The sequence below is a fragment of the Lolium perenne genome, chromosome 1 (genome assembly GCF_019359855.2).
Source record: "Lolium perenne isolate Kyuss_39 chromosome 1, Kyuss_2.0, whole genome shotgun sequence".
In the NCBI taxonomy this organism is placed as follows: Eukaryota; Viridiplantae; Streptophyta; class Magnoliopsida; order Poales; family Poaceae; genus Lolium; species Lolium perenne.
Window position 1 is genome coordinate 120,875,276 of NC_067244.2, and position 72,089 is coordinate 120,947,364.

A 72,089-nucleotide genomic window follows, 5' to 3' on the forward strand; every position below is an offset into this window, starting at 1 on the left:
GAATCTTCAAGAGCCTCAAATACTTTCTTGGGTTCCACTAATGAGATATAATCATGATGATTGCTAAAGTTAGCCAATTGCCTTCTTGTGGAAACTCTTCCTCTTGCATCACTTAGGACCTTATCATGAGTGTGTCCAAGAATTTCCAAGTTCCTATCTCTTCTTGCTAGACGATGGGCCTCGATCTCCTCCTTGGTTCTTCTTGGCCTTGGAGGTATCACTTGATCAACTTCATCATTTGGGTCCCCGTCTTGACCTTCAACTTGAGCTTCCTCAATTTCTTGAGAGTGCTCAACATCATGTGCTTGATCTTGGACATCATTTGGTGAAGAGAAAATATCAAATGGATACTCATCGGAGCCATCATGAATCCTTGGTTGATCTTGTCCTTGATCTTGCGCACAAGAGGGAGGGTATTGCTCTTGTTCTTGGGTTGGTGCATCATTAGCTTCAATAGATGGGGTTTGTTGATGTTGAGAAGATGAGGGCTCCACCATGGTAGAGCATAGTCCTTCCCGAGACGCCACACCGTGTCCCTCAATGGGGCGGAAAAATCCCACACCCATTCTTACTATGGCATCTTGAGGTATTTCATCACCTACACATACATCAACTTGCCCCACTTCGGAGCCATCATTTTCTTCGAACTTCACAGTTCACACTACAAGATTTGATGATAATCCCGGAGGATACATCAAAGACTCTATAAGTGTGAGATTCGGCACTGTAACCAACAAATATACCCTCCAAAGCTTTAGGAGCAAATTTAGATAAACGAACTCCTTTGATTTTGTAGAAACACTTACACCCGAACACCTTGAAGTATGAGATATTAGGCTTGTTCCCAGTGAGTATTTCATATGGAGTCTTTTTCAAGACCTTGCGGAGATAGATCCGGTTAGAAGAGTGTCAAGCGGTGGAGATGGCTTTGGCCCAAAAGTTATAGCGGGATTTATACTCCGCCATCATAGATCTTGCCATATCCATAAGAGTCCGGTTCTTCCTCTCCGCAACACCATTTTGTTGAGGGGTGTATGCAGCGGAATATTGATGTCGAATCCCCTCATCACTAAGAAAATCATTGAGTGTATAGTTCTTGAACTCGGAGCCGTTGTAACTTCTTATTGCCATAATAACGAGGTTGTGTTGGCGTTGCACCTCGGTGGCAAAGTCAATGAAGATTTGTTGAGTCTCATCTTTCTTTTTGAGAAAGTAGACCCAATCAATGTTTCTTCGCACCAAGACTTGCATGAGTAATGGGACCAAAAAGATCCACATGAAGGAGCTCCAAGATCCTCTTGGAAGAGATGATAGTCTTGCTTGGATGTGGAGATTCATGCATTTTGCCTTCAACACAAGCCCTACAAACACGATCTTTGGCAAAAGACACATTTTCCATTAGTTCCACAATATGGCTCTCCTTGTGAAGACTTTGCAAAGTTCTCATGTTGACATGGGCCAAGCGGCGATGCCACAACCAACCCACATCCGCCTTTCCGAATAGGCACATCGCACTTGTCGTGGTGGCCCCCGAAAAGTCCACCACATACAAGTTATGTTCGCGATACCCAACGAAAGCGACTTTTAGAGTCTTGCTCCACAAGAGGACCACAATATCATTATCAATAAAGACGGCGAAACCCATCTTGCCAAGGGAGGAAACGGAAAGCAAATTGCAACCAAGGGTTTTGACAAGCATGACATCCACAAGAGTAATGTTCTGTGCAACCACAACCTTGCCAAAACCCAATTCCTCGGATGTAGAATTATCGCCAAAGGAGACGGTGATATGATCTATGTTGGGCCTCAACTCCTTGACGAGGTTCTTGCCGGTCATATGACTTGTACATCCACTATCAAGTAACCATTTTGACCCTCCGGCGGCATAGTCCTACATGAGATCAATTCTTGTATTTAGGTACCCATTTTTTCAATGGGTCCTCTTTTGTTAGCAACAAGGGTCTTTGGGACCCAAATAGACCAAGCAATATAACCATCATATGGACCAACATATTTTGCATAAACATCACCATAATAATCTTTAAATAAAACATAGTTAGGATTAGCAATTCCCGCATCATCATCATTAATGATGTTGACCTTAGGGGCTTCATCATTAGTTATAACTTTCTTTTGTGCGGGCTTGGTTTTCTTCTTGTTTGCATTCTTTGCCTTGGCCTTATAGCCAAGGCCCTCCTTCCCATTGTTTGACCTTTGCTTACTCAAAAGGTCATCCAAAGAAAGTTTACTTTGGGGAGAGGAGGCCTTAGCAAGTTCATCCTTTAATCTAGCATTTTCCTCAATAATGTTTGCATGATCACAAGTAGAGGTAGATGAACTAGGCACATCATATTTAGCAAGCTTAATTTGGAGTTCCTCATGAGACTTGGAGAGGAGTGAGTGTTCACTCTTCAAGGCTTTATGAGCCTTGTCAAGATCATCTAGATCCTTCACAAGTTTCTCATGCTCAACACCAAATTTGGCTTTTTCCTTTTTAAGCACTTTTGCTTTAGCTCTAGCAAGATCTCTTTCTTTAGTAAGCTTATTAATTTCATCTTGAGGATCTTCAAGAATTTCTAGCTTCTCTTCAAGAGAGGCTATAGTTTCTTGTCCTTCCTCAAGGGCATTTTTAAGAGCATAGATTTCAAGAGAGTCCTCTCTCTCTATTTGACATTTTTCTCAAGGGTATCATCTAGTTGTGCTAGTCGAACCATGAGATTAGAGACATGATTTTTAGTGTCACCCTTCAAGTTAAGAATGAACTCGTCAAACTCAAGCATTTCTTGTTTCACTTTTAGACTAGCATGATCAACCCCTAGGTCATTTGATATGATAGACATAGAAGGGTTAGAGGATGATACCTCGGAAGATTTAGCCATGAGGCAACTTTCTTCCTCCAAGTGAATATCTTCATTGGGGGATTCATTTGGTGATGAAGAGTCGGAGGAGAGACAAGCAAGAGCAACCAATCCATTCAAAGTTTCATCATCATCTTCATCATCATCATCTCCGGAGGTATATTCTTCTTGAGTTGATAGCACAATAGATGTGTCCAAGGAGGACCTATCCATGAAGCAATGTGCATTCTTGATGTGAGGGTTCTCATTGGGAGATTCAAACAGAGATGAAGAGGGAATATTGGTGGTGGTAATGGAGGCCACTTCCTTTGAGGTTTCTTCTTCATCACTACTACTCTCAACTTCATCGGAAGAATACTCTTCCTTTGTCATTAGCACAATCCTTGAAGACCTCTTGTCCTTTGCTTGTGACGGTAAAGCACACGTCCGTTGGGAACCCCAAGAGGAAGGTATGATGAGTACAGCAGCGAGTTTTCCCTCAGTAAGAAACCAAGGTTATCGAACCAGTAGGAGATGAAGATCACGTGAAGGTTGTTGGTGAAGGAGTGTAGTGCGGCGCAACACTAGGGATTCCGGTGCCAACGTGGAACCTGCACAACACAATCAAACTAATTTGCCCCCAACTTAACAGTGAGGTTGTCAATCTCACCGGCTTGCTGAAAACAAAGGATTAAACGTATGGTGTGGAAAATGATGTTTGCTTGTAGAAAACAAAAGAGAACAATGATTGCAGTGGGCTGTATTTCAGATGTAAAAGAATGGACCGGGGTCCACAGTTCACTAGTGGTGTCTCTCCAATAAGATAAATAACATGTTGGGTAAACAAATTACAGTTGGGCAATTGACAAATAGAGAAGGCATAACAATGCACATACATATCATGATGAATACTATGAGATTTACTTAGGGCATTACGACAAAGAACATAGACTGCCATCCAGCATGCATCTATGCCTAAAAAGTCCACCTTCGGGTTAGCATCCGCACCCCTTCCAGTATTAAGTTGCAAGCAACAGACAATTGCATTAAGTATTGTGCGTAATGTAAACAATACAAATATCCTTAGACAAAGCATTGATGTTTTATCCCTAGTGGCAACAACACATCCACAACCTTAGAACTTTCTGTCACTGTCCCAGATTCAATGGAGACATGAACCCACTATCTAGCATAAATACCCCCTCTTGGAGTCACAAGTATCAACTTGGCCAGAGCCTCTACTAGCAACAGAGAGCATGCAAGATCATAAACAACACATATAAGATAGATCTATAATCAACTTGACATAGTATTCCATATTCATCGGATCCCAACAAACACAACATGTAGCGTTACAATAAGATGATCTTGATCATGATAGGCATCTCACAAGATCTAAACATGATGGCACAATAGGAGAAGACAACCATCTAGCTACTGCTATGGACCCGTAGTCCAAGGATGAACTACTCACGCACCAGTCAGGAGGCGGGCATGGTGATGTAGAGCCCTCCGGTGATGATTCCCCTCTCCGGCAGGGTGCCGGAGGAGATCTTCTGAACCCCCCGAGTTAGGGTTGACGGCGGCGGCGTCTCTGGAACTGTTCTGGTATTTTGGCTCTCGGTCCTAGGGTTTTCGGGGACGAAGGAATAAATAGGCGAAGGGGCAGCGTCGGGGGAGCCAGGGGCTCCCTCCCCACGTCACGGCGCGGCAGTGGGGCCCCCCGCGCCGCCATATGGGGAGGGCCCCCTGCTGGCCTTCCTCGACTCCTCTTCGGTCTTCTGGAACACTCCGTGGAAAATAGGGCCGTGGGCTTTTGTTTCGTCCAATTCCGAGAATATTTGTAAAACAACTTTTCTGAAATCAAAAACAGCAGAAAACAGGAACTGGCACTGTGGCATCTTGTTAATAGGTTAGTCCCAGAAAATGCATTAAAACATTATAAAGTGTGAATAAAATATGTAGGTATTGTCATAAAACTAGCATGGAACATAAGAAATTATAGATACGTTGGAGACGTATCAAGCATCCCCAAGCTTAGTTCCTACTCGCCCTCGAGTAGGTAAACGATAAAAAGAATAATTTCTGAAGTGACATGCTACCAACATAATCTTGATCAATACTATTGTAAAGCATATGAGATGAATGAAGTGACTCAATGCAATGGTCTATAGTTTGCTAAAAAGAAGATAATGACTAAACAACTGAATCATATAGCAAAAACTTTTCATGAATAGTACTTTCAAGACAAGCATCAAAAAGTCTTGCATAAGAGTTAACTCATAAAGCAATAGATTCTTAATAAAAGGTTTTGAAGCAACACAAAGGAAGATTTAAGTTTCAGCAATTGCCTTCAACTTTCACCATGCATATCTTATGGATAATTGTCAACACAAAGTAATATAATAAGTGCAATAAGAAAGCATGTAAGAATCAATACACACAGTTGACACAAGTGTTTGCTTCTAAGATAGAAAGAAGTAGGTAAACTGACTCAACATAAAGTAAAATAAAGGCTCTTCGCAGAGGGAAGCAGGGATTAAATCATGTGCTAGAGCTTTTCAAGTTTTGAAATCATATAGAGAGCATACAAATAAAGTTTTGAGAGGTGTTTGTTGTTGTCAACGAATGGTAGTGGGCACTCTAACCCTCTTGTCAAACAGACTTTCAAAGAGCGGCTCCCATGAAGGACGTTATCTCTACCAGCAAGATAGATCATTCCTCTTCTCTTTTGTTTACACATGTATTTTAGTTTTATTTATAGATGACACTCCTCCAAACCTTTTGCTTTCACAAGCCATGGCTAACCGAATCCTCGGGTGCCTTCCAACATTTCACATACCATGGAGGAGTGTCTATTGCAAAATTAAGTTGCTTACTGATAAATCAGGGCAAAACATGTGAAGAGAATTATTACTGAAAGTTAATTAATTGGGGCTGGGCACCCCGTTGCCAGCTCTTTTTGCAAAATTATTGGATAAGCGGATGTATATGCCACTAGTCCATTGGTGAAAGTCGGCCCAACAAGATTGAAAGATAAAACACCACATACTTCCTCATGAGCTATGAAACATTGACACAAATAATGAGTAATAAAGTTTTGAATTGTTTAAAGGTAGCACATGAAGTATTTACTTGGAATGGCAGAAAAATACCACATAGTAGGTAGTTATGGTGGACACAAATGGCGTAGGTTTTGGCTCAAGGTTTTGGATGCACGAGAAGCATTCCCTCTCAGTACAAGGCTTTGGCTAGCAAGGTTGTTTGAAGCAAACACAAGTATAAACCGGTACAGCAAAACTTACATAAGAACATATTGCAAGCATTATAAGACTCTACACTGTCTTCCTTGTTGCTCAAACACTTTTACCGGAAAATATCTAGACCTTAGAGAGACCAATCATGCAAACCAAATTTCAACAAGCTCTACGGTAGTTCTCCACTAATAGGTTTAAACTACATGATGCAAGAGCTTAAACATGATCTACTTGAGAGCTCAAAACAATTGCCAAGTATCAAATTATTCAAGACAATATACCAATTACCACATGAAGCATTTTCTGTTTCCAACCAAATAACAATAAGTGATGCGGCTTTCAGCTTTCGCCATGAACATGAAAAATAAAACGAAGAACACAAGTGTTCAAATGAAAAAGCGGAGCGTGTCTCTCTCCCACACAAGCATGTTAGGATCCGATTTATTCAGAAAACTAAAATAACAAAACGAAAATAAAAGCACACGGACGCTCCAAGTAAAGCACATAAGATGTGACAGAATTAAAATATAGTTTCACTAGAGGTGACCTGATAAGTTTGATGAAGAAGGGGATGCCTTGGGCATCCCCAAGCTTAGACGCTTGAATCTTCTTGAAATATGCAGGGATGAACCACGGGGGCATCCCCAAGCTTAGACTTTTCACTCTTCTTGATCATATTATATCATCCTCCTCTCTTGATCCTTGAAAACTTCCTTCACACCAAACTCAAAGCAATCTCATTAGAGGGTTAGTGCATAATAAAAAATTCACATGTTCAACAAGGACACAATCATTCCCAACACTTCTGGACATTACCCCAGGCTACTAAAATTTAATGGAGCAAAGAAATCCACTCAAACACAGCAAAAGAGGCAATGCGAAATAAAAGGCAGAATCTGTCAAAAACAGAATAGTCCGTAAAGACGAATTTTTTCGAGGCACTTAACATGCTCAGATTGAAAAGATCCAGTTGAATGAAAGTTGCGTACATATCTGAGGATTACTCGTGAATTTTTTTCAGGATTTTACGATTTTTCTGCAGAGAGAAAAGCTCAAAACCGTGACAGCTAAAAATCTGTTTCTGCGCAGAAATCCAAATCTAGTATCAACTTTCTATCAAAGACTTTACTTGGCAAAACAATGCAAGAAAATAAAGATACAAAGGTATTGCTAGAGTAGTAGCAAACACCTTGAATCAAATATAAAACAAAAATTGCAGAAATAAAATGATGGGTTGTCTCCCATAAGCGATTTTCTTTAACGCCTTTCAGCTAGGCGCAGAAAGTGAAAATCAAGTAACATCAAGAGAAGAAGCATCAACAGAGGAGTTGGGAGTTTTCTCAACGATGCATTGTATCTTATCTATGTAAGTTTCAGAAGCTCCTCTTTCATTACTTTTAGGCTCACTATCCTCCTCAAATAAATTTTCAGGAACAATCCAATCAAAATTCTTTTCTAGTGCCTCATGCATTCCTATGAGCTTATAAGGTATTGGTACTTTAGTCTCCCCCTCACAATTGGCTTCATTGGTGTACTTTAGCCAATCTTTTTCCATCCTTTCAAGGGTATTTGCAACATTGATATAAAAGCCAAGCATCTTATGTTGAATAACGACTTTCCTAGCTACACTAGCTACATCACCAAATTCTTTATGGAGGGTTTCTAAAACAAAATATTTCTTCTCTCCTTCTTCCATATCACGGAGTGTAAGAAACATATGTTGCATTATAGGATTAAGATTAACAAATCTAGCTTCCAACATGTGCACTAAAGAGGCAGTAGCAATTTCATAATTAGGAGCAAGTTCTACCAAGGATCTATCATCAAAATCTTTAACCTTACTAACATGATTGAAAAATTCTTCTATATTATCTCTTCCAATGATAGACCCACTCCCTACCGATATATCTTTCAAAGTGAACTTAGGGAGAAGCATGATGAAATAAACAAGGGTAAACCGATAAATAAAGTAAATGCGAGTAACTAATTTTTTTATGTTTTTGATATAAAGAAAGCAAACAAGACAGAAAATAAAATAAAGCAAGACAATAAACAAAGTAAAGAGATTGGGTGTGAGAGACTCCCCTTGCAGCGTGTCTTGATCTCCCCAGCAACGGCGCCAGAAAAGTAGCTGCTTGTGACGGTAAAGCACGCGTCCGTTGGGAACCCCAAAAGGAATGTATGATGAGTACATCAGTGAGTTTTCCCTCAGTAAGAAACCAAGGTTATCGAACCAGTAGGAGATGAAGATCATGTGAAGGTTGTTGGTGAAGGAGTGTAGTGCGGCGCAACACCAGGGATTCCGGTGCCAACGTGGAACCTGCACAACACAATCAAACTACTTTGCCCCAACTTAACAATGAGGTTGTCAATCTCACCGGCATGCTGAAAACAAAGGATTAAACGTATGGTGTGGAAAATGATGTTTGCTTGCAGAAAACAAAAGAGAACAATGATTGCAGTAGGTTGTATTTCAGATGTAAAAGAATGGATCTGGGTCCATAGTTCACTAGTGGTGTCTCTCCAATAAGATAAATAACATGTTGGGTAAAAAAATTACAGTTGGGCAATTGACAAATAGAGAAGGCATAACAATGCACATACATATCATGATGACTACTATGAGATTTACTTAGGGCATTACGACAAAGAACATAGACCGCCATCCAACATGCATCTATGCCTAAAAAGTCCACCTTCGGGTTAGCATCCGCACCCCTTCCAGTATTAAGTTACAAGCAACAGACAATTGCATTAAGTACTGTGCGTAATGTAAACAATACAAATATCCTTAGACAAAGCATTGATGTTTTATCCCTAGTGGCAAGAGCACATCCACAACCTTAGAACTTTCTCACATCCGTCCTGCATTCAATGGAGACATGAACCCACTATCTAGCATAAATACCCCCTCTTGGAGTCACAAGTATCAACTTGGCCAGAGCCTCTACTAGCAAAGGAGAGCATGCAAGATCATAAACAACACATATAAGATAGATCTATAATCAACTTTACATAGTATTCCATATTCATCGGATCCCAACAAACACAACATGTAGCATTACAATAAGATGATCTTGATCATGATAGGCAGCTCACAAGATCTACACATGATGGCACAATAGGATAATACAACCATCTAGCTACTGCTATGGACCCGTAGTCCAATGATGAACTACTCACGCATCAGTCCGGAGGCGGGCATGGTGATGTAGAGCCCTCCGGTGATGATTCCCCTCTTCGGCAGGGTGCCGGAGGAGATCTTCTGAACCCCCCGAGTTAGGGTTGACGGCGGCGGCGTCTCTGGAACTGTTCTGGTATTTTGGCTCTCGGTGACGTGGGCATTACCCTTCGGGTAACCGACATTGCCCTATCCTGTACAATCTAGTTGGAGGCCCATGAAGGCACTCGAAGGCAAGGCGGGCCACTTGGATGGCGCAGCAGAAGATTCCTTGGCGGACAAGACAAGGAAGGAGCCGAACAAGGAAAGTTTAGAGCTAGGACTACTGTAAACCTAGTCGTACTCGGTTAGACCTCTTGAGACCTGGCCTCCTATATAAAGGCCAGGAGAGGGGCTGCCGAGGGACACGATCAATCATAGCAATCTTAGCCACCAGAAGTCCAGAGCTAGGTCGTCGCAGCACTTAGCCTCTCGACGAGATCTCAGCCGAACCCTTCGGCACCCCATTGTAACCCAATATTTTCATAATCAAGATCAGACAGGCAGGACGTAAGGGTTTTACCTCATCGAGGGCCCCGAACCTGGGTAAATCGCTCTCCCCGCTTGTCTGTGAACCGATGTCTCGTGTCAGCCTACAGGATTCCATCAACCCTAAGCCCCAATCGAAGGGCATTGCTGAGGAGTACCCTCGACACTCGGTCCTAGGGTTTTCGTGGACGAAGGAATAAATAGGCGAATGGGCAGCGTCGCGGGAGCCAGGGGGCTCCCTCCCCACGTCACGGCGCGACAGTGGGGCCCCCTGCGCCGCAATATGGGGAGGGCCCCCTGCTGGCCTTCCTCGACTCCTCTTCGGTCTTCTGGAACACTCCGTGGAAAATAGGGCCGTGGGCTTTTGTTTCATCCAATTTCGAGAATATTTGTAAAACAACTTTTCTGAAATAAAAAACAGCAGAAAATAGGAACTGGCACTGTGGCATCTTGTTAATAGGTTAGTCCCAGAAAATGCATAAAAACATTATAAAGTGTGAATAAAACATGTAGGTATTGTCATAAAACTAGCATGGAACATAAGAAATTATAGATACGTTGGAGATGTATCATCCTTCTTACCCTTGTTGTAGAATTTCTTGTTGGGAGCCTTTGACACTTTGCTCTTGTCCTTGGGAATGAGCCTACCACCACGAGTTTCCCTATGCTCATAGGGGCATTGGGCGATGAAATGGTTCTTGTCACCACAATTGTAGCAAGTTCTTGTTTTTTGACCCAAACCCTTGAACCCACTAGAGTTGTTTCTCTTGATATTGTCTTCCTTGGCCTTGGTTGGATCAACCCAAAAGGTCTTTGCATGGAATGCCATGTGGTCATTGTAGTGGTATTCCAAATCATCCGGATAGGACATACTCCAAGATGACCTATATGGTTCTTGATGGTTCACTTCTTCAATGGAATTGACCACCAAGGCAAGGTTGGCCCCTTTTGACATCCCAATAGCTCGATTCCGAGAATCATGAGAGTTTTGCTCAAGCACCTTGAGAGCTTTCAACTCGTGCACCGCTTGTTGAGAAGTGAGAAAGGAAAAGCATTCTCTCCCAACTAGAGTCTTCACATCAATGGGTTCAAACAACATCATGCAATCAATATACTTATCCTTGATCCAAGAGTCATCAATGTGTTTGGCACCCACATTCCGGAAAGAGTCGGCAACGGTGATAAGTCTTCTATACATGACTTCATTATCTTCATCCGGTAGCCTCATGAATCCTTCGGCTTGTTTCTGAAGGGAATTATACTTGTTCCTTCTAATGCTATCACTTCCCAAGCAACTAGCGGCCAAACCATCCCAAGCTTCCTTGGCGGTGGTGAAATTCCGAACCCGAGACAATTCCTTTGTCCCCACACTAGTTTGAATCATGTGCAAGGCAATGTCATTGAGTTGATTGTCAATCGCTTCTCTTCTAGTCAACTTGTTGGGGTTGTAAGGCTTGAACCCTTCCAGGATGATTCTCCAAAGTTCATTGGAGGCACTGCGAACATGAGAGCGAAACTCAAATTGTCATGTATCGAAATCTTTATCATTAAACTTAGGTGGATTGCCCCTAGTGTTTATATGAGGATGGGGAACCGGAATGTCGGGGGAGAGGAAAGATGGAGGCACATTATGGTAGCTTCCACCATCACTTGTTGCTCTAGGAGAAGTAGTGGGGAGTTTATTAGTTTCTAAGTTATCACTCTCCAAGGGTGAGGTAGAGGAGGGTAAGCCCGAAGCATCTCCCTTTTCTAACCCACTCTTGTCCCAAATCTCTAGGACGGGGATGACGGCGGGAGCCCGCGGCAAAGCTCGGAAATCATTTTTCTCATGCTTTCCATTTGAGCTTCCATGGAGGACCTCAAGGATGTTTCCATCGACTTGAGATCATCCATGGAAACCGGCTTTGGGTTCCTTCCGTAACATTATCGTCCGACATACTCTTAGGCGGTTAAGCCCGAAATAAGAGCCGAGGCTCTGATACCAATTGAAAGGATCGTATGCCGCACCTAGAAGGGGGAGTGAATAGGTGCTAACCAATTTTTAGTTCTTTTTCAATTTAAGGCTTGACACAAAGGTAAATTCTCTAGATATGCAACTATGTGAATTTACCTATATGGCAAGGTTAACAACTAAGCGAGATATAGCTACACAATATAGAGGAGATAGAATAGGATAGAGGTAACCGAGAGTGGAGCACGCGTAGACACGGAGTTGATTCCCGTAGTTCCATTTCTTTGCAAGAAGGTACGTCTACGTTTGGAGGAGTGTGGTTGCTACGAAAGCCAAACCAACGCCACGAAGGCTTCACTCAGGTCTCCTGTGAGCAACGCCACGAAGGCCTAGCCCACTTCCACTAAGGGATTTCCTCGAGGCGGAAACCGGGTCTTTACAAGGTTCTTGAGGCACACATCCACAACCAAATTGGAGGCTCCCAAATCTATAACAACACAACAATCAACAATAATACATCAACAACAAACAACTAGAGATTCCAAATAGGAATACTAGCAAGAGTGCCCTCAAGCATATGATGGGGAAATGAGAATCGCTTCGGTGAGGATGTAGATCGGGGTCTTCTCCTTCAAATCTCCAAAGATCAAGAGGTTTGGATCGGTGGAGGAGAAGATCTTGTGAATCTTGTGTTCTTGTTGGTGGCTCTAATGGTGATGAAACTTGGCAGATTTTTGGTCCAATGATTGAGCAACTTGTCCCAATGGAGAAGAGGGCTATTTATATGAGTGGGCCTTTCAGATCTGACTGTTATGGACGTTTTTCAGTAACACCGGAAGTTCCGGCCAGACGGGCCGGAAGTTCCGGCTGGATGCCTTCGCACCAGACCAGCTGAAGCCGGAGCGAGGGCGGAACTAGGGTGGAACTTCCGGTGACTGGAAGTTCCGACCAAGTTCCGGCCTACTTCCGAAACTTCGTGAAAACCATAATGGACATACTGAGCCACAAAAACCATGTTTTCGGAACTTGACCGGAAGTAGGGCGGAAGTTCCGCTGACCGGAACTTCCGGCCTACTTCCGCCGAGCTTCATCGTGAGAAACGCAGAGATTCTTCTGCCAGGAGCATCTGGGCGGAAGTTCCGCCAACTGAGGCTGGAACTTCCGGCTGAAGTGAAAAACCAGCAAAGCCTTCAGAACTGAGATTCCTCTGCCTGGAGCATCTGGGCGGAAGTTCCGCCAGCTGAGGCCGGAACTTCCGGCTGAAGTAAAAAAAACCAGCAGAGCCTTCAGGACAACATACCATTCCACCAGCCATGTACATATAATGATACCATGTACCTGCCTACATCAACACACATGAATAGATACCCGTTGTTGACATCAAACACACAAAACCCGTGACAATAACTTCTAAGATTGTTGATGTGTTGTTGCTACTAGGGAGAAAACAACAATATTTTGTCTAAGGATGATTATATTGTTTAATTTACACACATTGCTTAATGCGATAATCTGTTGCTTACAACTTAATAGTGGAAGAGGTTGGTGTTGGATTACGATCTATGTATTATGTTATAATGTTCAATTAAATACTACAATAACCTTTATCTTATCATAGCATGCATTGTCATGCCCTCACAATTATCAATTGCACAACTATAATTTGTTCACCCAACACATGTTATTTGGAGAGTTACCACTAGTGTAGATAGCTGGGAACCCCGGTCCTTCTGTCATCATCATTGCTCTACAGTCAACTCCGCACTAGAATACTTTCCGGTGCCATCTCCTATGTGCTGCTACTGTGTTACTATTGTCATTGCTCTTATATTACTGCTGCTTTCACATCACCCCTGTTACTAGTGCTTTTCTAGGTGCAGCTGAATTGACAACTCCGCTGTTAAGGCTTATAAATATTTCTTTACCTCCCCTTGTGTTGAATCAATAAATTTGGGTTTTACTTCTCTCGAAGACTGTTGTGATCCCCTATACTTGTGGGTCATCAAGACTATTTTGTGATGCTGTTGCCGGGGAGGCATAGCTCTACTCATAAGTTCACCTGGGGAGTAAACTTTACATGTCTCTCTATTTTTATTTTATTTTATTTTGTCTTGTCTAGTTTATTTGTGCTTAGTTTATTTCAGTTTAGTTTACTTTTATCTAGTTTATTTTTATTGTGTTTTATTTTTATTATATACTAAAAATCCATAAAAATTTGAAAAACTAAAAATCTAAAAATTTAGTTTATTTTGTGACTTATCTTGCTGGACTTTCACCCGTCACGCTACGTACCCAAGGTGATATCTATCTATTATATATTAAAAGTACATTACGGGCTAACCAGAAATTAGAGAATTTGCTAGAAAATCCCACAATAAACAGAAACATCTGGCCATCAATTAAATCTATCTATTATATATTAAAAGTACATTACGGGCTAACCAGAAATTAGAGAATTAGCTAGAAAATCCCACAATAAACAGAAACATCTGGCCATCAATTAAATTTATAAGAAAATCACGACCATCGATCCTAGAAATAAGTAATTAACATTTGAGTTACAAGTAATTACTCACCTATGCCATAAATTTATTTCTCCCGTACCCCTTCAATCTCATTAGCTGGGGCTACCAAAGTAAAAAAAAAGAAAGATCATCTAGGTTTAGGGGTTGCTGGCTCCCAGACCACACGCCGCCGCTCCTAGGTGAATAACCTCTACCGATCATGCATGCGTGCAGCTTGATGTTTCCTCCCAGGGAATCAACGATGTTAGCAGCTTAGTGCAATTCGCATCGGTGCACTCATCCGGCCGGTCGATTCTGCTGATGTACATCAACGTTGTAGGCTTCAATATTTGTCTCATACATACACATGCAGACATGCAAGATGGATTGGTTCTGGCTTGCCTCATGCAGACAGGTTTCAATGTTTACCTCACACGCATATATCATGCATGTAGCTATCGTAGATACTGATCGATCTTGACTTGCTTCATGCATACGGTCAGATATAATATATATATATATATACTATACTTATTTGGGAACCAACTTCTTTTTTGTCAAAATTTTGAGCCTCCTTGAGAATTAACACAGTTGTGACACGTGTGTATCTTGATTGTTTCGCAATTCCGTGGTGCTTTCTTGGGGTCGTTTTGGTGCTCCATAATATTTATTTGAGAGACAAGAAGTTTATTTCCTGCCCGCTGCTTTGGTTTTGGGTTGTTCTGGGTACCTCTGGGTGTGGTTGTAGCTTGATTTAGTGGTCAAAGCGGTGCTTCCTTTCCAATGAATCAATCTAAACTTCACCGCTGTGCATCGGGCTTGGAACCAACAGGCGGATTTGTCCCTCCTCTTTCACCTCTCCCATCTTCTCCCTAACGACGCCTCCACCCTTGCGCCTACCGACGCCTCCACCGGCGTGATAAGCCTCCTCTTCCTTCCAAGGTCGCTGGCGGCAAGGGTCTCAGCGTTTTTTCCTCTCGAGTATGGCATCGGAGGAGGACCTCAGCGAGTATGGCATCGGAGGAGGACCTCGGCGAGTATGGCATCCCCGAACTCGACGGCGCAGATGCCAGTGCAGACTGGGAGATTTGCCTCCACCGGCATCTCCTCCACGGGCAACAATAAGCCCGTCCTTCACTGCCAGGCGCCAGCACGTCCGCGTCGACGATGACGCACCTAACAACACAAACGTCTAGGCGAGGCGGCGCCGTATCTTTTGGCAATGTGTGTCCTCTATCTGTGCGAGTTTGTGAGTCTCTACTCATGCTCTCTCTTTACATATTTCTCTCTTTTTCTCACACGGGAGCAGCTATGAGGCGCAAGCGGCATGGCCGCACAAGGAGCAGTGAGAAATGAGAACGGTGGTGCCACAGATCTCAACTGTTTGATGGAATGCCCCATAGGTACTAAGGTTCAGTTTTTTTGGTTGCTCTTTTTTCTTCTCATTTTTTCTAGCTAAATTACTCATCTTTAGTTTCAATTTTTCATATACCAGTGATATTCTTTGTACTCGATCTGACTAATTCACTATTCTCATTTTTCCTATTTGAAGCCTATGTTGAAGGGTTTTGATACTGCATATTAATAGTGTGATTTTCTTTCAGTGCTCGCGTCATTGCACAGATCTATATGATGCTTGACCTGGAAGGACAGCATTAAAACAGTGGTACACACTGATATATATATACTATACTTATTTGGGAACCAACTTCTTTTTTGTCAAAATTTTGAGCCTCCTTGAGAATTAACACAGTTGTGACACGTGTGTATCTTGATTGTTTCGCAATTCCGTGGTGCTTTCTTGGGGTCGTTTTGGTGCTCCATAATATTTATTTGAGAGACACTTTTTTGTCAAAATTTTGAGCCTCCTTGAGAATTAACACAGTTGTGACACGTGTGTATCTTGATTGTTTCGCAATTCCGTGGTGCTTTCTTGGGGTCGTTTTGGTGCTCCATAATATTTATTTGAGAGACAAGAAGTTTATTTCCTGCCCGCTGCTTTGGTTTTGGGTTGTTCTGGGTACCTCTGGGTGTGGTTGTAGCTTGATTTAGTGGTCAAAGCGGTGCTTCCTTTCCAATGAATCAATCTAAACTTCACCGCTGTGCATCGGGCTTGGAACCAACAGGCGGATTTGTCCCTCCTCTTTCACCTCTCCCATCTTCTCCCTAACGACGCCTCCACCCTTGCGCCTACCGACGCCTCCACCGGCGTGATAAGCCTCCTCTTCCTTCCAAGGTCGCTGGCGGCAAGGGTCTCAGCGTTTTTTCCTCTCGAGTATGGCATCGGAGGAGGACCTCAGCGAGTATGGCATCGGAGGAGGACCTCGGCGAGTATGGCATCCCCGAACTCGACGGCGCAGATGCCAGTGCAGACTGGGAGATTTGCCTCCACCGGCATCTCCTCCACGGGCAACAATAAGCCCGTCCTTCACTGCCAGGCGCCAGCACGTCCGCGTCGACGATGACGCACCTAACAACACAAACGTCTAGGCGAGGCGGCGCCGTATCTTTTGGCAATGTGTGTCCTCTATCTGTGCGAGTTTGTGAGTCTCTACTCATGCTCTCTCTTTACATATTTCTCTCTTTTTCTCACACGGGAGCAGCTATGAGGCGCAAGCGGCATGGCCGCACAAGGAGCAGTGAGAAATGAGAACGGTGGTGCCACAGATCTCAACTGTTTGATGGAATGCCCCATAGGTACTAAGGTTCAGTGTTTTTGGTTGCTCTTTTTTCTTCTCATTTTTTCTAGCTAAATTACTGATCTTTAGTTTCAATTTTTCATATACCTAGTGATATTCTTTGTACTCGATCTGACTAATTCACTATTCTCATTTTTCCTATTTGAAGCCTATGTTGAAGGGTTTTGATACTGCATATTAATAGTGTGATTTTCTTTCAGTGCTCGCGTCATTGCACAGATCTATATGATGCTTGACCTGGAAGGACAGCATTAAAACAGTGGTACACACTGATATATATATACTATACTTATTTGGGAACCAACTTCTTTTTTGTCAAAATTTTGAGCCTCCTTGAGAATTAACACAGTTGTGACACGTGTGTATCTTGATTGTTTCGCAATTCCGTGGTGCTTTCTTGGGGTCGTTTTGGTGCTCCATAATATTTATTTGAGAGACACTTTTTTGTCAAAATTTTGAGCCTCCTTGAGAATTAACACAGTTGTGACACGTGTGTATCTTGATTGTTTCGCAATTCCGTGGTGCTTTCTTGGGGTCGTTTTGGTGCTCCATAATATTTATTTGAGAGACAAGAAGTTTATTTCCTGCCCGCTGCTTTGGTTTTGGGTTGTTCTGGGTACCTCTGGGTGTGGTTGTAGCTTGATTTAGTGGTCAAAGCGGTGCTTCCTTTCCAATGAATCAATCTAAACTTCACCGCTGTGCATCGGGCTTGGAACCAACAGGCGGATTTGTCCCTCCTCTTTCACCTCTCCCATCTTCTCCCTAACGACGCCTCCACCCTTGCGCCTACCGACGCCTCCACCGGCGTGATAAGCCTCCTCTTCCTTCCAAGGTCGCTGGCGGCAAGGGTCTCAGCGTTTTTTCCTCTCGAGTATGGCATCGGAGGAGGACCTCAGCGAGTATGGCATCGGAGGAGGACCTCGGCGAGTATGGCATCCCCGAACTCGACGGCGCAGATGCCAGTGCAGACTGGGAGATTTGCCTCCACCGGCATCTCCTCCACGGGCAACAATAAGCCCGTCCTTCACTGCCAGGCGCCAGCACGTCCGCGTCGACGATGACGCACCTAACAACACAAACGTCTAGGCGAGGCGGCGCCGTATCTTTTGGCAATGTGTGTCCTCTATCTGTGCGAGTTTGTGAGTCTCTACTCATGCTCTCTCTTTACATATTTCTCTCTTTTTCTCACACGGGAGCAGCTATGAGGCGCAAGCGGCATGGCCGCACAAGGAGCAGTGAGAAATGAGAACGGTGGTGCCACAGATCTCAACTGTTTGATGGAATGCCCCATAGGTACTAAGGTTCAGTTTTTTTGGTTGCTCTTTTTTCTTCTCATTTTTTCTAGCTAAATTACTCATCTTTAGTTTCAATTTTTCATATACCAGTGATATTCTTTGTACTCGATCTGACTAATTCACTATTCTCATTTTTCCTATTTGAAGCCTATGTTGAAGGGTTTTGATACTGCATATTAATAGTGTGATTTTCTTTCAGTGCTCGCGTCATTGCACAGATCTATATGATGCTTGACCTGGAAGGACAGCATTAAAACAGTGGTACACACTGACGAGAGCTCTCAAAAGTCTCTATCTCAAATATTCTATATGATTCAGTGTAGCTCCTCTAGGATCAGGATTTTGGTTTTAGTGACTATCCTAATGCAAACTGCAATTTATTCCGCAAACAATTTGACTCTTATCAGATTGAAACACTTTTGGTTCAGAGGTCCTTACACAATCACTCATCCATTAACATCTATAATTTTGTTTGGAGTACAAGTACAATTTAGTTTTCATCGTTGATCTGAATCTCTCAAGCACTCCTTTTTATTATTTCTACTTAGTTAGGGTGACTTCACTGCTTCTAGGAATATACTGCTTGGCAATTCATGGGATGTGGGTTAGCATTGATGTAGACAATTTGCTATTTTAGATGATAGTACCTGTGGTGTATGAAATCAGCAGGCTAGACAAGATCATGGATTATTCTATTTTGTGAATAAAAGGAAGAGCATGTGCAATGCATAGTTAGACTGTCTTCCAAGATAAGGTGTGTGCCATGATTTATTACATCATTAATTCCTGGTCGCATTTGATGATATTTTGTCCAATTGATTAAATAGTGAATATTTTTTAGAGGTTGACAAGTATGGGTAGTACACTGGTTGATGGAAGTATCTAAAGATTCAGTCATTCAATCTTCTCTCCCCTGTATGAGGGTCAGTTCTCTCAATTTGACGTCTATTTACATCTGATAAAGATCCATTTTTACCTATCATCTCTATCTATGTCCTGCTAATGCATGTTTTTCGTGGTCAATTTACTCTACAGAGGAATTGTGCGTTCGGTCAGAGGATAAAGACCATGTTTTAAAGGAATTATGAATCTCACTTCAGCACTTTGAATTCCTATGGCATATGAACAATAAAATATATTGTTCCAATAGTCACCTTCCTGGCGATTTATTTTCCTGAATTGCAAGGGACTCATGTCGTAGTTAAGGTTTGGACTTCTGTACCTTTATGCTTTATAATTTTCTTCCTTTCCGTGTTATTAGTTAAGATTTCAAACTTACAGAACATGTGCTGAAAAGTGCTGCACACAGCCCCAATTAAGAATCTGGGATGTGCCAGCAATGCTTAACATGCCCTTTATGTTTTATATATGATTGCACTAGACATAAATTTACGCCTGAAGCAATCTTCACATCTACCACATTAACATGAATCATCTTCTGTACCAAGGACAAATAACGGCGTGCAGGTTAAATTGACAATCCAAACCGCTTTAGTCGACGATCTCTCGCAGAAAGGTTATCAATGGAATATCCCTTGTGCGCGTCACCCACGGAAGGGCCTACATATGGAAACACGGAATAATCTGTATAGGTGTATTTCATCAAGGTTGACTGCGCATTATTGTGCTCAACATACATCATCCTACCAGGTATTCAGTTAATTCACTTGCTCCTATTCAGCATCATGTATCGAGTTAGGCTAATTTAGTAAGTATCTCTCCTCATGGAAATACCAACCGCGTGAAAGAATGCTTGGATCGTCTGTGTTCCCAAACTCACTACGGTTTAGATAACATCCTCTGTTCGTGCGCTTATCATGATATATTTGTACAACCACTTGAATTTTTCCTAAAGAGACAAAATCAAACTGCCATCCATATATACCCCTCTTTTAACGCTGTGAAAAGATTAATCATACTAAGCTATGCTGGAACAAAACGAATCACCAGTGCAAACAAGTGCCTACATATCTGCTGCCATACAATGTCCGAGTCCGGTAAGTTGCTTTTAGACAAAGAAGCCGTCTGTAGATAAATTGTGATGTGTAACTGGTTTGGATGCAGTGCATTCCTATTTAGTGTGCTCCCTTTGATTAGGTTCCCTCTGTACACGATTAATTGATAGTTCGGGATTGTTGAACTCTCGAGAGTCTTAGCCCGCTTGAATCTGGTCATTTAGATATATTTCATTCAGAACATATTGCATTCATAATTTTCAAAAATCGCTCCCCAGCTGAATATGTACACAAATTACAACTTCAAGATATTTTGGTCGTTTAGGTCGATACATGAAATTCAAATTTGTTCCTATTGTATCTTGCCAGATTTTGGCCTGGTTTCTACAGATGATACCTACAACTCTAAGGTGCTTTAGCTAATATATATGGAGGCTGGTCTATTCCTTCCTCTCTGTTTTTAGTGCTTCCTCTGCTTCCTGATTTTTATCTATTCGGTTAGCACATCGAAAACAGATTTAGGCGGTCATGTATGTCTTCTTTGTGTACTATTTATGTTCTTTATTGTGTTCTGTAAACAAAATTTCCTACGGAATTATATATGAGCTATGGAAGAAACAAGTTTATTATCCGACAAACTAATTCTTATAAGTGCATATGAATTTAGCCAGCATAGCGTAATTCTCCCACTCTCCTTTAACACAAGCTGTTCTTTCAAGATATAGGGTTAAAATGACTAGGAATTCTTGGCTGTCTACTTGATTCTAGAATAAGCATGAACGTGTTCTAGCATTGTTGGGTTGTTATGTTCTGTTCCCTAAGTTATATATAGCTGAAAAAAGATATAGGACATTTCTGCATGTAAAGATGCCACGTTAAGAAATATTTGTACCATTAAGATATGATTATTTTTTTTCTTGCTCTTACTTAAATTAAGTTCTGCCCAGAAATTTTGATTCTTTTTCATCATGGGTACTAATATTTATATTTACATTTGGATGGTTCGACTGCAGGTCAGAATAATGAGGGTCCCCCTATTCCTCAAACTTCAAAGTAGGCTCAAGGTCCTTGAGACTTTAACATTGCCACCATCTATGGATCTCACGAGATAGAGTGCACCATCATCAGCTTCTGTAGTTGATGCGGTAAAATTGTGGTCTTAGCAGAGCACCTGTGTTTTTGGGCTTCTGTAGTTGTACGGATCATCAGGAAGTGTTACCGTGTAATCTATTCACACCTGCTGCGATTCAATACGTGTCCTTTTTGTATGGTGAAGGCCATATAACACATCCCTTGACGATCCACCAAGTGCATCTAGCAGAGTTGTGTCCTCCTACACTTTCTCAGTTTGGTCTGCAAATGTGTGCAAAATTCCTCGGCAGATACATGCGAAGCTGCTTCCTCTGAGTTTCCGTGATCCATGAACAATGTCGATATACGGCCGTGTATTCCTTAGACAATTATATATCAGTGTAGCCATGCCCATTCGAAATAACTAAGTAGTCTTTTCTGTCCCATATGTTGTCTCCTTCTCTGTGTATCCTATGAATGTTATACAATTTCAGAAGTATAAATAAAGGACACATTGTTCCATCATATTCTAGAACAAAGTTTATAAGTTCAACTCTGTTCTTCACGAATTCTAGCTCACAGTATTTCTAAGAGCATCTCCAAGCGCTATAATAGCGCCACCAATTTACCGCGCTGAGACGCATTTTGGCCGCTCCAACAGACCGCGCTGAGACGCATTTTGGCCGCTCCAACAGACACACTAAAATAGCGCGCTGCAAAGACACGCTAAAATAGCGCGCGTTTTGCACAATCGCACGCGCGCGGCCAACAACCCCCCGAAAATTCACCCGCGCCGCTTCCCCATTTCCGCCTCCCACTCCGGCGCTGCCGTCGCCCCTATTCCACGTCGGTTCAGCCGCCGCCTTGCTCGCTGGCGTAGATCAGCGCGCTGATACTCCACGAGCTTTTTTGGCGCGCCGGCGCTGCTCCAATCGACGGGCGACAACCGCGTCGCCGCCGCCTCTTCCTCGCCGTCGCTGCTCCAATCAAGCGGGTGTCAACCGCGTCGCCGCCGCCCTTACTCGCCAACGCTGCTCCAATCAATGACTTAATGGGAGTTCCCGTCTAAGTGACTAGCCCAATTTATTTCCTCATACCATGCCATTCATTAAGGATAAATGCATGATCAACTTCAACTTGATATCATCGAGGAGTGGTGGAAGTGGCATGTGCAACAATGAACAAATTCAGTTTATTTTACCATTTGTTGCATTTGTCGTATTGTTATTTAGACATCCATTTTATTCATTTGAACTATTCATTGTTGATGTTATTTGTGTTGTAATAATAATTGAACTATTTATTGTTGATTTTATTTATGTGTGTTTGATCTTCATGTGAATAGATGCTTCTGAGATTTGTGTTTGTGCGGTAGCGCGCGCTGTAAAACGCAGCATCCGGTAGAGCGTTGTTTTGATGCGCCTGAAAAATAGAGCATCCAGTGGAGCTCCAGGTCGCGTGCGTCAAAGCCTAGAACAACGCTGTAAATGCCTTTTAGCGCGCGCTATTATAGTGTTTCTGTTGGAGATGCTCTAATTCATAGTACTTACTGCCTACCTATCTATCGGTGGTACGGTAGGTGTATAAGAGTGTATCCGGCAAAATATACAGACAAAAGCACATGCACAAATCCGAATACATTGGAAAACTATACATTGAAACAACTTTTCTTCTATAGAGCATAACATGTACACGCTACACACCATAAGACATTTCCTTACAATACAACCGTCAACATAGAAGCAGCGAAAGCACTAGGTAATACTTCTCAGGGATTTCTCAAGCTTAGAAATTCCATCACTAAAACAACCATGAGAGCGAAATTAGTGATATGTTCATATGGACGCTCAGCAGCTCCAGGTGCACACTACTTAAAAGTTATCGACTAAGCAGAAGAAAGTTTTGCATATGTATGATCAACACCTTCCAACTTACGGCGACAACCATTTGTCAATGCTTCTACTCTCATCCTCAATAGGTGGTTCTCTACTTCTCTTTCTCTGCACAATGTCATCCACTGCAAGAATTGTAACTATCATGGTTAAAACGACTCATATTCCACTAATGAGATCCTTAGTTTCGAACTTAAATTCCCTTTCAAGTAGTCGGATCAACGACTTCGCCGCTTTCTCTTCAGCCCCTTCATTGTACGATACCCTTGGCCTCTTTAGGTACACACCTGATTAAGTTCTACAGGAACCTCTAAATCTGGCACGGAAGCACAGACATCACTAAAAAACACCATACCTACGATAGGTATCAAACTAGAGACCAATAAATGGAAGTTTCTTGACCACTTCACCAATATAACCTTGCAAGCAACTTCAAGAGTGTGCACATTTTATGTAAAAGAAAATAAGCTCCACATTCAGAGAAGATCACCACAATGAAGACAAATTTACCATGTAGAGGAAATCGAGGAGTCGGCATGACATCTAAGAGAGCGCCATCTCACTCTACATGTGATGCATACATCTCAAAAAGAGCATATATATTCATTAAATCATCCATAGTGAGGAGAACACTCTACTGAAAAGAACACGGCTGCATGCCATGTTTCAGAGAACACATGTACCATCATGCGTAGCACATCCATTCAGGCGTCACCACAAGAAAAAAAAATTAAACCACCCTAACATATTATCACCATCTCACTTTTCTTATTCATTCAACATTTGTTTCATTTAACAACTTAGTTAATCTTACATATACAGTGCATGCCGGTAAAAAAGTTAACACTTGAGTGAAAACACAATTTTTTATTCAGAATAGGCACACAGACATTTCGTAGAACGAAGAGCAAGGAAAATACTCACCCAACACATCAAAGACGTTACACACCCAGCTTGATTTATTATACAAAGCTTGGATTCTAAAAAGAACAAACACAATTATAAAAATAAAAAAAAACTAAAACCCACAAACATTTAACACAACCAAAGTTTACCATCACTCAGCCACCACATGGCGCGGCGTGCCGCCGCGCCTTTCATTGCTAGTAACTACTATATTAAACCTTAACAACTTCCTTTTCTCACATAATTTTGGGCCTCTTTAAGAATTAACAAGGTTGTTTTTTTGGGTGCACTTTTGGTGCTTTGTAAAAATTTGCCTCTTCATCTTTCTTCATACTACTTTTTTTTTCTCTTCATACTACTTGGGGGCTGGTGCTGTGGGCTGCTTTTGCTGCTTTGGTGTTTGGCGTGGCTGTAGCGTTGCAATGGCAACCAAAGCGGTGCTCAAGTTCCCAAACTGAATAACCCAAACCTCCATGGCTCCACCGCACATCCAGAGTCCAGACCAAACAGCCAACCCCCCTCCCCCCTGGCCACGCCCATCGCCCTCCCCGCCGCACGGCTCCACGGTGCCGCAGTTCCGGTTCCTCCCCGCGACCACGATGCTCTGGCCTCCAGATGGTGTGGTGGTCTGCTGCTGCTGCTCCCTTCTAGGTTGGCCGGGGCCTCCCGCATCTCAGTGCGGTGGCAAGCTGGGCTTGCCCCTTCTCCTTCGTCTACCTCGAGTACGGCACATACCGCCGGCGTTGCCGTTTTAGGAGGTCGCCGCCACTCACACGATGTATTTGGATATCGTCGCCACGCCACCTCTTGATGAGGATACGTCTTCCTCTGCCCGCGCGCTGCGTGTGCCGCGGCCGGGTCCCCGCCCCACAGAATCTTGCTGTGCGCAGCGGTGGCAAGCGGGATTATGGCGCCGACGCGCGTCGTTGCAGCATCCGGCGGCGCTTGGCGGAGGACTCCTCTCTGTCATTGAAGACGGCAGAGGAGTATTGCTACAGCAGCCAGCGCACGGCCTTGGAGTCGTACTTGTGCCTTAGGTCCACGCCCGGATTCCATCCCCGACGAGTTTTCTATGCCTCCTTCCCCTTTTAGATCTTTCTTCTGTATTTTGATTTGCACTGATTTTCTTTCGTTAATTTGCTTTCTCTTCTTCTTGGAGATGGAATGCGTTTGTGCTGCTCCGCGTGTGGCCGGCGTGGTAGGCAGCCGGGACGTCCCGGCAGAGGCCGGAGTCCGTGCTGGTGCGCCGGGTTCTCTCTCTTGTATGCAGGTGGGCGTCGCCACTATTTCTATGCGTTCCGCATCTCCGTTTTTTGGTAGGCCTTCTTTCTCATGTCTTCATTGGTAGTAGCTGCTGGACAAGGGCATGACACGGGTGAGCGTGCACGAGAATGAGTACAACATCTGGAAGATGGGCGTGATCACAGTTTACGTCTCATTTTTTGATAAATCGGTGCCATGAGGGTGATTCTGAGCTAATTTGCTGTTATAGTGGTCATATTCTCTCGCTTAGTTTGGAAGCACAAACTTAACCAAACAGTAAGTTTTAATTTTCATTATGTTTCTTCTCTCGCTTAGTACTGTAAACACCCGTAGCCTGATGCCATTGTATAGTTAGAGAGCATTGTGTTGTCCCACTATTTTCCGCTTTGGCACTGTCTGAATGTCAAAGACACTAGATATCCCACAAGGAGCACACTGATGGACAATTAGCATATTGTAATGTGGAATTGCATAATATTTAATACCTCAGATTAATTTAATTTAGATGTCTTAAACATACCACCATTGTAGGATAATGTTTAAGTGGACAGAAATGGCAATTGAACTGAAAGTCTAAGAACATGCCTGTTTTGATAGTTTCTCTGTAAACTGTCGATTGGTGTGAGTTTAGTGGCATTATTTCCGCATATGTGTTAAGGCAACTATCTATCACCTACAATGCACTGAAACAATCTTCTGATTTGTTTGTATGCAGCTGAAGAAAATGTGCAAGGTGCGTACATAGCGTGGTAATGAAGTAGAACTTTACCACGCTTTTTCTTATTTGTCTCGAACAAATGTATTACCATCAATGCTTCGCCCATTCTTCGTATGTTTGCTAAAAGATTCAATTTATTTTTACTAACCTCCAGGTGATCTTTTCTGTAGTGAATTGAACCTTATGAAAAGAAAAACCTATCTACATGACTCCCATTTCGTAGACTACTATCTTCCCAATTCAAATGAACCACTGGCATCTCATAAATGTTGATGCTATTTTTTTACTCCACAGACATTAGAGATCTTACCGATCAAAACAATATTGCTCTCATCAATATTATGCTTGCATGTTTTGAGTCAACCTTAAGAATAATCACTCACATGAGTTTTTGGTACTGCTTAGCTGGTGGTAATTACTATCTCCCCTTTCCGGTGCTCCTGTAGAAAAACGTCTTTACTGGAGGACTTTTAAGCGGTGCAAACATTGCTAGGGTACGTATCTTTATTTTCATCACATGCTGGCCTGCTGCGCCGCTTGCCGTGCGGGACGGACCGCTGTTGCTCGCCATGTCGCCTTCTTCGATTATGGTTGGTGGGTGTGCTTCTATTCATCGTCGTGCTCCTCCTCCTTTTTCTGGTGATCCGTCGCTGCCGCACCTCTGGTCAGGTCTTGGAAGATTGGGTCGAGCTTTGCGGCCGGCGGCCTTCCTTAGTTGCCTGGTGAAGAATCATCTCCCCCTCATCAAGATTTAATTTATCTCTGTTCGTCGTCCATCCATGCAATCCTGAGCTTGATAACCATACTCTTTATGTTCAGGCAATGAGCTAGAATAGGTCGCGGTCTTCGGTAAGCAGCCTACATCGAGCATCAACGACTTGCAGTTTTGGCATTTTGTTGGTTCCTTAATTCCCAGATGAAGATTCCCACCCCTTCATCAAGATTCAGTTTATTTGTATTTGTTTCGTCCATTCGTACCAAGGTAGGCTACGTTTGGTGTTCCTGCTATTCAGTGAATTTCGCCTCGTGGTCAGAGTGCGTGGTACGTTCCTCAACACAGGATTTTGTTGTTTTTTCCGTCATCGGAAAGTTTTTGATTGTTTGCTGCTGCCGGTTGTTCTTTCTGTTGGGTTCCTGAGTTTTTTGCCTGCTGTGTTGGGTTCTGTTCTTGTGTTCGTGTGTTTTGCCCAAGGTGGATGCTTGGAGGCAAGATATATGGCTGGAAAAGTGACCAGTTGTTCTGCCTACGTAGGTCTTACTGTGAGTGGAGATCCTCTTAGTTGCTCTGGGCTGGCTATTGGTTGCTACCGGAGGTCACCTCCTCCGCATCTGTGCTGGCGATCTTCAAGATGTTATTGTTGTGCGGATTGGGCGGTCCAGTGGTGCGCGTGGAAGGTGTGGTAGGGAGGGGTTGTGCTCGGCATGCCGTTGCTCCTGTAGCATCTATGATCGGTAGCCGTTTGTGGTCGCGGGATTTTGCTGCTGGTAGTGTGATTGGTTCTGCGGACTACTCAGATGTTCCTTCTGTTGGTGGTAGATTGCATATGTTCGGTTTGTGAGCTGACTAAATATTTACGTTCAGATTTTTTTACAGTATGAACACATCTGTGTGTATGCTCTTATGCCAATTCCTATCTTCACTGAATTGTAGCTAAGAGTGGAGAAGCTACATCATCCAGTGCGTATCAGCCTACCAATGGCTTCCCCGAATTAATGGTTTCCTCTACACATAGCAACACTTTCAGTGGTACAATCCTATATTCCTATTACAGTTTGTAGTTTGAGGATATAAACTGAGCAAGTAATCCTTTAGTTCAGCCTTGCTTCAGTGAATAAGTTTCATATTACAGTTACGAATCCTTGCGTTCCAGCTGGTCAGAGCATATAAAGGTATGAAGGTGTAGATCGACATTACTATGTAAACTCAGTTCCTCCATTAGCAGAATTAATTACTTTCTTAAGAGATAATAGGCAATATTATTTACGATTTCTCAACCTGATGAGCTACTTTAAGGTGTTTCATACAAAATGATACATACCCTGTCAAATCTTCCGAGAAATTCTAACTTAGCTATAATTTAGTTCGAACTTCATATTTTATCTATGATATATTTATTTTCAAAAATGTGGTCTAATGATTAATTCCCCTAATCATCTCTATGATTTGCACTTTAAGAAGCCAGAGGAAAGTCAGGAACCGTTCAAGGCCTGTTGATATTCAGCAGTTCAGTGCATGGCCTGTTTGAATCAAAGGATTGAACAGAGAGTGGATGATTGAAATACTTAGAATATTCTGATGGGAGTTGTTTGATTTATCACTTATTTTCCCACAGGATTTATCACACATTTTATTAAATGAATTCCATTTACTCATAACCTATTTGAAATAATATATTTTGCTTTAGTAGTGATGTCATAGGTTTGTATGTACTATTTGAAGCAACAATTCTCATTGGCCTATACATAATAAGAACTAATGATTTTAAATCGAATACAGGAACAAGGCCATCCTCCCAACACAAATTTCAGGTTTGTGCAAATGGTAGCTGGAGAGGTTCAGTTCTGAAACTACCTATAGATGCTACTATGTTACACGTACTGCTGCACTTCAAGCCACGGCAGCTCAGATCACAGTACGCCTATGTTATGTGCACTTTTCACTAGAAAATACTTCCACGTATACTATAACCACTGATTTCTTCTCTACTTCGTGTTGCACTGAATGAATATTATATTGAAGACAACTCTTCGTCTCTTCTGTCTTTATATCATCTCTACTGTTGTAATCAGTTTGTTCAGTAATAAGACAGTATTTATGCAGTTGATTCTTACTCTGCCTTTCTAATTTATGTTTATAGCATGCACAGAACAGAATTCAATTACAATTCAGTGTCAAACTCAGTGAACTTCTCAGCAGAGTTAAAATTCTCATTCACTACGCGAACTTGTAGTAAATACTGGGAAAAATGAGCTACATACAACATACCAGGCACCGAGACATCTACTTCACCAGCATGAATGGTTGCTCCCGTCCCCCCCCCCCCCCCCCAATCCGCCCTCCATGGCTCTGTATCCACCACCGCCTACCACTGCTGACTAATTGCTCTGTATCCAGGATCTCATCGTAGGTCGATGATGCCCATGTGTGGGATCTCGGCCGGCCGCGAGACTCCATCCCTGCAGGAGTCAAGGAACGAGAACTCTTCCTTCTTTTCATGGCTTACCTTTTTTCATTCATTTTTCTGGGTCTGGTTGAAGGAGTCATCTCCTCTCACTAGCATTTTTTGTCTTCTCTGGTTGGTTTGGTTGCTGGTGGTGAAGCCACTCACAGTTCCAAAAAATACTACTCAAACCACCATATATATATTTCAGTGCTATCATCTACCGTTAGTCTTTCGTAGAACAGACTACTGTTAGTACAGCAGCTATACAGAGCAATTCCTCTCAAAGAAAAAAAGCTATACATAACAGTCTTATCAATTATGCAGTCTACAAGAAACACACACCAGCACAACCTACCAATCCCTTTCGTATAAAAGAACCCGTCTTCTCCGCTTCTCAACATCGCCGTGCAATGCATATGTGTTTGCAAGTTAAGATATGTATCTGCTTTCACCGTATCTAAGTTGCATGTCAGAGTTTTATGGGTAGACGGACGTGGCATCACCAATTAGAAAATCTCAATAACTATTTTGGATGAGAGACATTACTAATTTTATTCTGCCTATTAGTAAAAAAATACAGTTCAATCTCAATATACAATTCAATCTGAACACAAAAACATGCCTCTCGCCAGAATAAATGGAAGAAGCACACGATTAGCAAAGATGCCTACCGTAAACTAAAATGCAACACCAGTTATTGGCTCTGATGCCCACTTATTTACTTGATCTTCATGATCAACTTTTTATGCACCTAATTTCAGTGTATGTTGTATCCAATTTAGTTGCCAACCATCTTAAAACCTACTGTTTAAACAAGAAAACATTAATTGCTTCCATCAATTTAAGTATGGTTTTAAAAATATTGCAATCATCATATCAGTTCGGTGCGGCGTGCCGCCGCGCCCATCCATTGCTAGTACAGGTAATGGCACGTGAGCTTTTTTTTACCACTTCATTGATTTTTTATACTGCAGCATATATCTCATGTCCTCGACGATGCAACGTCCGCTCAAGCTAGGACGTCTAATTGTGCTGTTGCGTTTCTATAATTATCGATCTATCACATGAGTATAATCTCGATCCACGAGCTATGATTCTTAGCAGCTTCGTGTAGATGTCTCGCTGGGATAGATTGGTACAACATGACTGATTGTCTGGTCGTAGATGCACACGTTTTAAGGTCTGAAGGAGCTGAAGACAGCCATATGTTCCATATCAGTAGGGTTGCATCCGCTCCAATAATCAGCAGGGGGAGAGATCAAGGCATAATGCCCCACAACAACAAGGACGCCTGGCACAAGGTGTAAAGTAGAAGCAGCAGATCAATGAGCAATAACGCTGATGCCAATAAGGCTCCAGCTGCTAATTCATTTTGTTTCTTGAGGTATTACGAAACCTAGACTTTCTCAGCTATAGCATATAACCTCATATAGACACTCCATTGGTAGGCGTTTAAACATGTTCTTGGAAATCAAATGTATATCATCTTTAGTTTATGTCCACCATTAATAACAATAGCTTAATCTATTTTTGAGAGAAACATATTACTTCAGTGGATTTTGGAAGACAAATAAAGTTTCTTTATTTCACAAGCGAATGTAGACATGCATACAATTAAAGATGGGGCCACCTTTTGAGCATGCCTTATGGTTGACCATTGCCAGGAAAATATTTTTTCATCATGTTAATTGCGAAGCACTACTCTAAACAGGGATCTCATGATAGCATCATAAATCCCAAGAATAGATAAGAAGGAAGACAATAAATTAAGCGCATCTATGAAAACAAGTTCCAATTATTCTTCTTTGCTTCTTATGATCCTATTTTTCAAAAATAAAATTAGTATATAAGCGTAAAATGTATTAAATGACACATGTGTAGGAGCTACCATCAACTAGCCAGTTGTTATGTAATTGACTGTGATCGTAGCAGATATCATATGTAGATTTTTTTTGGGTAAGGTGTTTGAGGTAATTCCTAGACCAAAATTTGAACATTACACTGTGTTACACATTCAGCTAGACACCATGGCTTATAGACATTTTGGTGCAGGATTATTTTTTAAGTATCTCGATCTGCGTGGTTCTGGAAGGTTATGTAGTCAATGTGTTCTATGAAACGCCAAGCATCGATGAAGAGTTCCCACTATGGTGATTCCTCAGGTAAAGCAGTATATAACTACATATGTGCCAAAGAATGTTTTTCTCTTGGTCGATAAACGTTTTTCATCCGATCAACATTTCCCTAAAGTACTCCTTCAATATAAAACTGGCATTATAACAACTTAAACCATGAGAGCCATGTGTAGATGGTAATTACCTGTACAAACCCCACCATTTGTTCAACATTAGGAATGCTTATCCGGCCGAGTACATGCATGTTTCATTACCATCTGATCTTGAATAAAACAGTAAAGACATTAGTGACGTGGCCAAATTAAGGCATTAGACTGCACGTTCTATTGTATACAAGTGAATATAGCATTTATGTTGTTGATTAGTCTTTTGACGAAAGAGCTGCGTTGAGAGGTGCAAGAGCTTTGCTAATGAAGAGAGTGGTAAAATGACTGCTAGGAGAGATGAAGAACTGGAGAAAGAAGAGGGCAAATCAAAGCCAGGTTGAAACAATTTTTCCAAGTGATGATGTGTTTGATGCCTAGCATATAGTTTAGAGGTCAGCTAATGATGAAAGTAACCATACGATTACCACGAGGCACGTGTCTAGGTGGAATAGGTTCTGTAATGTCGAACAGGCTCATTGCCGCCATCAGCTTGTACAGATGTTGTTTTGGTGTTTCTTCAAGCGAATAGACGAAATATCAAGTTGGCGACATAGTTCTGGTATTATCCTATACTTCTCTTGAATAGTTTCTGTAATGTCAAATAGTGAGACCAGCATGTGCGGGCAACAAGCTAATTGTTGCCGCCATCAGCCTGGTCAAGTATTCTTTTGGTATTTCTTCAAGTGCAGAAAAGAAATAACAAGTTGGGGACATAGTTCTGGTATCATACTATACTTCTCTATTCAAGTAGACCACTATCTTTTTCTTTAATTGGCCAGAGCTATTGGTGTAAAACGATGTGAAAATAATCATTACTAGGCAATGTATTGTGCACTCCTTTTATTATTTCTAAGGCAATCATAAGTTGTTAAACAATTTAATTTCTTTTGCTGGATCCATACCCATGTCTCAGAGGGTTTTTTTTTTTTGCTTTCATATAATTCTTCGTGCTTTCAGTTATTTACGATCATTGATGCTGCCTCAAAATTTAGTGGTGTATACGTTTTTCAAGAAAAAATATAACCATTGATTTGATAAGCAAATATGATTTAAATCTTACAAAAAGTGTACCATCGGAAATTTTAAGTAAAAAACTTTGTTAATATACATGCGGGGCCTTATGAACTCATACGGACGGACTATCAAGAACCAACAACCTAATTTAATCACAGTTATCAATCTAATTTCATTGTAAAAAGACACGGTATGGACTTTATTATGGTCTTGCTTAGTAATATCTACTCCCGAATTATGTTTGGGACACACAAGCAATATTTTATTGGGCACAACCTTACAAATTGCCAAAGAGCCCTATTATCTATGAAGTTAAAAGAGTGTTGCCAAGTTAGAAGAGTGTTGTCGATACACTCACAGTATATTAAAAAGGTTGCCCTCGCATTTGCGGGGCCACTATGCTAGTTGGTATAATTTTGTGTGCTCAACCAATTTTGCCAAATGGATGATCGGGACAAGCCGAGGTTTAACCTTTAAATGGATGGTGAGTGACAAACAATGGAAATTAATTTGGAGTACTAGAGCGTCGATCAAGATGATGATTCATTTTTGGCGTTTCGCTCAAGATTGTCTTCTGAATGGATTACAACTCTGTAAGTGGCAGATGCCGAAGATCGACCCCTGTTTCTTTTTGGGGCGAATAGGGCATTGATCATGCCATACTTACATGCCAGTTCCTCCGTGTCATGTGGAGGGAAGCCAAGAAACACGTCCAACAACACCTTGATTGTAAAGGCTTCGCCTCGAACAGTCAGTGGCTCTTCGACTTCCTTGGGTGGGCCAACGAGTTGCAAGCTATAACTTTAGCAGTAAGATTCTGGCACATTTGTAAGCACATCAAAGCTCGAAATTCAGTTGATAAGCCTAATTTAAAGCGCACATTTGAGAAGATTTTTGCCCTACCTTGATGTGATAAGATTGCATATGTTCAAACAATCCTCGACCACTAGGTGTGATTCCAAGTACCCAAATCCTAAATGGACTACGCTGCCGTTGGGAGTTGTCGTCGCTAATTCATAATGCATTAATCTTTGAGGCCGAGGGAAAGATGGGGCAGGCATTGCCATTCTCGATCACACTAGAGTCTGTGTGGCAGCACTGGTGGAAAAAGGGCCTTTGGTCGCGGTTCGCAACTGCCATTAGTCGCGGTTGCAACCGCGACCAAATAAGCGCGACTAAAGGCCCCCCTTTAGTCGCGGTTGCTTACGAACCGCGACTAAAGGCCCGTCCACGTGGGCGCCAGGCGACCGTCGGGGCGGAGGACCTTTAGTCGCGGTTCTTCTGGCCAACCGCGACTAAAGGCCGCCGCAGGTTTAGGGTTTTAGCCCCCCCCTAAACCTGTTTTCTTTTTAATTTGTATTGTTTTATTTCTTTTGTGTTTTATTTTAATTTTGAAGGAGTTTCACATATTCTACGGTACTACATACATGCATATGAATGTACAATTTCAAACAAATTTGAAATTAGAACCAAAAAGAATTTAAGAGGAATATACAATATATATTCAATATCATCGGATGACCATATACAATTTTGAACAAGTTTCCATACATAATTTAATGCATATGAAGTTCTACGTCCTCTACATAGTGTTCTCCTTTAGGATCGATGACTTCCCTCGTGAACCATCCAGCTAGTTCCTCTTGAAGTGGTCGGAAGCGAGCTTCTGGACTAAGCATCTTCCGGAGGTTATTCCTCTTCTCATTGTTATCACTCGGAACCCGCTCAGAGGTGTATCTCCGGATCATCTCACAGACATAGTATCCACATAGATTGGTCCCCGCTGGCTGAATATAGCCATCATTCTTAGCCATTGACCGCATGAAATGTAGCTCTTTTTTGAAATCACCGACCCTTTCATCTGAGAACCGTCTCCAAACCCTACGAGGCAAAGAAAATTAAATGAACAAGAGAGTTATTAGTTACTTGATATTAGGAAATGAACGAAATAGGCCGATCGATATAGAGCGCAAATGAATGAAAATAATTACTTCTGCAGCATTCTTCTCATGTCACCCCAAAACTTTGCATCCAGAGTCAGAGAGTCGTGGACGAGATATGTGGAGGTGTCAAATTTAATTACTAGCAGAATCCAATGGAACCTGCGGACACGATACATGCACAGTCATGCATAACTCATCGATTAGCCGGCCACATACCATGCATGGAGTAAACAAAATAGAATGTGCTCAAGACAGAAACACTCACCCAAAATGGTAAGGAAATAGAATATCACTTTTGAGTTCCTGCTTTGTAAGAAACTGCCACAGGTCTTCCTCCACGTCGGCGGGGTGATGCTCTAACACATATCCATTAACCATGTGTGGGTCAATGAACCCAACATCAAGGATGTTCCTTACTCTACATTCCTTAATCTTCATTCTGCATATATAATAGCGTACACAACAATATAGTTAGGACATATATATAGTGCATGCAATATGAATGAGATGGGGTAGAAATAAATCACTTACAGAACGTAGCAACTGATGATAGATTTGTCGAGCTCGCGCAGATTGAAAAGATGGAACAATTCACTCAGATGAATTTGTACATAGTAATGTTTGAAGTGATGCTCATATCTAACTTCCGCATAAATATATTCTTTGGCGTTTTTATTTTTTATGTAACCCTTGTACCATTTCAGCAGACTTCTCATTTGTGGAGGTAGATCCTCTTCCTGCGTAGGCTCGACGAGAGGCCCATTCGGCACATATGTAATTACTACCTCCTTCACTGGCGCCTCATCAAGGCCTAACAGTTCACGAAGAGTCATACCTAAGTTGGCCGCTTGTTCTCTGGCACTCGTTACAGTCAATCCCTGTGCTGCCGCAGCTTCTATGATATCGGGGGCATCCGGACCGGCGGCTTTCACTATGAGCGGGGCAATCGATTGTTTACTTTGTTCCCCGAGCTGGGCAACTCGTTTCCCGCTTTTTTTACTTTCTAATTCTTTCTCGGCCTCCTCCAAGGCTTTCTTCTCATGCTTCTCCGCCCGCTCTTTCTTCTCCTTCAACATGAGTGCCTGCCTACGAAGTTCACGTGCATAGTCGTCAGGCAGATTCTTCGCGGCTTGGGACGGTGTGCTCAAAAATGACTTAGCCCACTTCTTTTGCTCATCAGAAAATACTGGCTTGGGCTTGGGCTCGGGTTGCTTCGGACCTTGGATGAGCACTGGCATCATAATGAACTTCCGCTTCATGCACAACCAAGGAGGAAGGTTGTAGATGCATAGAGTCACGGGCCAGGTGCTATGGCTGGAGCTCTGCTTGCCAAAAGGATTCATGCCATCTGTACTTAGACCAAATCTTATGTTCCTTGCGTCAGCTGCAAAATCTTTGAACTCTCTGTCGATCTTTCTCCATTGCGTTCCATCTGCGGGGTGTCTCAACTCCCCGTCCGACTTACGGTCCTCTTTGTGCCATCGCAACAACTTGGCATGCTCTTTGTTCCTGAACAGACGTTTCAACCGTGGTATTATAGGAGCATACCACATCACCTTGGCGGGAACCCTCTTCCTGTGTTTCTCGCCCTCAACATCGTCACCAGGGTCATCGCCTCTGATCTTATAACGCAATGCAGTGCATACCGGACATTCATTCAAATTCTCGTATTCACCGAGGTAGAGGATGCAGTCGTTGATGCATGCATGTATCTTCAGAACCTCTAAACCTAGAGGGCAGACAACCTTCTTTGCTTCGTACGTACTGGCGGGCAACTCGTTATTCTTTGGAAACATATTCTTCAACATTTTCAGCAAGTTTTCAAATGCCGAGTCAGCTACACCTTCCTGTGCCTTCCATTTCAGCAAATCCAGTGTGCAGCCCAGCTTTTTCAGACCATTATCGCATCCGGGGTACAGCGACTTTCTGTGATCCTCTAACATGCGATCCAAATTCTCCCTCTCCTTTTCAGTTTCGCAGCGTCTCCGTGCATCAGCAATGGTCCGACCAAGATCATCAACGGGCTCATCACGTGCCTCTTCTTCACCTTCCCCTTCACCTTCCCCTTCACCTTCAGCATCCTCCATGAAAGTATCACCGAAATGATCAAGATAGTTTTCATCGATGAAATCATCCCCTTCTTCATCTTCTTCCATTATAACCCCTCTTTCTCCATGCTTGGTCCAACAATTATAGCTTGGTATGAAACCGTGCCGAAGCAGGTGCAGGTGAACTTCTCTTGAGGAAGAGTAACCCTTCTAATTCTTACAGTCAACACATGGACAGATAACAAAACCCTTCTGCTTGTTCGCATTAGCCACTACGAGGAAATCTTTCAAACCCGTAGTGAACTCGTCGGAGAGTCGGTTACCGTACATCCATTGCCGATTCATCTGCATTATTATAATATAAAATATATAATTACCCATCATGCATTTGTTAAACTAACTAGCTATAAACAATAGAAATTAAACAATGAACTACACACATGCATATTTTATCAATGACACATATGAAAGGTTCAAGTTGCTAACCGCGATCGAGGAGGAAAAAATAAATGAGGAAGCTCAAGTGTGGCTCCGAAACTTCATATCATGTTTGTTTCATGCTCTTGGGGCATTTCATCAAACACTTTGTGTGCATAAGAGGAGCCAAAAGCAAACCTAACACCCCCTTGTGAAGTTTGTGAAGAGAAGTGGCACCAAATGGCTAAGTGCAGTGGGCTGAACGGTATATATAGGGGTTGGGCTTTAGTCGCGGTTGGCCTGGCCAACCGCGACTAAAGCCCCTCACGTGCACCAGCTGGCCACCGAGAGCCCTGGGCCCAGGCCTTTGGTCGCGGTTCGCCTACCGAACCGCGACTAAAGACTCCATTAGTCGCGGTTCCTATAGTTTCGCGACTAATGGGGCTGGACGGAAGCGTCTTTTTCTACCAGTGAGGGCCTCGTGCCCTAGAAGACGCAGTCTTGGCTCTCTGTCGTGCAATTGTTCTGGCTTGGGAGGAAGGGTTTGACAAAGTAATATTTGCAACATACCTTCTATCCTTATTTTAGCGGTGATGGATAGATCATCTACCTACATATTGGTTAATGGCATGCCCCCTAAGAGCACCTCCTTGACATCGGTTCTTTCATCCATACACCAGAGGAGGCAGGGGACCAGCATGGCATGCCCCCTAAGAGCACCTCCAGTCGTCTCCCCGACGAGGCCCCCGACAACCCTTTTTTTCATCCGGACTGCGTTATTCGGCCTAGCCGCGCCCCCGGTTCCTCGTTTCCCCCTGGAATAGGCCCTTAATCCATCCGGAGAACCCAAGCCATCCCTGGCCTCCCGAGACGCGATCGGGGACTCCAGACGGAACAAAAATGCGCGAAACGTCGAGCGGGCCCGCGGTGTAGGCCACAGAAAGGGTAGTTCCCTCAATTTATTTCGTTTTCCCTCCAAAATGCGCCGCATATACCCATTCCCCTCCAAATTTCGGAGGAGCTAACGCCATTCCCCCACAGTTGCAGCTCCTCCTCTTCCCTTCACCACCATGCCGTCGAAGAAGATCACCGACGATGGCGCGCCGAAGGCGAGGAAGCCGCGGGCGCCAAAAGAGAGGCCGCCGGGTTGGACCAACGCAAGGTGGGCGGCGAATGTGGAGCGGCAGCAGGCCAAAAATCGCGGTAGGGTGGAGAGGGAGAAGAAGCTCGCGGTGAAGAGGGCGGTGACGGCGGATGAACATGCGAGGCTGGTCTCCATGTCCATGAACATGGCCAGCCGCGCGTCGGCCAATTTCCCGGTCCATGGCCAACCCAAGGTACGATCGGCTCTCCTTCGACCTTCTCGCTGGCGTCACCGGCCATGTTCCACGACAGCTACGTCGCTGGCATGTCAAGGTTTACACCATCGCTGCCAGAGTACGACGGTCTGATGCACGAGGGCATCTCGCCTGCCCTGCACCGAGGGCTGCTATCCTTCTCCAACCCCGTGATGCCGCCGTCGAACAACAACATGATGCACGAGATGATCACGTCGGGCTCCATGGCCGCCGCGTTGAGCCCGGGTTTCTTCACACAAGTGGAGGCAAGAGCGACGGAAGCTGCCGTGTCGCGGGTTGCCGTCGATGATCAGAGCGGCAAGTTCGGAGACGGCACCCAAGACATCGAGGAAGAAGAAGAAGAGCAGGCCAACGTCGAGGAGGAGGAGGACACGCCTGATCCCACAGCGACACGCGAGGGGGAGGAAGAAAAGGAAGAAGAACTCGCCGCCGACCGAGCCACGAATCAAATGGACAGACAAAGAAGGGGAGCGCTTCGCCGAAGCTTGGAAGACCATTTCCATGAACGGCATTACCGGCGCCAATCAAAACTATGAGAGATATTGGCAGCGGGTCAAGTTGGCGTTCGATGAACGCAAGATTGTTGATCCCTACTTCAACAAGACGGTGATGATACGCGCCGACAAGGCCACTGGCACCCATTGGCACGACATACAGGAGGAGATCGATGCTTGCCCGGTGAGCGGCGCCGACTTCGAGCAAAAGGTGAGCTCACTCTCTGTGTCGTCCGTCGATCCTGTATCGCCGAGGTTTCATTCTGATTCGCCGTCCTATCTTTGCAGATGCGTTGTGCGTTCGACATGTACACCGACGACACCGATGACCATACGTTCAAGTACCTCAACGTCTTCACCCGCATTAAGAATTGCGAAAAGTGGGCGGACGTACGCCGGAACCTCGCGAAGAACAAGGACGATCAGTACAACCCCGATGCTCCCGCCCCTGCCGCGTCGGCGGGCTGCCCCGAACTCGGCTAGAAGAAGCTGAAAGAACTGAAGAAGGCGGGCCATAAAAACCGAAAGGTTGCAGGCGTCCTTCGACAAGTGCTGGGACGACGCGAGAGCGCACTCCGCCGGGAGGGACGAGAAGTATGACGTGCGGTGGAAGGAGATGGTCGCCAACCAGGGCGTCTGGATCGCGTTGCTGAAGGCAACCTCCGTGGCAAAGAAGAGGAACACCGACCTGGCGTTCCTAATCAGCGGCAACGACGACAAGATGGACAAGGAGACGAGGGCTTGTGATGTTGCCTATTCGACGGTACCTCCAAGGAGGGATCCTCACGAGGGGGAGAAGAAGTAGGGGTCATAGGGCGGAGTGCACATGGGACGGTGATACGCGATTTACCCAGCTTCGGAACACCTGCACGAGGACAGGGCCTACTGCTGCTTATCTGGAATTATCTGGGCGCTTTCGCGTTGTTACAATGAGTTGTGGTTCTACCTCTAGGGCTCCCGGGATCCGGCATATAAAGGCGCACGGATCTAGGGTTTACATGGAGAGTCCTAGCCGGATTACAGGTTGCCTAACTACGGTACAATGTCTTGCCGTGTACACCAAGGATCCGCCTTCCATCTATTTCGTACTGGATCCGGGTTCCTCATGGGCCTTCACGGATCCGGCTTCCTCCAAAGGTCGGTCGGGATCCGGCTTCCCTATCCTGGGCTGGACTTCATCCTTCATGATCAACAGCAACTGGGCCGCCCGATGGGCCACACGCCACATCACCATCTATGGGCCACCCGGGCTTGCCGGATCTTGGCACTGTCGATGGTACACCCATGAAGTATACCCACAACAGTAGCCCCCAGAGTTCTCCGAGTTTCACCCCTCGCTTTCGCCTTGCTAACGCTTCACGATTTTCGGCAATTTCGGTAACACGGAGAAACTTGAAGAACTCCAACTTAATATTTTCTTCCTTTCCAACTTTTGGTCGGAAAAATACCCCATCTTGCGGGACTTCATCCATTGACAGCATTATTATGGCATGTCTCCGGATTACTCCCCTGCTATGGACAAGAGTTTGCTAGTTTTCAATCCGCAACCCGGAACCTTAAAAGGTTCAAACAGTTCCGCCTATCTTGGCGCCATTTTCACGCGATTTGAGCGGTAACTTATCCTTAGCCGTTTTTACCGTTTAGGGTTTTTGACACGTGTCGCTCATCCAACGGCGCGATGCTTGCGTTCCGACCACAGGATGCGGAGCACGAATCTCCTCCCCTCGGCCTATAAATATCCGCCGTTCACCCCTAATCACCCCATTCGCCCCCTTTTCACCTCTCAGCACAGCGCCGCCTCCGAGCTCCTCCTCCGCCGCACCGGAGTCCGCCAGAAGTTCGCCGGAGCACCATCACCACCGCGTGCTGTTCTTCCTGTTCTTAAGTCCGGCGAGCCACCACAGCGAAACCTCGCCGCCGACGACCTCAACCACCGCAGAAACCATTCCGGTAAGCCCTCAAGCTTTTCCTTCTCACCGTAGTTGGTAGGGATGACTAGGGTTTTCTTCCTAGGATCCGGCTAAGTCTGTTCAGCTCATATTTTCTTCGCAGATGTCTTCTTCTACCCCGCCTCCCTCGACCGAGCCAATCATGGAAACTCCCATCTCCTCAGCCCCTCCTCCCCTCGCCCCAGTTCACCTGGAGCCTCGAAAGGACTCCGGAAAAAACATTGAAGGGCCATCAACCAACCCGGAAGAAACCACAGGCATTGAACAGATGGAGAAGAAAGTGGAGGAGGCGGCCACCAAGAAATCGAAGGCCCGGAAACGAGACAACGAAGCCAAGGGGAAGTGGTGGCCCTGCTTCACCACGGAGACCGAGCTCCGTAACCTCGAGGCGGAGGGTTTCATAAAACCTGGATCCTGGCGGACGATCTCCGGCGAACTGAATCCCGCTCCTGAAGCCGGAGAGTGGGTAGTGACCAAGGCGCTCGTTGAGCGCGGATTCTCTTTCCCGTCTAGCGATTTCTTCTCGGAAATCCTGAAGGCGTATGAGCTCCAGCCTCATCACATTGCTCCGAACAGCATCCTGGCCATCAGCAACCACGTGACGTTGTGTGAAGGTCACCTTTAGATAAGCCCGGATCTCCCCCTCTTCCAATGTTACTTCTCCGTCAAAAAGGAGAAAGTTTCTCAGACTTCTACGCTGGCCACCTGTGGTGGCGTTACCTTCAAGCTCCGCCCCGGGCGCGTGTACCCGCACACAGACCGCCATGAGTCTGTGCGGTACTGGTCCAGCAACTTCTTCTACCTGAAGGACGTGTCGGATCTGGCATCTCCAAAGGTACTGCCAGATTTCAAGGACGGCCCCCCCAGCGAGACTCCAGCCTGGACTCAATCTCCCCATCTCTCCGAGTCACCTCAACTGACTCGGGCGATTAGGCGGATCCACAAGCTGACGGACGAGGGCTTGTCGGGGAAAGACCTGACCATGTCCTAGTTTACTAAACGGATCCAGCCCCTGCAACATCGGGACCGCCTTCTGTTCCAGTACACGGGCCGCGATGATACCATGCGCACCTCCAAGGACAATCTCTCCGCCGATGCCTACGACAGACGGCTCCGGATGCTCATCAAGATTCCGCGTGAACTCAAAATTCACGTGTGCAACAAAGACATCCACACCAACGGCTCCGGGACCGCGGTATGTTTCCTTGATTCAAGTGTCGATTCCTTTCCACTCTAAAATTTGTCTAAGTGTTGGCTGGGTAACTTAGCTCGAAGCCCTTGAGGAGAGCGAACCCGGAACTCTTATCCGGGTCCCTCACGCGGGCAACACTGACCCGGAGGTCGCGTCGGACGCGGAAGTTCCCGAGGCTCCGCGTCCCTCCAAAAGGAAAAGGGTCGCTTCCTCCAGCCCAGCCGCCAAACGCGCCCGCGAAGTGCCTAGCACCGCGGATACCCGGAAAGCGGAGGCGGAGAAGAAGCGCCTCAAGCTTATCGACACCAGCAACCAAGCTCAACCCGATCTCCACCATTTTTTCAGACCATCTGGGTAAACGCTTGGCTTCCGTCTTAAACATCTTTTGTTACTGTGGATCAACATGTGCTAACTTTATGCTCTTTCTTATTGCAACGAAAGCTCCAGAAGTTAGCCCCCCAAGATCCCCAAGAAGATAGCAAAGCCGTCTCCGGCTTCTGTGCCCGTCACACCGGAAGTAGAGGTTCCGCCCAAGGCTTCTTCTACCACTAAGCCGGATCCTAAGGACGTCATCAACCTTGATGACCTCCCTGAAGAACCAACTGCCAAAACCGGCCAAGGCGAATCCGGCAAGGGCGCGTCCTCATCCGCACCTCCGCCTTAACACCCCGCTGTTACCTCAGCTGAAGCTCCGACTGATGAAGTTGAGAAGAAATTGTCTCTAAGTCGCGCCACCGGCACGCCCCAGACTCATCCTCACCTCTTTTCGATTCTGGAAAAGGTCCCCCTCTCACAGCGCCACGCGGAGATCTCCGCCATGATGGATCAAGTGTGGGGGCCTGCAAACACGGAAGAGCAGGAGCAGAATGACCTCGAGAGTGATCTCAAGATCTTCTTCGCCAAGCAAAAGAACGTGCATCAGGTAACACTAGCCCCCAAGCGTTGGCTTGGACATTTTTCCGAGTAACATGTGTGAGCCGACGCTTTTAAATGCGCACCTTAACGGAAATTTAGAATTTCCGACTAACTTCTGCTTGCTTCTCAGAACACGCGGCAACTGCACGAAGATCTGCGCGTCCATGTGCTGGAGCAGATGACAGAGATTGAAGGGCTGCGCCGAAACGCCGAGAATAGCCAGAAGGCTTTGTTGCTCCTGGAGACCCGATTGAACGGTAAGAATTCCGAGTTGCTCGCGTAGTTGATCATGAACAATCATAGGGTATAATTTGTGTGGTTTTTTCGCCTTACGGAAGAAATTGCCAAGCGTCCTGCCATCGTTGCCCTATCCGCCAAGGTTCAAGTTTTGGAGGCGGAAAATGAATCTCTCAAGACCCTCCTGAAAGAATCCTCCGAGAAGGAGACTACAGAGAAGATGGAGCTCTTAGAGAAACATGCCCGCGACATGGCAGAACTTGCCGACAAACTTAAAAAGAGCCAGCAAAGGGTGTCAACCTTGGCAGCAAAAAATAAGACTCAAGAGGCGGAGGCTATCGATAAGATGATCTTCCGTAAGAACCTTTTCTGTTTAACCTCCGGCTACCTTATAATTTGCTTTGTCCGCAGAAGAAACTGATCGTGCTATTTCGCAGCAAGCCTTGGCTTCGAATGGACCAAGGATTCGACGCTTAAAAGGACTGAGGCATATGATGAAGCGCGGAGTTCGACTGATGACCTCTTCGAAGCATGTCGCGGAGTCGCCAAGTCATTGTCCCTGAAGAGAGCCAAGACGACGGTGATTGACACCATGTCCAAGCTCATGAAGCAGGTGTCGGAGCTCATCAAGGATTGGCAGGAATCTTCAGCCCGCGGAGTTGCTTCCCTCGTTCTGGCCACATGCAAAGCGCACTTCCCAACCATGAGGTTTGCGGACGTTGCACGCGGAACTCCCAAGGGCACCAACATGAGAGCCATTCTCGCGGAGACCCTAGGATATGATCGACTCTTTGTCGGACGAGTTAACCACTCGTTCTGGTACAACAAGCACGATCTCCCCAAGGGCTTCTCCGACGCGGAGGACGAAGAAGAAGGTGCTGAGGAAGGCGAGGAGGAGGGCTCCGGATCAAGTGCTGATCAAACCGAGGAGGGCTCCGATGACAATTCCGACGAATACTCTGGTGATGGCTCCGCCTACGTAGCTTCCGATGAGGATCAATCCTCCAAGTGAAACCTATTAAACAGTCAAACTGATGTATCATTTTGGCCCCGGAGTGGGTTTGTAATATAACTTAAATTCTTAAGTAGCTAGGGGCGAAACACTTACGCAAGGGCGGAAAATACTTATCCTGCTGTCCATTTTAATATTATTTGCATGTTTCGTTTATCGAAAGCAAGTGCTGGTTTATGTTTTCCGGCTTGCTCATTTGACCTTCCACGAGCCGGAGGACCGTTAGCCGGAAACGCTCGCCAGCGGCGACGAAGCCCAATGGCGATCCGTCAATAACCGCGGAAACAAGCCCCCAGCATAGGTGCCGGAAATCGCTACCAAGAATCCATGAGTTTGCAACATAAAATATTTCCACCAGAAAACTTAAGCTTACATCCTAAAGGATGATTTTTGAAAATCACAACTTTCATACACGCCTAGGCGGAAATATCCAGCTCTGCGGTTTTAGTCGGAAAATATGCATGATCTAAAAATGAACAAGTAAAGGAGGTAAAAGACTCAAGGATTGAACCAAAAGCTTTATTTCATTGATCATGCATAACTATTACAAGGTATGTAATTATAGAATTTTGCTAAGTGTGGAAAGGACGTAGCTGTGCAATGTTCCAAGGACGTTCTGTTTCATCGTATATGTCATCCGGATCCTCTCGCTTGCGTTTCCGGTACCAGTTAGCTGGTCTATCCTTTAGCTCCCGAAAATCGACAAGGTAGAATGATCCGTTGTGAAGCACTTTGCTAACGACGAAGGGTCCTTCCCATGGAGATTGCAACTTATGATCTTTCACCTGACGAAGGCGGAGGACCAGGTCTCCGACCATGAACGAGCGGTTGAGAACTCGATGGATGTAATAGCGTCGGAGTTTATGCTGGTAGATGGTGGAGCGTTGGTCAGCTAAATTCCGAGCTTCTTCGATCAGGTCCACAGATAGATATCTGGCCTCGTCAGCAGTTTCTTCATTGTAGGCGGAAACTCGCGGTGAATCGTGGATGATGTCGGAGGGGAGCACGGCTTCGGATCTGTATACCAGGAAAAATGGAGTAAATCCGGTTGACCTGTTAGGGGTAGTTCGTAAACTCCACAGAACAGAGTCTAACTCCTCCGCCCAAGCTCCGGCTGCACGTCGCAGCGGCTCTTCGAGGCGTGGTTTAATTCTGGATAGTATGAGGCCGTTGGCTCTCTCGACCTGACCATTAGATTGCGGATGAGCCACCGATGCCAAGTCAAGCTGGATCCCTACGTCATGGCAATAATCCTTCAATTCTCCTTGTGCGAAGTTCGTGCCATTGTCTGTGATTATGCTGTGTGGGATGCCGAATCTCGTCACGAGGTTGCAAACAAATTTTAGTGTCGTAGCACTATCGGCTTTTCTCACTGGCTTTGCCTCGATCCACTTACTGAACTTGTCAACAGCGACCAAGAGGTACTCAAAACCGCCAGGAGATGATTTCTTTAATTTACCAACCATATCGAGCCCCCAGACCGCAAACGGCCAGGTGATAGGGATGGTGTTCAGCTCTTGGGCTGGAGCGTTTGGTTGAGTAGCATAGTACTGGCAACCTCAACAGGTCTTTACCAGCTTTTCAACATCTTCTTTAGCTGTGAGCCAGTAAAACCCAAGCCGAAAAGCTTTTGCGACGAGTGACCTGGGGCGGCATGATGCCCGCAGTCCCCTGCATGGATCTCTCTGAGGATTTCAATGCCGTCTTGATTGGAGACGCATTTGAGAAATACTCCTGTTGCGCTTCGTTTGTAGAGCTGTCCGTCAACGATTGTATAGGATCTCGCTCGTCTGATGATCCGTCGTGCGAGGACCTCGTCCTCTGGCAACTTTTGATCAATGAGGTAATCCAGGAAAGGCTGTGTCCAGGCCGGAATGATGACCATCACTTCCCTATCCGGAGATACTGCCACATCTGGATTTTCCGGGTTAGCGCCCTTCACCGAGGGTATCCGTAGGTGCTCCAGAAAAATGCCAGGCGAAATTGGTTTCCTGCTGGATCCGAGCTTGGATAGCATGTTTGCCACTGTGTTATCGTCTCTCCGGACGTATTTGACTTCGTATCTGAGGAAGCATTTGGCGATCTCGTCAACTTCGTCTCTGTAAGCCGCCATGACTGAGTTTCTGGCGTTCCAGGTTCCGGCTACTTGTTGTGCCACCAGGTCGGAATCTCCGCAGCAAATGATGTGCTTGATCCCTATTTCCTTAGCGATGCGCAGACCGTGTAGTAGAGCCTCGTATTCCAGCTTTGTAGTTGATGTCGAAGGCAGATAATTCAATGTCCCATTTTGCTGTGCGTCCTGTTGCGTCAGCGTTGTTGAGAATCGTTGACAGCGGAGCTTTGCTCACGACTGTTACTGGATGCTCCTGGAAGTAGTGCCTCAACTTCCTGCTACCTAGAAACACTCCATAGGCTAGCTTTTGAAAGTGAGGATATCTTTGTTTGGATTCCATAAGCACTTCGCTAATGTAGTAGACTGGCCTTTGGACTCCATACTCGTGTCCTTCTTCCTGTCGCTCCACCACGATGACGAGGCTGATGACTCTGTTGGTAGCTGCCAGATAAAGGGGCATGGGCTCTGACTCTTCTGGCACTGCTAGGATAGATGGGGAGGTGAGTATTTCCTTCAACCCTTGGAGTGTTGCATCTGCTGCGTCGTCCCAGACAAATTTGTCTGTCTTCTTCAACAGCTTGTACAGGGGAAGCGCCTTCTCGCCACAACGGCTAACAAACCTACTGATTGCTGCAACACAACCAGTTAGCTGTTGCACATCTTTGAGACAAGTTGGCCTTTTGATGCACAGGATTGCCTTGATTTTCTCCGGGTTAACCTCAATGCCCCTGTTAGAGACGATGAAGCCAAGGAGTTTTCCGGCTGGGACGCCAAAGACGCACTTCAGCGGATTCAACATCATCTTGTACCGTCGGAGGTTCTCAAAAGTTTCTGTAAGGTCGCTGATCAAGTCGGATCCTTTCCGGGTCATGACCGCGATGTCGTCGACGTAAGCGTGCACGTTCCGGCCAATTTGTTCTTTCAGGCACCGCTGCATCGTGCGTTGGTAGGTGGCACCTGCGTTTTTCAAACCAAAAGGCATGGTAACATAGCAGCAAGTGCCAAACGGGGTGATGAACGAGGTCGCCTTTTGGTCGGACTTCTTCATCCAGATCTGGTGGTACCCGGAATATGCGTAAAGAAAATACAAAAGTTCCGCCCATGCCGTCGAATCAATGACCTGGTCAATGCGCGGCAGGGGAAACGGATCCTTCGGGCAATGCTTATTCAAGCCGGAGTAATCGATGCACATTCTTAGTATTTCAGAATTCTTTTTGGGTACAAGGACGGGGTTTGCGACCCAATCAGTATGGATAACTTCTACTACAAAACTTGCCTCTAGTAACTTTGCTAGTTCCATTCCTATGGCGCGGCGCTTCTTTTCTCCAAAGCGTCGCATAGCTTGCTTCACCGGTTTAGCCCCTGGATTTATGTTGAGGTAGTGCTCAGCGAGTTCCCTAGGTACTCCGGACATGTCAGAAGGCTACCATGCGAAGATATCCATATTAGCGCGGAGGAACTCGATGAGCGTGTCTTCCTATTTGGGGTCCATGTTGGCTCCGACCGAGACCTGCTTGGTAGCATCTCCTTTCTTGAAGTCGATCTTTTTGGTCTCTATTGCGGCCTTGAACGAAGTTTTCTGTTCGGAGATCTGTTTCTTGGTGATATGCATCTCTTTAGGATCCACCGCGGCTCTGTAGCCTTTCGGCTCCTCTCCAGATATCACAGATTCTGCGAAGGCGGCTTCGCCCAACTCGCACTCGTGAGCCTTCTTATAGTCTCCGGATACGGTAATCATACCATTGGGACCCGGAATCTTGAGCTTATTGTAGATGTAGCACGCTCTTGCGTGAAACTTGTGGTAGGTGGGCCTGCCGAAGATGACGTGGTAGGAACTCTTGAAGGGCACGACCTCAAACGTGATCATCTCTTCGCGGAAATTATTAATATCGCCGAAGGCCACGGGAAGTCTGATGCTGCCGAGAGAATTCGCATTTTTACCCGGAACCACACCATGAAATTCAGTGGTGCTCTGTTTGAGCTATTCCTTGGTAAGGTTCATCCGCTCCATAGTCTCTAGGTACATGATGTTCAGGCTGGCTCCATCATCCATGAGGCACTTGGATAAGTCATACCCGTCGATGCGAGGACTTACAACCAAGGCGTAGCATTCTTTCGGCACGATGGTAGGGTGATCCTGCCTATCAAATGTGCACGGGATTTCCGACCACCTGACATACTGCAACACAGCTGGAACTGTGGCGTTCAGGATCCGGAAAGCTGACTTGCTGGCGCGGACTGTTGGGGTTCCGAGGAAGGTGTGGTACGCGCCTACGCTCTTTTTGCCGAAGGGGTTGGATTTAGCTGTGGATCCTTCCTTGGGATCCGGCGAAGCATCATCCTCATCCATCGCCTCGGAACTGTCCTCCTCTTTGTCCTTGTTCTTGCCCTTGCCTCCTTTGCCGCGTGGGCGGTGCTTCCGGGCTCGCTTGTATCCTGCCTCTGGGTCATTTTTTAGATCGTTGACCCAATTGCAGTTGCGGTTAGTGTGAGTGGACTTCCCCATAGTCGGATCCAGATGGGCCAGGCATGGCATGTCTCTGTACTCTTCATAAGTTTGGGGGGCGCGGGTTTCGGCAGCGGTGACTTCATCACCACGCTGCTGGCCCCTGCCGGCTCCGCCTCCGCGACCGCGGCCTCTTCCGCCTCCCTGACCTCCGCGTTGGAAAGTTATGTCGACCATCTCGGATCCGCCACTCTTCTGGTCATCAGGGGGATTTTTCCGCTTAGTGCCACTGCTGTTACCGTTATCACGGTTCTTCTTCTGCTGATGTAGGGGAATTGCTATAGCTGCGAGATCTCTGACTACGTCGTCATCGGCGGCAATGTGATCGCTGGCAATGGTGATCATGTCATCCAAGGTCAGTTTATTTGCATTGACCAAGCAAGTGAGCTTGTGCCGCAGCAAACCTCCTCTCTGCAATCCTCCTATGAAGGCGTGCATGGCTGTGCGGTTATCAACGTTTTCGCACTCATTCCTGGTTGCCAACCATCGTGTGAGGAAGTTTCTTGATGTTTCTCCCTTCCCCTGGAATCATGCCTGTAGGTCGTGATACGTCTCCAACATATCTATAATTTCCGATGTTCCATGCTTGTTTTATGACAATACCAACATGTTTTGTTCACACTTTATATCATTTTTATGCGTTTTCCGGAACTAACCTATTGACGAGATGCCGAAAGGCCAGTTGCTGTTTTCTGCTGTTTTTGGTTTCAGAAATCCTAGTAAGGAAATATTTTCGGAATCGGACGAAATCAACTCCGGAGATCTTATAATTTCAGGAAGCTTCCGGAGCACCGAAGAAAAGTCAGAGGGGTGCCAGGGGGGCCCCACACCCCAGGGCGGCGCGGCCCAGGGGGGGCGCGCCCCCCTATGGTTTGGGCACCCCGTGGCCCCTCCGACTCCGACTCTCGGCCTATTTAATCGTCCCTGACCTAAAAACCTCGACAAGTTCGACGGAAACAGAGAAACCCATCCAGAGCCGCCGCCATCGCGAAAGTCCAATTCGGGGGACAGAAGTCGCTGTTCCGGCACCCTGCCGGGACGGGGAATTGCCCCCGGAGCCATCTCCACTGCCGTCTTCACCGCCATCTTCACCGCCATCGCTGCCTCCATGATGAGGAGGGAGTAATCCACCCCCGAGGCTGAGGGCTCCGCTGTAGCTATGTGGTTCATCTCTCTCCCATGTACCTCAATACAATAATCTCATGAGCTGCTTTACATGATTGAGATTCATTTGAGTTTTGTATCACTACTATTCTATGTGCTACTCTAGTGATGTTATTAAAGTAGTTCTATTCCTCCTGCACGATGTAATGGTGACAGTGTGTGCATCCGTGTTAGTACTTGGTTTATGCTATGATCATGATCTCTTGTAGATTATGAAGTTAACTATTGCTATGATGGTATTGATGTGATCTATTCCTCCTACATATGCATGAAGGTGACAGTGTGCATGCTATGTTAGTACTTGGTTTAGTCTTTTGATCTATCTTACACTATAAGGTTACTTAAATATGAACATTTAATTGTGGAGCTTGTTAACTCCGGCATTGAGGGTTCGTGTAATCCTACGCAATGGTGTTCATCATCCAACAAGAGTGTAGAGTATGCATTTATCTATTCTGTTATGTGATCAATGTTGAGAGTGTCCACTAGTGAAAGTGTAATCCCTAGGCCTTGTTCCTAAATACTGCTATCGCTGCTTGTTTACTGTTTTACTGCGTTACTACTGCTGCAATACTACCACCATCAACTACACGCCAGCAAGCTATTTTCTGGCACCGTTGCTACTGCTCATATATATTCATACCACCTGTATTTCACTATCTCTTCGCCGAACTAGTGCACCTATTTGGTGTGTTGGGGACACAAGAGACTTCTTGCTTTGTGGTTGCAGGGTTGCATGAGAGGGATATCTTTGACCTCTTCCTCCCTGAGTTCGATAAACCTTGGGTGATCCACTTAAGGGAAAACTTCCTGCTGTTCTACAAACCTCTGCTCTTGGAGGCCCAACACTGTCTACAGGAAAAGGAGGGGGAAGTAGACATCAAGCTATTTTCTGGCGCCGTTGCCGAGGAGGAAAGGTAAAAGGTACTCACACTCCGGACCTCGGCTACCAAGCTATTTTCCGCCGTTGTAAGTACTCGAAGCTATTTCCTTTAGATCCTGCAATTGCAACTTTTTGTTTCTTGTTTACACTAGTTAGGCATAATGGAAAACAACAAAAAAATTGGTGAGCTTTTTAATCTATTTCCTGATTTATAATTGTTTAATGCGAAAATTAAAAAACCTATGGAACCTTATTTGCATGCTAGTAGCGATGTTATTAGTATGAATGCAATTACTGCTAATACTATGGATAAGTCTAAGCTTGGGGAAGCTAGTTTATATAAAAATAATCTTTTTTGCTCCTCAGCTTTGGAAGAAATATTTTGCTCTGATAATGCTTTATCTCCCATATGCGATAACTCTAATGATGCTTCTGATATTTTAAATCCACCTGCTGAAAGTATTCCGTATAAAATACCTATGAAAATTATTGAACGTGTTATGGACAACCACTATAAAGGGGATGGAACTGTCCATCCTAGAGATCATTTACTGTTTTTGCACGAATTATGCGGGTTATTCAAGTGTGCAGGTATCTCTATGGATGAAGTGAGGAAGAAGCTATTCTCTCGTTTCTTTATGCAGTAAAGCGGCGCATTGGTATAAATTGTTGGAGAATAGACATTCTCTTGGTTGGGAGGAAATTGCATCTCTCTTTTATTCTAAATTTTATCCTCCTCATGAAGTGCATATTGATAGGAATTATATTTATAACTTTTATCCTCGTGATGGAGAGAGTATTTCTCAAGCGTGGGGGAGACTGAAGTCACTAATGCTCAAATGTCCCATTCATGAGCTCCCCCGTAATGTTATTGTTAACAATTTTTATGCGAGGCTTTCAGGACAACACAAGGACTATCTGGACGCGTGTTCGGAGGGATCTTTCACAAGCAAGGAGGTTGAAGCTAGGTGGGATCTTCTTGATCGGATTAAGGAGAACGCTGAAGGATGGGAGAACAATGAAGGTAAAGAGTCAGGTATAAATTATGATTATGAATGCATTGAAGCCTTTATGGATACCGATGAATTTCGAAATATGAGTGCTACTTATGGTCTTAACTCTCAAATTGCTGCAAATCTTTATAAAGCCTTTGCTTCTCATTTTGAATTGCCTAAAAAGAATTTTGATAAGTATCATGAACCTTTTAAAGGCTTGCATGAAGAATGAAATTGTTGTTAATTATTGCAATGAGCATGCTCAAACTCCTAAGAATACTATTTCTTATAAGCATGTTAATTTTTGTGGAATGCATAGACCTTGTGGAATTAATCAAATCGAAGATGAATATTGCATCCATCATATTAATGAAAAAACTAGAAAGTGGTTTAGGGCTCTAGATGATCTTGGTAAAAAAGTTTGTGCCCTCTATCCTTTTATTTGTGAAGTTTGCCATGAAGTGGGTCATTTTAATTTTCAATGCTCCTCCAATGATAATTTGAACCCAATGAGTGCTGCAAATTTGTATTGTGATGATGAAATTACTCCTAATCAGTATGATGAACTTACTTTATTTTTGGGGTGTGAAGAACTGTCGAGAAAAATCTCTTTGTTACATATGAGTGATCTTGATATTGATGATGTCTTGCATGGGTGTTTTTCTTATTGCATTGATAATAGCCATACAAATACTTACATACAAAATATTTTAGAAGATGACACCTTGCCAAAATATGATAGGACCGCTGTGTGTTTTCAACTAATTAATGAAAAGGAGGGGTCCTCCCAAGTTTCTTCTATTGTTTCTGAAAATAAATCAGGTTATGCGGACAAGCTACCCTTCAAGCCTCTTCCTCCTAAAGAAGGGAACGAGGAGAAGGAAGAGAAGAAGAAGAAGAAGGGAACGAAGAAGAAGAAGAAGAAGGAGAATAAAAAGAAAGAGGTAACGGCGTATCCCCGCGTGAATGAGATAACGCTAAGTAACCGTAAGTATGTTGCTCCTAATGATTATTGTGACAATGAATCTGAATATGATGATCTTCCTATGCCCTTTACATACATTAGCGATCATGATTTGAATGAGCACACTACTTTTGATATTGCAAATCTCTGGGAAACTAATTCTGAAAATGATGATAATAATTGCCATAGTGTCAGTGCTATCCATGCTTCCTCCCATAATGATATAGAAAGCTCTAAGCTTGGGGAAGAGGTGTTTGAAAATCCTTTTGCTACTGATCATTATGTGTTTGATACATCTCCTTCTAATAACAATGATGGTATGGACACAGATAAACCAACTGTGAAAGATAACTATTCTATTTCTTATGATGATACTGTGCCTCCGACCTTTGATGATTATTATAAAGAATGCTATGATATAGGTTATAACTATCCTTATGAAACTTGTCATAGTCATGATTGGATTACCAAGAACAATTCCCTTAGTATGCAACTTGTTTACCATGTTCAAATTCTTGATAATAATCTTGCTCCAATTACTATTAATGAGAATAACTCTTCTTATGCCAAATTTAATGATACTTCTATGCATATGAACCATGATAAGAATGTTTTAAGTGATGGATATATTGTGGATTTCATCAATGATGCTACTGAAAGTTATTATGAGAGAGGGAAATATGGTCGTATGCATCTTAATAATATTAAGTTTCCCCTCTTTATGTTGAGAATCTTAAAGTTACTCGTGTTTTATCCTCTTATGCTTGTCACTATGTTCTTCATGAATTCATTTGTGTACAAGATTCCTCTTCATAGGAAGCATGTTAGACTTAAATTTGTTTTGAATTTGCCTCTTGAAGCTCTCTTTTGCTTCGAATACTATTTCCTGTGAGTGGATCATTAAAACTGCTGAGCCCATCTTAATGGCTATAAAGAAAGAACTTCTTGGGAGATAACCCATGTGTTATTTTGCTACAGTATTTTGTTTTATATTTGTGTCTTGGAAGTTGTTTACTACTGTAGCAACCTCTCCTTATCTTAGTTTTGTGTTTTGTTGTGCCAAGTGAAGCCTCTAATCGAAGGTTGATACTAGATTTGGATTTCTGCGCAGAAACAGATTTCTATCTGTCACGAATCTGGGCTGTTTTCTCTGTAGAAAAATCAGAAAAATATGCCAATTTACGTGCGTGTTCCTCAGATATGTACGCAACTTTCATTAGTTTTGAGTTTTCTGATTTGAGCAACAGAAGTATTTATTAGAAATTCGTCTTTACGGACTGTTCTGTTTTGACAGATTCTGCCTTTTATTTCGCATTGCTTCTTTCGCTGTGTTGGGTGGATTTCTTTGTTCTATTACCTTCCAGTAGCTTTGAGCAATGTCCAGAAGTGTTAAGAATGATTGTGTCACCTCTGAACATGTGAGTTTTTGATTATGTACTAACCCCTCTAATGAAGTTTATGAGAAGTTTGGTGTGAAGGAAGTTTTCAAGGGTCAAGAGAGGAGAATGATATACTATGATCAAGGAGAGTGAAAGCTCTAAGCTTGGGGATGCCCCGGTGGTTCACCCCTGCATATATCAAGAAGACTCAAGCGTCTAAGCTTGGGAATGCCCAAGGCATCCCCTTCTTCATCGACAAATTATCAGGTTCCTTCTCTTGAAACTATATTTTTATTCGGTCACATCTTATGCACTTTACTTGGAGCGTCTGTATGTTTCTTGTTTTTGTTTTTGTTTGAATAAATGCTTGTGTGGGAGAGAGACACGCTCCGCTGGTTCGTATGAACACATGTGTTCTTAGCTCATAATATTCATGGCGAAGGTTGAAACTGCTTCGTTAATTATTATATGGTTGGAATTGGAAAATGCTACATGTAGTAATTGGTATGATGTCTTGAATAACTTGATACTTGGCAATTGCTGTGCTCTTGTTTAAGCTCTTGCATCATATACTTTGCACCTATTAGTGAAGAAATACATAGAGCTTGTTAAAATTTGGTTTGTATGAGTGGTTTCTCTAGAGTCTAGATATTTTCTAGTGAGGCGTTTTGAACAACAAGGAAGACGATGTATAGTCTTATAATGCTTGTAATATGTCTTTTATGTGAGTTTTGCTGTACTAGTTCATCCTTGTGTTTGTTTCAAATAAGCCTTGCTAGCCTAAACCTTGTATCGAGAGGGAATACTTCTCATGCATCCAAAATACTTGAGCCAACCACTATGCCATTTGTGTCCACCATACCTACCTACTACATGGTATTTTCCGCCATTCCAAAGTAAATTGCTTGAGTGCTACCTTTAAAATTCCATCATTCACCTTTGCAATATATAGCTCATGGGACAAATAGCTTAAAAACTATTGTGGTATTGAATATGTAATTATGCACTTTATCTCTTATTAAGTTGCTTGTTGTGCGATAACCATGTTCACTGGGGACGCCATCAACTACTCTTTGTTGAATTTCATGTGAGTTGCTATGCATGTCCGTCTTGTCTGAAGTAAGAGAGATCTACCACCTTATGGTTAAGCATGCATATTGTTAGAGAAGAACATTGGGCCGCTAACTAAAGCCATGATCCATGGTGGAAGTTTCAGTTTTGGACAAATATCCTCAATCTCAAATGAGAAAATTATTAATTGTTGTTACATGCTTATGCATAAAAGAGGAGTCCATTATCTGTTGTCTATGTTGTCCCGGTATGGATGTCTAAGTTGAGAATAATCAATAGCGAGAAATCCAATGCGAGCTTTCTCCTTAGACCTTTGTACAAAGCGGCATAGAGGTACCCCTTTGTGACACTTGGTTAAAACATGTGCATTGTGATGATCCGGTAGTCCAAGCTAATTAGGACAAGGTGCGGGCACTATTAGTATGCTATGCATGAGGCTTGCAACTTGTAAGATATAATTTACATGATACATATGCTTTATTACTACCGTTGACAAAATTGTTTCATGTTTTCAAAATAAAAGCTCTAGCACAAATATAGCAATCGATGCTTTCCTCTTTGAAGGACCATTCTTTTACTTTTTATGTTGAGTCAGTTCACCTATTTCTCTCCACCTCAAGAAGCAAACACTTGTGTGAACTGTGCATTGATTCTTACATACTTGCTTATTGCACTTGTTATATTGCTTTGCATTGACAACTATCCATGAGATATACATGTTACAAGTTGAAAGCAACCGCTGAAACTTAATCTTCCATTGTGTTGCTTCAATACCTTTACTAAGAATTTATTGCTTTATGAGTAACTCTTATGCAAGACTTATTGATGCTTGTCTCGAAAGTACTATTCATGAAAAAGTCTTTGCTATATGATTCAATTGTTTACTCATTGCATTTACAGTGTTTCGAATCGCTGCATTCATCTCATATGCTTTACAATGGTATGATTAAGATTATGTTGGTAGCATGTCACCTCAGAAATTATCTTTTATCGTTTACCTACTCGAGGACGAGTAGGAACTAAGCTTGGGGATGCTGATACGTCTCCAACGTATCTATAATTTCCGATGTTCCATGCTTGTTTTATGACAATACCAACATGTTTTGTTCACACTTTATATCATTTTTATGCGTTTTCCGGAACTAACCTATTGACGAGATGCCGAAAGGCCAGTTGCTATTTTCTGCTGTTTTTGGTTTCAGAAATCCTAGTAAGGAAATATTTTCGGAATCGGACGAAATCAACTCCGGAGATCTTATAATTTCAGGAAGCTTCCGGAGCACCGAAGAAAAGTCAGAGGGGTGCCAGGGGGGCCCCACACCCCAGGGCGGCGCGGCCCAGGGGGCGCCCTATGGTTTGGGCACCCCGTGGCCCCTCCGACTCCGACTCTCGGCCTATTTAATCGTCCCTGACCTAAAAACCTCGACAAGTTCGACGGAAACAGAGAAACCCATCCAGAGCCGCCGCCATCGCGAAAGTCCAATTCGGGGGATAGAAGTCGTTGTTCCGGCACCCTGCCGGGACGGGGAATTGCCCCCGGAGCCATCTCCACTGCCGTCTTCACCGCCATCTTCACCACCATCGCTGCCTCCATGATGAGGAGGGAGTAATCCACCCCCGAGGCTGAGGGCTCTGCTGTAGCTATGTGGTTCATCTCTCTCCCATGTACCTCAATACAATAATCTCATGAGCTGCTTTACATGATTGAGATTCATATGAGTTTTGTATCACTACTATTCTATGTGCTACTCTAGTGATGTTATTAAAGTAGTTCTATTCCTCCTGCACGATGTAATGGTGACAGTGTGTGCATCCGTGTTAGTACTTGGTTTATGCTATGATCATGATCTCTTGTAGATTATGAAGTTAACTATTGCTATGATGGTATTGATGTGATCTATTCCTCCTACATATGCATGAAGGTGACAGTGTGCATGCTATGTTAGTACTTGGTTTAGTCTTTTGATCTATCTTACACTATAAGGTTACTTAAATATGAACATTTAATTGTGGAGCTTGTTAACTCCGGCATTGAGGGTTCGTGTAATCCTACGCAATGGTGTTCATCATCCAACAAGAGTGTAGAGTATGCATTTATCTATTCTGTTATGTGATCAATGTTGAGAGTGTCCACTAGTGAAAGTGTAATCCCTAGGCCTTGTTCCTAAATACTGCTATCGCTGCTTGTTTACTGTTTTACTGCGTTACATCGCTGCAATACTACCACCATCAACTACACGCCGACAAGCTATTTTCCGGCACCGTTACTCTGCTCATATATATTCATACCACCTGTATTTCACTATCTCTTCGCCGAACTAGTGCACCTATTTGGTGTGTTGGGGACACAAGAGACTTCTTGCTTTGTGGTTGCAGGGTTGCATGAGAGGGATATCTTTGACCTCTTCCTCCCTGAGTTCAATAAACCTTGGGTGATCCACTTAAGGGAAAACTTGCTGCTGTTCTACAAACCTCTGCTCTTGGAGGCCCAACACTGTCTACAGGAAAAGGAGGGGGAAGTAGACATCAGGTCGCTTGTCGTGGCAGGTCTCTTGTAGGTGCCCCTGAAGTGCTTTTCGAAGGCGGTCTTCAGGTCAAACCAGCAAAAGATGGAGTTCTTCTCGAGGTCGCTGAGCCAGATTCGGGCTGGACCTACAAGGTACAGATGAAGCATGCGGCAAGCGATGTTAGGGGTTCCTCCGGCAAAGGTCACTTCATTGTAGTAATCTTCGATCGAGGTATCCGGCCTTTCGGTGCCATCATAGTTCTTCAGGTTTCTGGGTAGCTTGAGGTTCATCCTTGGCTTTGGTTCCTCTCGAATCATCCTGCCAAAGCACTTTGGGCCGATGTAGTCAGTTTTGTGTTCATTGAGACGTTCCCGCGCGTCACGCGAGCCATTGCGGGGGGTTTTCGAACGTGAGCGAGATCTCCGGTCGCCGCCTCCGCCTCCTCCTCCGCCTCCACCGCTAGGTGGTGGGGAGGGAGACCTGCGAGGGGGCCGATGTGACCTTTTGCTTCCGCGCTCTGATTCCCCTCACGCTTCACGGTGCCGACTCCGGCTTCGATGGCTGCCCTCACCATGGTGCTGGCTGCCTTCATCGTTCCGACTTCTGCGAGGCTCCGGGTCACGCTCCTCGTTCCGACTCCTTCTAGGCTCGGGCTCATGATCAGTGTTCCGACTTCGGCGAGGTTCCGGCGTAGCCCCCTATTCTCATTCCTCGGGGGAGGCACGTTGTCGCGGATATTGATTCCACCAGGCCCATGGGGTCTGATGTTTCTGGCTGGACTACGGCAGCGAGGGAGTGGGGGACGCGGATACCCCTTGGGCGGAGGTGAGGGGTTACGGTACTTGTCCCTACCAGTGTACATTGCATCCTTTCCCTTTCTTGGATCTGACGGAGGCGTCTTTGATGGTACAGGGATTGGATTTGGGTGTTCTCTGGTTTTCCTTCTGCATTCCGAGGATCCGGTTCGCGATTCATCATCGCGATGGCCATTGTCATAGGCGTCCTTCTGCGCGGTAGAGATGCAATGATCCGGGTTGGATTCCAACCTGCGCGAAGTATCTGCCTTGCTCTGCTGCTTCATTGCTGAAGCAACGAGCGTACGGACGTAATCGATGTAAATCTCCTCGTCCTTTTTCTTCAAGATCTCCGCAACCTTCTTCATATTATCCTTTGGAGTGGCGAATGGCTATTGCTCGGTCGGAGTTGCGAAGGTGATCTTGCGGGGAGCTACAGCTTCTCGCCTGATCCTATCAGCCTCCTGTTGAGCCTCAGTGATCTTGTCCTCCCAATGCTTCCGGAGTTGCTTGACTTTTGCCAGTGACTCGTCCACCTGACGTTCTCGCTGGAGAAAATTGTCCACGAAGTTCGCGGCCTCCTTCCTCTCGTCAAGCATTGCTGCTGCAGTGGTGGCAAACTTTTTGGCTGTGGCCAGCATCTCCTGCCTTTTAGCTTCTAGGGCTTCCGCATTTGCTGCGTCTTCGGGAGTAATGGGTTTGTTGAGGATATCCGAGTGTGCGATTGCATCCATGCCTGCCTGCTCAACCAGTTCTTCTGGGGACAGGACTTCCTTATGCGGACGTTCTCGCGAGAGCGGAGATCCTGCATGGGATGGCTGTGGGTCGGAGTGGGTATTTTCATCCTCTGATTCCCGTTGATCCAGCGCCGCCAAGGTTCCGAGAACCTGCTTAGGCTGGGCGGATACAACTTCAGGTTCCTCACCGCCTCCGAGCTCCTTCAACTTGCGATCGAACTCCTCAGTATCCAAGGAGGAGGCGTCCCCGGAGATTGGGCTTAGGTTGCCCAGGATCGATTCTTCACCCGGAGCGCTGCTTTCTCCGACAGCCTCCTGCTGATCCGGAGCAGCGCTGTTTTCCGGTGCCTCAACCTGCATAGGGCCGGCTCCGACTTATTGAGGGGCAGCTCCTGTGGTATGGGCTAGGAAGTGCACGAAGTGACACCTTTACTTCTCTAACACCTGGGAGACCCAGGCGGATCTGCATTGGTCTTCCACCTTTGTTTCCTACTCAGGGGCGGATTGGGTGGGTTTCATTTTTTCCAGATCTAAGGCGGAATCTTCCTTAGGAAGTTCCTGCATCTCAGATTGGATCTTCGCGATTGCGTCCCGCTCAGCGGTGGTCGCGTCAGCGTTACTTACCAGAGCGTTTCCGTCTGAATCGACGGTTTCGCCGATGAAGATGTGTATGCCGCCAACTGGGACGATGGAGAATGATGTCTACGGGTGCTTCTATTCTTGTCGACAGTGTTGGGCCTCCGAGAGCAGAGGTTTGTAGAACAGCATCAAGTTTCCCTTAAGTGGATCACCCAAGGTTTATCGAACTCAGGGAGGAAGAGGTCAAAGATATCCCTCTCATGCAACCCTGCAACCACAAAGCAAGAAGTCTCTTGTGTCCCCAACACACCTAATAGGTGCACTAGTTCGGCGAAGAGATAGTGAAATACAGGTGGTATGAATAAGTATGAGCAGTAGTAACAGTGCCAGAAAAGTGCTTTGCTGTCCAGGACTGGCGTGTGGATGATGGTGGTAATATTGCAGACAGTACATATGCAGTAGAACAGTAAACAAGCAGCGATAGCAGTATTTGGGAACAAGGCCTAGGGATTATACTTTCACTAGTGGACACTCTCAACATTGATCACATAACAGAATAAATAAATAGATGCTAGACTCTACACTCTCTTGTTGGATGATGAACACCACTAAATGTGTAGGATTACACGAACCCTCAATGCCGGAGTTAACAAGCTCCACAATATTCGATGTTCATATTTAAATAACCTTAGAGTGCATGACAGATCAACATAACCAAACCAAGTACTAACATAGCATGCACACTGTCACCTTCACGCTACGAAAGGAGGCATAGATCACATCAATACCATCATAGCAATAGTTAACTTCATAATCTACAAGAGATCACAATCATAGCGTACGCCAAGTACTACACGATGCACACACTGTCACCATTACACCGTGCAGGAGGAATAAACTACTTTAATAACATCACTAGAGTAGCACACAGATAAATTGTGATACAAAACACATTGCAATCATAAAGAGATATAAATAAGCACTTCACTATGCCATTCATAACAGTGAATAAGTATTCTGTGAAATATAGCCTAAGAGACCCACACGGTGCACACACTGTCACCTTTACACACGTGGGACAAGGAGTCTCCGGAGATCACATAAGTAAAATCCACTTGACTAGCATAATGACATCTAGATTACAAGCATCATCATATGAATCTCGATCATGTAAGGCAGCTCATGAGATTATTGTATTGAAGTACATAGGAGAGAGATTAACCACATATCTACCGGTACAACCCCGAGCCTCGATGGAGAACTACTCCCTCCTCATGGGAGACAGCAGCGTTGATGAAGATGGCGGTGGTGATGGCAGCGGTGTCGATGGAGAAGCCTTCCGGGGGCACTTCCCTGTCCCGGCGGCGTGCCGGAACAGAGAGTCCTGTCCCCCAGATCTTGGCTTCGCGATGGCGGCGGCTCTGGAAGGTTTCTCGTACCGTCGCTTTTTCGTATCGAAGATTTAGGTCAGGAACCTTTAAATAGGCGAAGAGGCGGAGTCGGAGGGGGTACGGAGCCGCCACACAATAGGGCGGCGCGGCCAAGGCCTGGGCCGCACCAGCCACATGTGTGGGCCCCCTGTGGCCCCTCTCTGGCGGTTCTCGGGTGTTCTGGAAGCTTCGTGGGATTTTAAGATCTTGGGCGTTGATTTCGTCCAGTTCCGAGAATATTTCCTTACTAGGATTTCTGAAACCAAAAACAGCAGAAAACAGCAACTGGCCCTTCGGCATCTCGTCAATAGGTTAGTTCCGGAAAACGCATAAAAACGATATAAAGTGTGCATAAAACATGTAGATATCATCAATAATGTGGCATGGAGCATAAGAAATTATCGATACGTCGGAGACGTGTCAGCATCCCCAAGCTTAGTTTCTGCTCGTCCCGAGCAGGTAAACGATAACAAAGATAATTTCTAGAGTGACATGCCATCATAACCTTGATCATACTATTGTAAGCACATGTAATGAATGCAGCGATCTAAGCAATGGTAAATGACATGAGTAAACAAATGAATCATATAGCAAAGACTTTTCATGAATAGTACTTTCAAGACAAGCATCAATAAGTCTTGCATAAGAGTTAACTCATAAAGCAATAATTCAAAGTAAAGGTATTGAAGCAACACAAAGGAAGATTAAGTTTCAGCGGTTGCTTTCAACTTGTAACATGTATATCTCATGGATATTGTCAATGTAAAGTAATATAACAAGTGCAATATGCAAGTATGTAGGAATCAATGCACAGTTCACACAAGTGTTTGCTTCTTGAGGTGGAGAGAGATAGGTGAACTGACTCAACATAAAAGTAAAAGAAAGGCCCTTCGCAGAGGGAAGCATTGATTGCTATATTTGTGCTAGAGCTTTGGTTTTGAAAACATATAGAGAGCATAAAAGTAAAGTTTTGAGAGGTGTTTGTTGTTGTCAACGAATGGTAGTGGGTACTCTAACCCCCTTGCCAGACAAACCTTCAAAGAGCGGCTCCCATTTTATTTTTATTTTTGGGTGGCACTCCTTCCAACCTTTCTTTCACAAACCATGGCTAACCGAATCCTTCGGGTGCCTGCCAACAATCTCATACCATGAAGGAGTGCCTTTTTATTTTAGTTTTATTTAGATGACACTCCTCCCCACCTTTGCTTTCTCAAGCCATGGCTAACCGAATCCTTCGGGTGCCGTCCAACAATCACATACCATGGAGGAGTGTCTATTTTTTTGTTAATTAATTTGGGACTGGGAATCCCATTGCCAGCTCTTTTTGCAAAATTATTGGATAAGCGGATGAAGCCACTAGTCCATTGGTGAAAGTTGCCCAACAAGATTGAAAGATAAACACCACATACTTCCTCATGAGCTATAAAACATTGACACAAATCAGAGGTGATAAATTTTGAATTGTTTAAAGGTAGCACTCAAGCAATTTACTTTGGAATGGCGGAGAAATACCATGTAGTAGGTAGGTATGGTGGACACAAATGACATAGTGGTTGGCTCAAGGATTTTGGATGCATGAGAAGTATTCCCTCTCGATACAAGGCTTAGGCTAGCAAGACTATTTGAAACAAACACAAGGATGAAGCGGTGCAGCAAAACTCACATAAAAGACATATTGTAAACATTATAAGACTCTACACCGTCTTCCCTGTTGTTCAAACACTTTACTAGAAATTATCTAGACCTTAAAGAGACCAATTATGCAAACCAAATTTTAGCAAGCTCTATGTATTTCTTCATTAATAGGTGCGAAGTATATGATGCAAGAGCTTAAACATGAGCACAACAATTGCCAAGTATCAAATTATTCAAGACATTCTACTAATTACTGCATGTAGCATTTCCCGTTTCCAACCATATAACAATTAACGAAGCAGTTTCAACCTTCGCCATGAAAATTAAAAGCTAAGAACACATGTGTTCATATGAACCAGCGGAGCGTGTCTCTCTCCCACACAATGAATGCTAGGATCCATTTTATTCAAACAAAACAAAAATTAAAACAAAAGCACACAGACGCTCCAAGTAAAGTACATAAGATGTGACCGAATAAAAATATAGTTTCAAGAGAAGGAACCTGATAATTTGTCGATGAAGAAGGGGATGCCTTGGGCATCCCCAAGCTTAGACGCTTGAGTCTTCTTGAAATATGCAGGGGTGAACCACCGGGGCATCCCCAAGCTTAGAGCTTTCACTCTTCTTGATCACATTGTATCATCCACCTCTCTTGACCCTTGAAAACTTCCTCCACACCAAACTCAAAACAAACTCATTAGAGGGTTAGTGCATAATCAAAAACTCTCATGTTCAGAGGTGACACAATCATTCTTAACACTTCTGGACATTGCCCAAAGCTACTGGAAGTTAATGGAACAAAGAAATCCATCCAACATAGCAAAAGAAGCAATGCGAAATAAAAGGCAGAATCTGTCAAAACAGAACAGTCCGTAAAGACGAATTTTAAAGAGGCACCAGACTTGCTCAAATGAAAATGCTCAAATTGAATAAAAGTTGCGTACATATCTGGGGATCACTCACGTAAATTGGCATAATTTTCTGAGTTACCTACAGAGAATTAGGCCCAGATTCGTGACAGCAAGAAATATGTTTCTGCGCAGTAATCCAAATCTAGTATGAACCTTTCTATCAAAGACTTTACTTGGCACAACAATGCAACAAAACTAAGATAAGGAGAGGTTGCTACAGTAGTAACAACTTCCAAGACACAAATATAAAATAAAAGTACTGTAGTAAAATAAACACATGGGTTATCTCCCAAGAAGTTCTTTCTTTATAGCCATTAAGATGGGCTCAGCAGTTTTAATGATGCACTCGCAAGAAATAGTATTTGAAGCAAAAGAGAGCATCAAGAGGCAAATTCAAAACACATTTAAGCCTAACATGCTTCCTATGCATAGGAATCTTGTAAATAAACAAGTTCATGAATAGCTAAGTGACAAGATTAGGAAGATAAAACAAGTGTAGCTTCAAAAATTTCAGCACATAGAGAGGCATTTTAGTAACATGAAAATTTCTACAACCATATTTTCCTCTCTCATAATAACTTTCAGTAGTATCATGAGCAAACTCAACAATATAATTATCACATAAAGCATTCTTATCATGAGTCTCATGCATAAAATTATTACTCTCCACATAAGCATAATCAATTTTAGTAGTTGTAGTGGGAGCAAATTCAACAAAGTAGCTATCATTATTATTCTCATCATCAAATATAGGAGGCATATCGTAATCATAATCAAATTTATCCTCCATAACAGGCGGCACCAAAAGATCACTATCATTATAATCATCATAAATAGGAGGCAAAGTATCATCAAAGTAAATTTTCTCCTCAATGCTTGGGGGACTAAAAATATCATGCTCATCAAAGCCAGCTTCCCCAAGCTTAGAATTTTCCATATCATTAGCAACAACGGTGTTCAAAGTATTCATACTAATATGTTCCATGGGTTTTTTAATTTTCGGATCAAACCATCCATGTCTTAACTCAGGAAATAGAATAAGAAGCTCATTGTTGTCCATTATGCCTTACTAGTGTAAACAAGAAACAAAAAGATGCAATTGCAGGATCTAAAGGAAATAGCTTCGAGCACACACACAATGGCGCCAAAAAAGTACTTAGTTACCTGGAACCGGAGTATGAGTGCCTTTTACCTTTCCTCCCCGGCAACGGCGCCAGAAAAGTGCTTGATGTCTACGGGTGCTTCTATTCTTGTCGACAGTGTTGGGCCTCCAAGAGCAGAGGTTTGTAGAACAGCATCAAGTTTCCCTTAAGTGGATCACCCAAGGTTTATCGAACTCAGGGAGGAAGAGGTCAAAGATATCCCTCTCATGCAACCCTGCAACCACAAAGCAAGAAGTCTCTTGTGTCCCCAACACACCTAATAGGTGCACTAGTTCGGCGAAGAGATAGTGAAATACAGGTGGTATGAATAAGTATGAGCAGTAGTAACAGTGCCAGAAAAGTGCTTTGCTGTCCAGGACTGGCGTGTGGATGATGGTGGTAATATTGCGGACATTACAGATGCAGTAGAACAGTAAACAAGCAGCGATAGCAGTATTTGGGAACAAGGCCTAGGGATTATACTTTCACTAGTGGACACTCTCAACATTGATCACATAACAGAATAAATAAATAGATGCTAGACTCTACACTCTCTTGTTGGATGATGAACACCACTAACTGTGTAGGATTACACGAACCCTCAATACCGGAGTTAACAAGCTCCACAGTATTCGATGTTCATATTTAAATAACCTTAGAGTGCATGACAGATCAACATAACCAAACCAAGTACTAACATAGCATGCACACTGTCACCTTCACGCTACGAAAGGAGGCATAGATCACATCAATACCATCATAGCAATAGTTAACTTCATAATCTACAAGAGATCACAATCATAGCCTACGCCAAGTACTACATGATGCACACACTGTCACCATTACACCGTGCAGGAGGAATAAACTACTTTAATAACATCACTAGAGTAGCACACAGATAAATTGTGATACAAAACACATTGCAATCATAAAGAGATATAAATAAGCACTTCACTATGCCATTCATAACAGTGAATAAGTATTCTGTGAAATATAGCCTAAGAGACCCACACGGTGCACACACTGTCACCTTTACACACGTGGGACAAGGAGTCTCCGGAGATCACATAAGTAAAATCCACTTGACTAGCATAATGACATCTAGATTACAAGCATCATCATATGAATCTCAATCATGTAAGGCAGCTCATGAGATTATTGTATTGAAGTATATAGGAGAGAGATTAACCACATAGCTACCGGTACAGCCCCGAGCCTCGATGGAGAACTACTCCCTCCTCATGGGAGACAGCAGCGTTGATGAAGATGGCGGTGGTGATGGCAGCGGTGTCGATGGAGAAGCCTTCCGGGGGCACTTCCCCGTCCCGGCGGCGTGCCGGAACAGAGACTCCTGTCCCCCAGATCTTGGCTTCGCGATGGCGGCGGCTCTGGAAGGTTTCTCGTACCGTCGCTTTTTCGTATCGAAGATTTAGGTCAGGGACCTTTAAATAGGCGAAGAGGCAGAGTCGGAGGGGGTACGGAGCCGCCACACAATAGGGCGGCGCGGCCAAGGCCTAGGCCGCGCCAGCCACATGTGTGGGCCCCCTGTGGCCCCTCTCTGGCGGTTCTCGGGTGTTCTGGAAGCTTCGTGGGATTTTAAGATCTTGGGCGTTGATTTCGTCCAATTCCGAGAATATTTCCTTACTAGGATTTCTGAAACCAAAAACAGCAGAAAACAACAACTGGCCCTTCGGTGTCTCGTCAATAGGTTAGTTCCGGAAAACGCATAAAAACGATATAAAGTGTGCATAAAACATGTAGATATCATCAATAATGTGGCATGGAGCATAAGAAATTATCGATACGTCGGAGACGTATCAGAGAGCTTGACGGGGTTAGTCTTAGCCGGAATCCAGCACTCGTCCGGAGGGACGATCGGAAGGTTTCCGGCGTAGAGGACGCGCCCCACGGCGATAGTGTCGTCGTAGCTTCCCATGGCGGAACCCTCCCGGTTCCGGCCTCCAGACGCCGCTTGCCCCACGGTGGGCGCCAACTGTCGTTGCCTATTCGACGGTACCTCCGAGGAGGGATCCTCACTAGGGGGAGAAGAAGTAGGGGCCATAGGGCGGAGTGCACACGGGACGGTGATACGCGATTTACCCAGCTTCGGAACACCTGCACGAGGACAGGGCCTACTACTGCTTGTCTGGAATTATCTGGGCGCTTTCGCGTTGTTACAATGAGTTGTGGTTCTGCCTCTAGGGCTCCCGGGATCCGGCTTATAAAGGCGCACGGATCTAGGGTTTACATGGAGAGTCCTAGCCGGATTACAGGTTGCCTAACTACGGTACAATGTCTTGCCGTGTACGTCAAGGATCCGCCTTCCATCTATGTCGTACTGGATCCAGGTTCCTCATGGGCCTTCACGGATCCGGCTTCCTCCAAAGGTCGGTCGGGATCTGGCTTCCCTATCCTGAGCTGGACTTCATCCTTCATGATCAACAACAACTGGGCCGCCCGATGGGCCACACGCCACATCACCATCTATGGGCCACCCGGGCTTGCCGGATCTTGGCACTGTCGATGGTACACCCATGAAGTATACCCACAACAGCTTGGTACGATGCCCATCGCCAAGACATCCTCCGGCCTCCGTCGAGTGCTTCGTCCTCTCCTTCGATGTCCACTCCCACCGCTGCGACACCGGCGGCCAATGATGCATTGCCGCCCGATTCCGTGGCAGACAAGGCGCGGGAAGGGTCCGCTGATGTGCCCGTTATCGTCTAGTTTCTGTTTCGATCGCCGAACTATTGTGCGATGCTTTTGTGTAGCGGGAAGACGATTTTTTTGAAACTATCCCTGCTCATGGGCAGCCGGTGTGCGACTGGGAAAATGTTGCCACCCACGCCCGTTTTTCATCCAATTCGGCGTTTATTTCGTCCGGATTTCGGCCTGGGGGCCTCAAACGGTCGGAAGTGCTCTAAGATTTAGTATTTCTGTGTAATTGTCTAATTCCTTATGCTAAAGTGCAGCTAAATCAATGCACTTTTCAGTTCTACCCCCTAATAGCTGATTTGTTTCGTTCTGCCCCCGATATATTTCCCCAGCCTCCGCTGTTGCATCCATGTCATATATAATTCTACTAAATGAATCGACGCATGTTTTATCTAAGAGCATCTCCAGTCGCGTCCCCCAAACCATCCCCCAAAGGGATTTGCGGCACGCCGGACAAAAAACATTTCCAGCCGCGTCCCCCAAAGCTTCTTTTTGTCCGGCGCGGCCCGATACGGTGTCCGACGCCTCGAGCCCATCCCCGCTACACAGGGGACGCTCCGGGGATGCCGGACACAATGAAAAGCGATGCGAAGCGACGGGGGCCCGACGCGTCAGGGACACAGAGAAAATCCATCTGCCGCTCCCGCCTAATCGCGCCTCTCCTGCCACATTGCTCCTCTCCCGCCACGCATTTCTGCCGTCCCAACATATTTGACCTATCCCGCCCGCCGATTCATTTCTCCCTCCCGCCGTCGCTACGCTGTTCCTCCCGCCGCCACCCTCTCCCCATCGATGGCGCCACCGACTGTCCCCAAAAAAATAGCCAAGAAAGGGACCAAGAATCTGCCGGGCAATGGGACGAAAGGAGCGAAGGCGCCCTTCGCGAAGCCACGAAAGGCGCCGGCTGCGAAGAAGAAGACGGAAGGCTAGACCGATGATCATTGGCATCAAGACTGTCTGCGCCGGAAGTTGTCGACGATGGAGCGGAAAGGACGGAGGGTGACACAGTTGGAGAAGAAGGCGTTGGCGACGCGCGCGTGATACGTCTCCGACGTATCGATAATTTCTTATGTTCCATGCCACATTATTGATGTTATCTACATGTTTTATGCACACTTTATGTCATATTCGTGCATTTTCTGGAACTAACCTATTAACAAGATGCCGAAGTGCCAGTTGCTGTTTTCTGTTGTTTTTGGTTTCAGAAATCCTAGTAACGAAATATTCTCGGAATTGGACGAAATCAACGCCCAGGGTCCTATTTTGCCATGAAGCTTCCAGAAGTCCGAAGAGGAGACGAAGAGGGGCCACGAGGCAGCCAGAGCATAGGGCGGCGCGGCCCCTGCCCTGGCCGCGCGGCCCTATGGTGTGGGCCCCCCGTGCCGCCTCTTGACCTGCCCTTCCGCCTACAAATAGCCTCCGTCGCGAAACCCCCAGTACCGAGAGCCACGATACGGAAAACCTTCCAGAGACGCCGCCGCCGCCGATCCCATCTCGGGGGATCCAGGAGATCGCCTCCGGCACCCTGCCGGAGAGGGGAATCATCTCCCGGAGGACTCTACGCCGCCATGGTCGCCTCCGGAGTGATGTGTGAGTAGTCTACCCCTGGACTATGGGTCCATAGCAGTAGCTAGATGGTTGTCTTCTCCCCATTGTGCTATCATTGTCGGATCTTGTGAGCTGCCTAACATGATCAAGATCATCTATCTGTAATTCTATATGTTGCGTTTGTTGGGATCCGATGAATAGAGAATACTTGTTATGTTGATTATCAAAGTTATATCTATGTGTTGTTTATGATCTTGCATGCTCTCCGTTACTAGTAGATGCTCTGGCCAAGTAGATGCTTGTAACTCCAAGAGGGAGTAGTTATGCTCGATAGTGGGTTCAGGCCTCGCATTGACACCGGGACGTGTGAGAAAGTTCTAAGGTTGTGTTGTGCTGTTGCCACTAGGGATAAAACATTGATGCTATGTCTAAGGATGTAGTTGTTGATTACATTACGCACCATACTTAATGCAATTGTCTGTTGCTTTGCAACTTAATACCGGAGGGGTTCGGATGATAACAGAAGGTGGACTTTTTAGGCATAGATGCGGTTGGATGGCGGTCTATGTACTTTGTCGTAATGCCCAATTAAATCTCACTATACTCATCATGATATGTATGTGCATGGTCATGCCCTCTTTATTTGTCAATTGCCCAACTGTAATTTGTTCACCCAACATGCTGTTTATCTTATGGGAGAGACACCTCTAGTGAACTGTGGACCCGGTCCAATTCTCTTTCTTGAAATACAATCTCTTGCAATACTTGTTCTACTATTTTCTGCAAACAATCATCTTCCACACAATACGGTTAATCCTTTGTTACAGCAAGCCGGTGAGATTGACAACCTCACTGTTTCGTTGGGGCAAAGTACTTTGGTTGTGTTGTGCAGGTTCCACGTTGGCGCCGGAATCCCTGGTGTTGCGCCGCACTACATCCCGCCGCCATCAACCTTCAACGTGCTTCTTGGCTCCTACTGGTTCGATAACCTTGGTTTTATACTGAGGGAAACTTGCCGCTGTACGCATCACACCTTCCTCTTGGGGTTCCCAACGGACGCGTGTTGAACGCGTATCAAGCGACTTTTCAAGCGCCGTTGCCGGGGAGATCAAGACACGCTGCAAGGGGAGTCTCCGCTTCTCAATCTCTTTACTTTGTTTTTGTCTTGCTTAGTTTTATTTACTACTTTATTTGCTGCACTAAATCAAAATACAAAAAAATTAGTTGCTAGTTTTACTTTATTTGCTATCTTGTTTGCTATATCAAAAACACAAAAAAATTAGTTACTTGCATTTACTTTATCTAGTTTGCTTTATTCACTACTACTAAGATGAGTAACCCTGAAGTTGAAGTTCGTACGTTTAAGCAACAAGGGGGAGAATGTTTAAGAGATGCTTGGTATAGAATTAGTACTGCCCATAATAGGTGCACTAAGAAATACTCCACCACTATTTTACTCAGGAATTTTTATGTTGGTATCTCTAGCTGGAATAGGTATGTTCTTGATTGTCTCGCGGGAGGTAACTTCCTAAGTACTCCTGCATTAGAAGCTAGCTGCATTATTGAGAGTCTATTTGGAATACTACCTGTTGATGAAGTTAAAATTGAAATCTCTCTTGAAGATGTTATGAAAAAATTGGAAACCTTAGAGAAAAATTTTCCAAGTATTGAAACTAAATTGGAAATGTTACTTGATAAAACTGATGAACTTGATAAATCCTTAGGAGGAATTGATGAAAGAATTAGTGTCCTAGGAACTTGTGTTGTCCATGATGATCAAATTAATAGGATTGACGAACTTGAAAAAGCTATGAAAACCTTGGGTTCAACATTTTCTTCTCTTAAGTATAAGGAGAAAGCTTATGTAGGTAAGGAGCAAAAGTTTATGTATATCTCTAAAGTGCCTAAACCAAAGAAATATTACTATAGGCCTAAAATTGATAAAGCCCTTAGTACCACCACGGATGGGGGAGCTTGTGATAATGATACACCATCTCTCGATAATACTTGATACACACTTTCTGCGCCTAGCTGAAAGGCGTTAAAGAAAAGCGCTTATGGGAGACAACCCATGTTTTTACCTACAGTACTTTGTTTTTATTTTGTGTCTTGGAAGTTGTTTACTACTGTAGCAACCTCTCCTTATCTTAGTTTAGTGTTTTATTGTGCCAAGTAAAGTCATTGATAGAAAAGTAAGTACTAGATTTGGATTACTGCGCAGTTCCAGATTTCTTTGCTGTCACGAATCTGGGTCTACCTCCCTGTAGGTAGCTCATAAAATTAAGCCAATTTACGTGCATGATCCTCAGATATGTACGCAACTTTCATTCAATTTGGGCATTTTCATTTGAGCAAGTCTGGTGCCATTTTAAAATTCGTCAATACGAACTGTTCTGTTTTGACAGATTCTGCCTTTTATTTCGCATTGCCTCTTTTGCTATGTTGGATGAATTTCTTTGATCCATTAATGTCCAGTAGCTTTATGCAATGTCCAGAAGTGTTAAGAATGATTGTGTCACCTCTGAATATGTTAATTTTTATTGTGCACTAACCCTCTAATGAGTTGTTTCGAGTTTGGTGTGGAGGAAGTTTTCAAGGATCAAGAGAGGAGTATGATGCAACATGATCAAGGAGAGTGAAAGCTCTAAGCTTGGGGATGCCCCGGTGGTTCACCCCTGCATATATCAAGAAGACTCAAGCGTCTAAGCTTGGGGATGCCCAAGGCATCCCCTTCTTCATCGACACATTATCAGGTTCCTCCCCTGAAACTATATTTTTATTCCATCACATCTTATGTGTTTTGCTTGGAGCGTCGGTTTGTTTTTGTTTTTGTTTCGTTTGAATAAAATGGATCCTAGCATTCACTTTATGGGAGAGAGACACGCTCCGCTGTAGCATATGGACAAGTATGTCCTTGGTTTCTACTCATAGTATT

At 44.5% G+C, this 72,089-nt stretch overlaps 4 long non-coding RNA genes across 10 annotated transcripts; all 4 read left to right on the forward strand.

Annotated features, from left to right (window-relative positions):
• Positions 1-15,057: 15,057 nt before the first annotated feature.
• Positions 15,058-15,928, forward strand: LOC139831027 (uncharacterized). The gene is made up of 3 exons (XR_011745018.1): positions 15,058-15,482; positions 15,568-15,661; positions 15,863-15,928. It is a non-coding gene; the product is annotated as an uncharacterized lncRNA (long non-coding RNA).
• A 423-nt stretch (positions 15,929-16,351) lies between these two features.
• On the forward strand, positions 16,352-17,223 carry LOC139831032 (uncharacterized). Its single transcript, XR_011745034.1, has 3 exons — positions 16,352-16,776; positions 16,862-16,955; positions 17,158-17,223. It is a non-coding gene; the product is annotated as an uncharacterized lncRNA (long non-coding RNA).
• Positions 17,224-17,646: 423 nt separating this feature from the next.
• On the forward strand, positions 17,647-21,724 carry LOC127300473 (uncharacterized). Of its 2 annotated transcripts, XR_007851286.2 has the most exons (7): positions 17,647-18,071; positions 18,157-18,250; positions 18,452-19,006; positions 19,094-19,175; positions 19,288-19,458; positions 19,701-19,902; positions 21,221-21,724. It is a non-coding gene; the product is annotated as an uncharacterized lncRNA (long non-coding RNA). The 2 variants fall into 2 exon arrangements; XR_011745044.1 differs by having other exon boundaries at positions 18,452-19,175.
• Positions 21,725-25,143: 3,419 nt separating this feature from the next.
• On the forward strand, positions 25,144-29,090 carry LOC127300496 (uncharacterized). 6 transcript variants are annotated; one of them, XR_007851306.2, is made up of 5 exons: positions 25,151-25,615; positions 26,055-26,072; positions 26,504-26,779; positions 26,877-27,039; positions 27,310-27,726. It is a non-coding gene; the product is annotated as an uncharacterized lncRNA (long non-coding RNA). The 6 variants fall into 6 exon arrangements; XR_011756910.1 differs by having other exon boundaries at positions 25,144-25,346; positions 25,425-26,779; XR_007851307.2 differs by having other exon boundaries at positions 25,145-25,346; positions 25,428-26,779.
• The last annotated feature ends 42,999 nt before the right edge of the window (positions 29,091-72,089 follow it).